A 58,952-nucleotide genomic window follows, 5' to 3' on the forward strand; every position below is an offset into this window, starting at 1 on the left:
ATTGCCAAATTCAGACTTAAATTGAAGAAAGTAGGGAAAACCACTAGACCATTCAGGTATGACCTAAATAAAATCTCTTATGATTATACAGTGGAAGTGAGAAATAGATTTAAAGGACTAGATCTGATAGACAGAGTGCCTGATGAACTATGGATTGAGGTTTGTGACATTGTACAGGAGTCAGGGATCAAGACCATCCCCAAGAAAAAGAAGTGCAAAAAAGCAAAATGCCTCTCTGAGGAGGCCTTACAAATAGCTGTGAAAAGAAGAGAAGTGAAAGGCAAAGGAGAAAAGGAAAGATATACCCATTTGAATGCAGAGTTCCAAAGAATAGCAAGGAGAGATAAGAAAGCCTTCCTCAGCTATAAATGCAAAGAAATAGAGGAAAACAACAGAATGGGAAAGACTAGAGATCTCTTCAAGAAAATTAGAGATACCAAGGGAACATATCATGCAAAGTCAATAAAGGAAAGAAATGTTATGGACCTAACAGAAGCAGAAGATATTAAGAAGAGGTGGCAAGGATACATAGAAGAACTATTTTAATGATTATAAATTATTAAACAAAAGATTCATTTGTTCAGGCTTTTTTAAGTTACGTGTTTACTGGTTTGCATTTTCCCATGCTGAGAAAATGAGTGATTATTTTATTCAAAATGCTTTCCCACCAATTTTTGCTTGATATGAAAAAAAAATTGTGTTGATGTCAACAGCTGTATTAAGGGAAGTATGCTGTCTTGTCCCATAAGAACATGAATATAATGTGATCTATTTATAGATGCATGACAATCAAATATAATAATAAAAATAATGCTTAAGATACATTGACAGAGAACTATGAAACTTGTTAAAAATTGTAGGCAATATTGTTTCAATGGTAATAGCCATTAAAGACATCAATAAAAATATTTATGGTAAAAAGGCTTATGATACTATAAAAATAGTGGTCTGTCATATGGTTGATGTCAAATAAATGGAAATGACACAAATTTTGTAATGTCACAGAGAAAGACTTTTTGGGTATATTTATCCATTCATTTAATCTCTATAACAATCTTGTACTTTGATCCTGTAACTATCCTATATATTTAGATACTATTATCCACATTACAGAAAAGAAAACTAAGGTTTGGCAGGTTTCTGTAACGAGTCCAAAATGATCTAGCTGGAATGTCACCACCTTGAAATGAATCAAAGACATGATGATTCTCAGGTCTGTGGACTTTTCACTATGACCAACTGAAAACACTGATACTGAAAACATTTTAAAAACTTATTTTGCGAGTGATTTTCCAACTTTTTGAAGCTGACTTTCTCTTCTGATATTTTTAAAGTTTGAAATCTTAAAGATTATCAAATTGTTTTTCTTTCATCACCCATTTTTCATTTACCCTTGTCCATTATCTTTGTTTTACTGACAATTCCTCTTTGTCTAGCGCTATGACTAAGACATTCTCAGCTTATTTTCATTTTGTGATTCCCTCAAAGTGGAGATTTTCATGACAGTAATGCAAGGAGGGGCAGAGAGAGGTCCGACTCTTGCGGTCAGTGGAGTGTAGCCTGCCAGGCTCCTCTGTCCATGGGATTCTCCAGGCAAGAATACTGGAGTGAGTTGCCATTTCCTTCTCCAGGGGATCTTCCCGACCCAGGAATCAAACCCAAGTCTCCTGCATTGCAGGCAGATGATTTACCAACTGAGCTATGAGGGAAGCCCAGGGGTGTCTATACATCTGTGTTTCACTGAGGGTGGAGATAAGAGGATTAATGCTCACTGTCCCAATCAGATTACAACAGCAGTAACTTTTCGTTTATTTTTCTTTTTTTTCCCCTATTAAAAAATGTGGGGGTTGGGAGAAGCAGAATTTAAGCATGAGAACCATATAGATGACAGCTATGAATCAGACTGGTTTTCTCTTTGATCTGAAAAACTAGGCCATTACAGTCATAATGCATTTTGGCTACCATGAAAAACTTTGCAGAAGTCAGGCTTTTAAACATTAAACCTGTATTGAGTTAAACCTCATGAACTTGATGCCAAGTATAAGAGGATAATACATGAAGAGCAGTTAATTTAAAAATTTTTCCAATGTGTATATCATTTAAACATATTTGCTTAGAATTCAATTGCATGTATATACCATAATCTATTAAATCTCCTACTAGTGTATTTAAAATTCATCATTATCCATTATCCATCAGTACAATGATAAATATCTTACTTTTTGGAGCTTTGCTCAAATACATATTATTACTATAGGATATAGAACTTTCATAGAGTTTATGTATTATTATCTACATTTTACCAAGACATTTTGAAGACTATATAGTTTTTTTGTTTGTGATAGAAACTCAGTGAAGCTAGCTTAAGAAAATATGTGGAATTAATTATAAGGATATAATATGGTTCAGGAAAACGAAGGCTAGGAATTCCAGAAGGAAAAAACAAGAACAAGAGTTAAAAACCCAATGGGAATCAAGCAGTTGCCTTCTCAGTCTCTCAAACGCCTTCTTCCTCAAACTATGTCATTGCTTTCTCTGTGGATTCCTTTTCTCTGTCCTTCTGGCTCTGCCAGAACATATTCAAGGTCCACTGATAGACATTTCTAAGTTTTAAGCCATAGAATCAGGAGAATCTGACTGGCTTAACTAGACTCTCATGTCTAATCAGCTGGGATTGAGTGGATCATATTGTACAAACAGGGCTGCTGGGGAATCCAAGTTTGTGGTTAAGTTAGCCCTAATCTCAAAGAAAAGGAGTGTGGTCTGGGAAAACATTCTAAGCGGTATGTATACTCTAGTAAATTTCCTCCTATGACAGAGGACAAGCATCTGTCTATAGGTGGCAAAGTAATTTCTTTCCTCCATACCATCAGATCTTGGTAAGGAGGCTTCCAGCTCTCTGAGCTTTGTTATTCCTCCTCAACTTGAGTGATATGGGTGTTTCTATTTTGCTGATGGCATTATATTTTAAATATACATGTTATATAATTTGTACATGTATACTTGTATTATACAATTTATATATGTAATGTGTGTATAGCTCTATATTTATGAATAAAATTTTAGAGATCTGTATTCATTAGACTTAAATGTATTAAGTTGCCATTCTTAGCGCTGTATAAAAGGCATACAGAAAATGCTTAATACATGCTTGTTACTATCTTTTCAAGATAGTCTTCCTACCTGAAAAGGCTGGACACAGAACAATTATCTGCCCACTTTTAAAAATCGTTGCATGTTTTATGTAAGTCTGTGTGCATCCTGCTGAACCGATGTGTTTTGTAAGCTTTTCTTTGATAAGATCTGCTGAATAAAGCATGTACAGACCAAATGTGGTGAGCCTGACCTGAAAGTGAGAGATGGGGAGCTAGGGTCCTATGTGGGCTAAACACAGCATCTGCTAGACATGATGAGCGAACAGCCAGCAAGGAAGTGGTTGACGGACCATTTGACCGAGGTGAGAAACTCATCTGCATTTATACTTGTTGCCAGAAGACATACTTCAGCAGGGTGTCTGGTGTAAACATATGAAACTCTAAAATTGCTTTCATTTGGGAAATTGGATTTCAGCAGAAATACATTGCCCACTGGTTGTCCTAATTCAGTTCATCAAACATCCCCATCCATCCATCCATTCACTCATCTTGTAAACATGTATTGAACCATTGCTATATAAAAAAGCAGCAAGAACTATAATTTTAGAAGGAGTATTGGTTGAGTCACACTTAAAAGTTTACAAATGAATAGGAAAGCTTTGAGTTAGACACATCTGGATTCAGTCTGCTGCCTCCTCGCTTTAAGACTTTAGTCAAGTTACTTAATACTCTCTAAACCTCAAGTTCCTCACCTTTAAAGTGATAATAATAAAAATAAAAAAATAATACTTGTACTTTCATCATAAAGTTATTGTAAGGTTTGGAGAAGATACTGTAGGTAATGCTTTTTGCACAGAGCCATAAATATTATGTGCTATTATTTCTAATCATCAAAATGATATTCATCACCAACCACAAATGAGTTCTCCCGAGAGGTCAAATATGCATTATGGAATCTATGGAAAGAAGGTAAATTCTGCCTGTCACAGGCTGTCACTGTAAGGAAACTCCTGCATGGGGGATGTGTCCATAAAATAACACATCTGAAGAAAGAAAAAGCCAGTTTATCAGAATGCTTTGCCTACTTGTTGCCAAATATAAATTTTCTTGTTTATGCACTATTATATCCAGGTGGGCTAATTTTTTCACTTTTCATCTGTAGGTTTGGACAGCCTGCACGAATGGCTTTAGACTCATAGACCTACGGAATGAAAAGTGAAAAAAATTCAGAGAGTTTATTCAATCAATAGGTGTTCTTAAAAACTTGCTGAAACATCTATGCTTTATCTAAACACATTCAGAGAAAGATATTATAACTGCTTTGGAAATGTATCCTAATTTCTGGTTGAACGCCCTCTGTTTATAAATTCAATCAATGTGTTTTGTTTTATTCTTAAGTGATGTCTTCTAAATTAATGAGGTCCAAAACTTTTTCACTGTCTTTGACTTTATATATATATTTTAAAATTTTATTTATTTGTTTTTGGCTTTGTCGGGTCTTCATTGCTGTCTGAGGGCTACTCTCTTGTTGCAGCAAGTGGGCTCTAGGCTCATGGGACACGGGCTTAGTTGCTCTCCTGCACTTGGGACCTTCCCTGACCAAGAATCAAACCCATGTTCCCTGCATTGACAGGCGGATTTTCAACTACTGGACCACCAAGGAAGTTCTCATTGTCTTTTAAAAACTGAAGTTTAGTTGATGTACGATATTATCTAAGTTACAGGTATACAATATAGTGATTCACAAGTTTTACAGGTTATACTCCATTTATAGTTTATTCTAAAATATTGACTATCTTCCCCCTGTTGTATAATATACTTGTAGCTTCTTTTTTTTTCTTCCCCTGCTGCCTTCCTTCTGAGCCCTGTCTCCAGTTGTCACTGAGTCCTATTGATTTTCTGTGTTCTTCTGCCATGTGATAAGAGAAGTTCTTCCCACCCTTGTTCAGGTCCCCCTTCCCTTGGACTTTTCCAATTGCCATTGCTTCCTACTGGAACTTCCCTGTTTCCAGACCCTCCTCCTTGCAGCCCATCCCACTCACTAAAACTGCATCCATCTTCCTTAGCCATCACTCTCTTCAAAGGTTTTCCTGTGGGAAGTTATTACAGGATAGACAATGCTTGGGCTTCTCCCTTGTCCATCAGGGTCCTCCATGTGTGGGACTGCCCTTCTTGTCCAGCCTTGACCTTTATCATTCTCAGCTCTGCTTTGGTCTAGACAATTTTCTGTCTTGCAAGCACAGTGCTCCAACCTTTCAGCAGGTCTTTGCTCCTGTAAATTATTTCTTTCCTCACTTTTTGACTGTTGTATGGCTAAATGGTTCAAAAATGGTAAAATTATTAATATAAAGGTTTAAACTTTTGCTAGCAATTTGTTATAGGAGAGAAGAGTTGAGACGATCAGTGCATGACATAGAACTTGTGGATAATCTTCTTTGCTTTTACATGAGCTGGGAACTGTGTGGTTTCCTCAGACTAGAACCTGGGAAATATGGGAGGTTCTGAGACAGGGAGTCTTAATTTAGGGCCCATGGGTTTCTAAGAAGTCTATGGATAAGATTCAAGGAGCATGAAAACTTACTAAAATTATAAGTAAAGATGCATGCATATAAACATTGTTTTTGGTGGAGAGCATCCATCATTTTCATTAAGAGAAATAGGACAATTGACAAGAAGAAGCTTTAGTTAGGGAGTTGAGTGGGTGAAAGAAGATAGCATGATAAGATAGTCCCTGTCTCTTCTGGTTGGAAGAGACAGGGGCCATATGGGACATACTTAAAAGATTAAGAACAGGATTCTGGGAACTTCCCTAATGATCCAGTGGTTAAGACTCTGTGCTTCTACTGTGGAGAGCATGGGTTCCATCCCTGGTCAAGGAACTAAGATCCTGGCTCCTCGTACCCAAAAACCCAAAACCCAAACACAACAACCCCCTTAAAAAAAAAAAAAAAAGCAAAGACCAAACTGGATTCTGAAAAGAACTGAGATTTTTTTTTTTTTTGACAGGGCCACCTTGAATGATTTTAGGTAAAGTTGTCCTTGTGGATAAAAAGAACAGAGATCTGTATGTGTTTAGAGTGTATTGTTGACTCAAGAAACTTGTGATTAGGGTTTAGGTATCTGAGTTTCATGTCTATTATTTTGTGTGTTCACCTTTTTTTTTTCACTTTCAGATTTTATCATAATTTTTTCCTTTTAATTTTTCATACAGATGTTTTAAAGATGTGAAGCGGATCTGTTTTGAAGAGGAGGAAACATAGGAAAGTGATGGGGTTTTGTGGGGAGGGCAAAGGGTACTATATTAGCTGATGGTGTAGTTACTCAGGGGAATGTCCTTTCCACAGCTCTGACAGATGTCTGGCTGAAGTCCTTCACTTAAAGCCCTCCCACTTCCAGAGATCCATGGCCTAACTATGCCTTGGTCGTGTTCAAATCCAGGAGAATATAACTGCCTACTGACCTTCTGACAAACCTCTTACTCTCTCTTCCTAGATCCCTGGTTCTTAACCAGGAATGAGATGGTGGAGCTTTTACAAAATAACCCCCCCACCATTCTGAATGGTATAGTCCACACGTAGGGACTATTTGGTAAAAAGAAAAAAAGATTTTTCACTTGTCAGGTGTGGTTTATCTTCCTAGTAATACTCTTGGCTCTTTCAGGGGTGCTGGAATCAGGTCCATGGGTTCAAATCCTGGCTCTTCTACAGCCGATGTTATTTTATGTGAAGTACACAAGGCTTCCCTGGTAGCTCAGCTGGTAAAGAATTCCCCTGCAATACAGGAGACCTGGGTTCGATCCCTGGGTTGGGAAGATACCCTGGAGAAGGGAACAGCTACCCACTCATAATATTCTTGCCTGGAGAATACCACGGACTGTATAGTTCATGGGGTTGCAAAGAGTTGGACACTACTGAGCGAATTTTACTTCACACAAGCTTGCTAAACCATGGTTCTTCATTTAAAATAAATTAATTGGTATTGGATGGTAATGTAACAAACTCATTACAAGCATTGGAAAATGATAGAGATGATAGAATTGAGATTGATAATATTTAAGGGTAAAACGAATATATGTAGTTAGGGCTAAAGTATCTGAAACAATGCATCCTACATTTTCCACATACTAAATATCACCAAAAAGTAAGGCCTTTTTTTTTTTTTTTTAATGAAGGAGATGCTTCAGAAATAAATGAATCCACATTTAACAGAGTGGAATTTGTTGGTAAATTAGATCCCATGATAGAACTATAAGGTATAAGAGGAGAATGTCTAACAGGTTTCAGGCAATCAAATCTAAATAAGGGCAGGGAAAGGTTTTTAAATTAAGAGCTATTATTAAAATTATTAAGTGAAGAAGGATGCATAGTTTATATTCCCTCACAAGAAGATCAATGTTTGCTGGGTTAGCAAAATAGGTTGAAGCTATAATTCAAAATGCCGGATTGCAACATGTTAATCTTTGAATGTTAGCGAAATAGATGGATTCAGTGAAGATTATTTTATGACCTATTTTCTAAGGAGATAAAGTTTCCAGTTTGCTAACAGAAACTACGCAAATGAAAGTGATCGTAACTCAATAATGACATAATAAGAGAGGTAAAAGAGTTGTAATTTTCCAACAAAAAGATTTTCCGATTGAAGTTAAAAGTCTGACAATTCAATCTCTTTAAGAAATTAAAAAAGATACATATCTTTGAAAAGTTGGCAGACAGTTTAGCTTTCAAGACTTGTGAATATAAGAGAAACAGCAAGTAATGGGAAAGATATCTTGAGGAACCTTATGAGTCTGAATTTGTCTCCAGGTGGCATTTAAAAAAACAGCCCGGAAAATGCATCAGAGATAAATATTTGGATATATAAGAAGAAATGAAATTGTAACTGGAATTAAATATTCACTGTTAGAACAATAAAGGTTTTATTATTATTTATGTTTAATAAAAATTATAATATTTATTTAATACTAATGAAGGACAGGGAAGCCTGGCATACTGCAGCCCATGGGGTTGCCAAGAGTTGGAAAAGACTTAATGACTGAATAGCAACAACAAAAATGAATACAAATGGAAAAGAAAAAAGGTTGGAAAATACACTTTCTTTTTTCAAAATGTTAAGATTGTTTTACGAAAATGGATATCATTATCAGCTTTGCTCTTCAGATATCCTTGGCGTAGAATTATACAGAGGTCTAGCATCTTAGCAAAACTAGGAGGAAATATCCTCTTTCTTATATCAGAGGCCTGGGACTTTCTTGGGTGCCCTTCAGGCATCTGAGCCAAGGACTGCCAGGCCCCAGAGGCACGGTTTACCTGTAGCATTCCTGGTTATCAGAATACGGGCCTCCCTGGTTATCAGATATTGTCAGATCCCCAACATCTCAAATCTTCTGAGATGTTGGGGATCTTCTTGGAAAGCCTCACCTATCTTTGTTACTCTCATCTAGACAGCAGATGAGAGAGAACTTGGCTGTGGACAAGTTTAATTTGGTTCACAGACCTCAGGTCTAATGCTTTAAGAAGGAGCCTGAAATGGGGTGGGGATGGAGGAAAACACACACAGCTCTATTTCCGTTAAGGAGATGTACTCCACGTTTGAATGAGTCTGAAGGATCAGGTTTGAGATAAATTGATTATGCTGGGGAGTGAAACTTTCTTGTTGGCCACAGGAAAAGGGGACAGAATATTTAGACCTACAGATACCAAAGCTTAGGTTGTATTTGTATTTAAGGAGGCTGAATGCACAACTCCTTCAAAACAGGGTCCAATGATCACATTTCTCTCACCAGCCACTCACTGTAGATCTTAAAATGCCATTATTAGGGGTAAATTTCTCTGCCTATTCTCTGGAACTCTCTTTTTAGTAAAATAAATGACTTAAGTCAAGTGCGTACTAGAGTGGGTTACTTACTCTCTCCTGTATTGACTAGGAAAAAAATGCACAGTGTGAGAGATGTGAGTTAAGCTTTATTTGGGCCAAAATGATGGCTATAGCCTGGAAGGGAGCCTCTCAGAGAGTTCTGAGGAACTGTTCTGACGTGGTAAGTGGGGAGGAGGTCAGTAACAACGAGATTCTGATGAATACATGCAACAAGGCACACATTTTGGCAGAAGGTTTCGGCTAGTCATAAGGAGAAGATATCTCTATGAATGATTTTAGAACTTTCCTAGATATGAGAAGATGCAAGAAGTTGGGCTCATAAAATCTCCTGAAAATACTTTACTATTAGAGGGTCTGTTCTGCCAGTTTTTCCCAGAGCACAAAGTGCTTCTTTTCTGATCTCAGCCCTGAACTCTTTTCAGGGTGTGTTAAAGGTTAGCAACTGCAGTGACTAGTGACTTCATGCTTATGGAACCAGATAGCAACCAGAAGAGTTGGTGCCTGATACTCCAAGGGCACCTAGGAAGGGAAGAGAGGAAGCCAGGGATAAAGAGGGATGGGGAAATGGTGCAGAGAGGTGTTGACAGGGCAAGGAGATCAATCTTCCTGCTTCATCCTATGCTCAGAGACCTGCCCTATATCCCCAGTCCCTGGGCTTGCAGTCTTGTCTAGGGCCTCCAACACCCATAACTCCTCTTTCAAATTCAGTTCCAATGGCAATGCTGGGAATCCGCAGTCACACGCCCAGGACTATTGTTTTTGGCTTGGGGGAACTTTAAAGCAAATAACGCTTCTTTAACCTTTTGAAAAGGTGGAACGTGTACAGAAGTATTCACATGATAAAAAAAATTCACCTCTCACCCCTCACCTCATAAAAGCATCAAAATAAACACTATTAGTGTTTTGATGCCTTTGTCTATTGTCACATGTGACCGAAATTAACCTGGATATACAATTTTATATCTGACATTTAAAGAAATTTAAATGGTATGATACATATTTCTTTATATGATTAAAAACCTTTGTAAATATGTAAATAATGGGTATCTAAATTTTCTTCCTGTGGATTTTTCATCACTTGTTTAAAATTTCCATGTTCTTGAGTACTTAGACTATTTCTCATATTCTGCTATAATACTGTGATGAACAACTCTGTGGAGCATAAATCTGTCTCCACTTTGGATTATTTCTTTAGGACCCTAAAAATGATATATATAGAGTATGAGCATTTTTGAGACCCATGTTATATACTGTCGAATTACTTTCTGAAAACCAGGGTTCCAATTTATACTCCTAGCAGATGAGAGTGCAGTTTCTACTATACCTATTAAAAAATTAATAAACTGAAACCCAGTGAAAAAGAGTAGGGAGACCAGCAGGGGGCACTCTCACACTCTGTGAGGCTAGTAGAGCCCAACATGAAGAAGAAAGACTTCTTTTCTGGCAAGGAAAGCCATGGACTCTTGGTTTTCTACAGCCCTCCCAATGTTTTCCTCTCTACCTATAAAAGCCACCTTGTTCCCCAGCCTTGAGGGGACTTACCTGTGGCTCATCATGTTGCAGACCTTCAACTGCAATTTTATACTGATCCTGTATAAACTCATCTTTGTTGGAGAAATATATGGCAGTCTGTTTCAGGTCAACAGTGTTATTTAATTTATTGAATGAAATGAATAATAATTATTTATTGAATCCTTACTGGTGTTGTTATCATAAACCATCCAAACTAGAAAAAAACACTGATAACAATACATATCATGCTAATTCATACACAAAGAAATGCATTTAACTGTTATAATTTACATCTTCTTGAAGACTGACATACACAGAAAATTTTTGTGGAAGGAATTATTTCTATTCTGACACCTGGGACTGTCCAGAGGTGGGCTAGAATTTTTAATTTGTACATGGGAGACTGACTCAAGACCTGAAGAGAATCTTCTTCTAATAATTCTGAATGAAGGAAGACTTTAAAATGAGCTCAACCTCAAATGGGTACCTCAGAGAGAGCTCCCAAGGCAACTGGCATCTTCAGTGATGAGAGCAAAGCTTTGGGAAATTGTGCTTACTATTTGCAAAGAATGTTCCAGCTGACCCACTAAAGTTGTGTATTGACCCACCAACTCCTTCCAGTCACTCTCAGAAGTAGATATCATCCTTATTTTGGGGGTGAGAAATATAAAGACTAGAGGGTTAAAGAATGTGCCTAGAATCATGCCATTAGTAGGCTGAACAGTTGGGCACTGAACACAGAAGTCTGCACATAGAGTCTGATTTCTTCACCACCACGCTACCTTGTATGTCAGAAATATTACTGAGACAAGGTGGCTGGTCCCATTCTAAGCCTTCTTGACATTCAGAGTTTATTCTTCTTACTTTGTACTGTGTGAGATAATTATCTGTGACTTGCTTTCTTAAAAACTCTTCTGCTAGAATTTAAGCTCCCTGGGGCATTTTTCAGCCTCATTGACACCCTCTCTCTAGGAAATATCATGTACATTTGTCTGTAGACAGTATACACACACTAAGTATTTGTTAGCTGAGTGAATGAATAGCCTTAAAATTATTGTCTTTTTTTTCCCAGTAGGCATTTGGCAAGGGGGCCGGGTCAATATCCGTGTGGTCAGATAATGAGAGGCGAGGTGAGAGGAGGTGAGCATCAAATGGATGGGCTACAGGCAGTGAGTGGGAGTTTAGACATTGTCTTCCCAGTGGGTGAAGGTCCTGGCTGGTGCTTCCACACTTGTCCTCACTCTCCTCCTTATTGCCAAGGGCATATTCTTGATGCTATCTTGCTGAATCTGTGAGCATGGACTGGCTTTCCCTGGCCTGGAGGAGAATGGGTCCAGATAACTTGGTTTAGTCATGAATCTTGACGTCAACAGACCTTGGGAAGCATCTAAACCTAAGGAAGCAGGTGTGAGGAGATGAAGGACTTCGGTCAAGGATGAGGCTCGTTTATGAGCTTCCTGCTGTCTCCCTCACCAGTCAGCGCTCTTTTCAGTGTGATGCATGGTAATTTTAAGATATGCTAAGAAATTTAAGCCAATTTTTCTAAATTGGCAGAGCGCAGAGGAGGATGTGTGAGGGACCAGTTTCTCATCTCAGACTCTTCCCTGGTATGATAAGAGGAGGACTCCGAATGAGACCTCCAGGGTCCCTTCAGACCCGGATGGTGCAGTCATTTGAACCACATGTGGAATTGTAAAAATTTTTAAAAAAGAAACAGTGAAATGAATTTTAGTAACATATCTTCTTTAACCCAATATATCTAAAACATCATTTCAACATGTCATAATGTAAACAAATCATTAATAAGATATTAGAAAAGACTATATGGGCCAACACACTATAATACAACGCCGTATGTGATACAGTGGTTAAAGGGAAATATAGTTCAACCAAAACAACAAGTTTGTATTTGACAGAAATATTTTACACTGCTTCAGTTGTTTCTTTTTTTGCTTTTTAATTTGTTTATTTTTTAATTGAAGGATAATTGCTTTATAGAATCTTGTTGGTTTCTGCCAAACATCAACATGAATCAGCCATAGGTATACATATGTCCCATCCCTCTTGAACCTCCCTCCCATCTACACTGCCTCAATTTTAAGTTTAAATTAATTAAAATTAAATACAATTTCAAATCTACCTTCTTAGTTCTGCTAGGCACATTTCAAGTGCTTAATAGCCACAAGTAGCTGGAGGCTACCATATTGGATGGTGTAATTTAGAAAATCTCCTTGAGTGGCCCCTTGTGATAATAGACGACTCTTGCCATTTCCTTCTGGGTGGTTGTAATCTATACGTGTCCAGGGCAATCCTTGGTTCATTATCAGACCGGAGGACTTCAGGGAGAAAAATTTTCATTCTTGGGTGCTGCTTGATGTGCTTGGCAATCTGTTTTTTAGTTTGTGTTGGTCTTTTGGGATCTCTCCAAACTTACGTTAGAGAATACTCCATGAGAGTTCGTTCTTTCAAGACAATAAAGTCTAGTTGTTTTTTAAAAGTCAAGTTTCAGGAGACAAATCCTGGTGAGGCCGCTTATGGGATATGTGACCTTGTGCAGATGACCTACTCTCTTCTTGCCTTAGTCTTCTCATCTGTACAATGGGGATTGCAATAGTATTTCATAGGGGTTATTATAAAGTGACAATGCCTTTATATATGTAAAGTACTTACAAGTGTGCTTGGCACACACTAAACTCTTGGAAAATGTTAGCTATTGCTATTACTTTTAAGCACAAGTTCATGCAATTTCTGAAGGCCAGGGCTCACCGGGTGTCATTTTCTCTGCTGCAGACACGCCACACGCTCCACCTGGATAATGCATATCACCCTTTAGTTTAGATTTCACTTCTCCAAGGGAAACCTTCCCTTACTTCTCAGACCGGTTTAGGTGCCCTCCTATGGGCTCACATAGCACCTTTCTCTCTGCCTTTTATAATCCTTATACTCTGTATGTGTTTATTTGCTTGTTTAAATCTGATCTGTGAAGGTATATTTCTATTTTGTTCTCCATTGTATCTTCTAAGCCTGGCATATAATATTCAGTATAATGATAAAAATAATATTAGTAGTAGTTAGCATTTATTGGGAGAAGGCAATGGCACCCCACTCCAGTCCTCTTGCCTGGAAAATCCCATGGATGGAAGAGCCTGGTAGGCTGCGGTCCATGGGGTCGCTAAGAGTCAGACACGACTGAGCATCTTCACTTTGACTTTTCACTTTTATGCACTGGAGAAGGAACTGGCAACCCACTCCAGTGTTCTTGCCTGGAGAATCCCAGGGACGGGGGAGCCTGGTGGGCTGCCATCTATGGGGTCGCACAGAGTTGGACACGACTGAAGCGACTTAGCAGCAGCAGCAGCATTTATTGAACATGCACTAATTAAAGTTCACCAATTAAAGCAAACTCCAGGAGATAGTGAAAGACAGGGAAACCTGGCATGCTGCAGTTCATGGGGTCACAAAGAGTTGTACACAACTTAGCAACCAAACAACCAAGTTCACATAAGCCTCAACCATACGTTTTTGAGGAAGGTATTATTATTTCCATCTCATAAATCAGACTAACCCTTAGGGAAGTGAAATAAATTTTACAAAGACAGCCAGATAGCAAATGTCAGAGCCAGGTTTGAACCCAACTTGATTCTGAGCTCAGATTCTCAGTGGGTCATCTGGCGTGGGTACCCCACAAATAGTACTTTCTAGTAGAACCTTGGCAGGTTCGACTAGAATCCCTCATTTCTGGTTCAAAGATTCAAGAGGCTACTCTTTATGTAGTTATACCAACTCTCTGAAGTAATCCTCTTTTAGTCTCCTGATGTTTGCAAATAGCCATTGGCAGCATATTTTATGCTGGAAGGACTGAACAGTGTCTTGATTCATTAAACACTACCACTGACTCTTCAATGCTTTAGCTAAAAATCGAATGGGACTGAAATCTGTGCTTTTTCCCCCCAAATTCTTTGAATCTTATTTGTGAACAACTGCTTCTGTTGGCTTGGACATAGTTTATTCATTGTGAAAACCTGGTTCAATGTACATCCTACAATTTCTAAATATTTATTAGCATTATTCCCTGGAAATGCTGAGTAAGTGCGTGTGTATTATTAGAGTAAGTTCTTCTGTGTTTAAACCCTTGCTGTCAACACTTTAGAGAAGTTCTAGAGAAAAAAGGAAATTGTCCTACTATTTACCAGGGTTTGACAAAAGTCTGGGCTTAACAAAAGTTGTTGAGAGATGCTCTTCTTGTTTCAGATGCAGGAAGCATTAGACTAGTGGTAAACTGTCCTTCCTACCATCAGCTGCTGTCATCTGGTGGCAAACGTGAGAAGTAGCAGAAAACTTCACTGTCCACAGGAATTTTCTTTTTTGATGTTCAGTAAAGTGGATTGGGGCTTCCCTGATAGATCAGTTGGCAAAGAATCCGCCTGCAATGCAGGAGACCCCGGTTTGATTCCTGGGTCGGGAAGATCCCCTGGAGAAGGGAGAGGCTACCCACTCCAGTATCCCTTGTGATTCAGCTGGTAAAGAATCTTCCTGCAATGCGGGAGACCTGAATTCGATCCTGGGGTTGGGAAGATCCCCTGGAGAAGGGAAAGGCCACCCACTTCCAGTATTCTGGCTTGGAGAATTCCACGGACTGTATAGTCCATGGGGTTGCAACGAGTCAGACATGACTGAGCGACCTTCGCTTTCACTTTCAAAGTGGACCGAATGTTTTCACTGTGTTTGCCGTTAGCAAATAATCAACTTAAGTGCTTATGACAAAGCCAGGATTTATTATAAACTAAACCTCAGCTCATCTTTCTTTAGCCTATATTAATAATAACCAATATTGGCTGAAAGTGTATCAAAGACCAGGACCTGGTTTTGGTGCTTTATGTGAATCACCTTGTTTAATATTTATGAGACTTCTGTGAGGTGGCTATCATTATTATCTTCATTTTAACCCACTGAGGTAACTACTGGCTGAGTAATTCACCCAAATTACACCACAGAGAAGTGGTAGAGCCAGAATCATAATCCAAGAGATTCTGATTCCTGCATCCATGATCTTTTTTTTTAATTAAAACTGTTTTTAGTGGAGTATAGTTGATTTACAATTTTGTGTTACTTTCTGCTGTATAGTGCAGTGAATCAGCTATACATACACATACATCCACTTTTTTTTTTAGATTCTTTTCCCATATAGGTCATTACAGAGTATTAAATAGAGTTCCCTGTGCAAAAAGCCCAATTTTAAACACTTCCTCCAGTGGGGGTTTATAAGTTAAAAGTTGTACCCATGATCTTAACCATTGCTTTACTGTGGAATCTGAAGCTAAGATAACCAGAGGAAGAACAAACTGGATGTGGGACACTTGAGTGTGAATTTTAGTTCCACTGCCACCTCCTGTAACAATTCCTTGTTCCAAAAAAAGAAATATCTGTAACTTATATAATATTGTACACCAACTACGCTACAAACACACAAACCAACCAAAAAAGACTCACATCAGCAGGATCTGAACTTGGTCCTGTTCATCTCCTCTGGGTCCCTCTTTGTTTTCCATGAAATCATGGGATTGGATAGCAGTTTTCAAGCTGTTTTTTGCAATATGCTAGTGTTTCCACATGTGATGGGGTCACAGAGAGAGAGATGAAAGGAAAGGGGGTTCTTGGCCAGTGGGGTTGAGACTCTCATGCCTACTCCTTCACATCTTTTACATGACAATCTCCTAATTAACTTTTGGGTTCTACAAATTGCATAAAGGCTAAAAAAATTTTAGAAACAAGAGGGTCAAACTCTCCTGGCAACTCCAGAAATATTTGATGGAAGGACCATCTCTAGACAGTTGCAGGTGGGAAGCGTCACCAAAACACCAATGATCTTCAAGAGAGGAGCAAAAGAAATCCATTCCTCTGTGGACAATCCCATAGCACTGTGAAAGACAGTTATTTCTGTAGAGTATTCAGAATATATACTTATAATATGCTTACAGCAATAACAGAGCTCTTTGTCCATCGGCGAGAACCTAAGAGGAAGCCTCTTTTATATTCAGAATAGGGTGCAGATTTAAAGGAAAATCCTTTGAAAACTTTTAAAGCTCTTTCTTTGGGGGAGCATGGTTTAATTCAACAGAAACAGAAAAGAAACAAAGCAACCTATCAGTTTTAATGTTTCTAGCAATTTTTTGCCTGCCAAAAATGCATCAATAATTATAAGCATACTTATATCTCATTTTACTTGAGCTTGTATTGTCTCGATTAATCGATACTTTGGTTGCTTATGGGATATACAATCTTTGAAAGTTTTGGTTCTGGGTAATATATTTTACTTCAAATATTGAAATCTGTGCCCAATCTGACCTCAGAGCCTAGTGCATAGCAGGTATCCAGTAATTGAGGAATATTACTGTTGAGGAATATTATTGTCCTTTCACAAAGGAGCATGCTACATTGGAAACTACCCAAATTAATTCTCTGGCTCTGAGGTCTACTGAATATTCACTTACTTGTAAAGTTGATTTTTTAAGTTTGCTTGTTTCCCCCATTTTATAGATACAAAAACTGAGGCCAGGAAAATGACATTGTTCCACTGTGTTATGAAAAGTCGGTCAAGGGGAACCAGAACCTAGGTTTTCCTGATGGTTGGATGTTGGCTATCTAAAAATTCAGTTTCCTGAAAGCCAGTTCACCATCAGCCAATGCACTGTGCTTACTTGTTTCAAGTATTTAAAATATTCAGGTTTGCGTGACCTACTTTCACAGCTGTGTTTTAAGGGGTGTTAAATTGATTCTCTCCCCATCACCTGCCACCACACTTGGATACTGAGGGTAGGGGGAGGTGGAAGCTGAGGAAGGGAGGGGGGCTGATGGGGGGCTGGTTTACAGACTAAACACTGTAAGACATTTTCATTTTCAAGAGTGTACTAATGAGTCGTCATGAATATATTCTCTCTTTCCTTCTTTGGATCATGGGATTCTTGATTTATTAAATGTCACTGGTTGGCTTAAGATCTTTCCCCCTCCCTGTTTTGTTTTATTCCCACTTTCCCTTCTCGTCTCCTCCTACGCTGCCCCCATCTCTGGCAACATTAAAATGAGTTTACTGTGTACCTTTTTGCTTGTCTGTGATCTTCTAGACTGGATATTGTTTTGTGCACATGTATTAACTTACTCAAAAGGTATTGTGTTACAGATCACATTTTGTTTTCATTCAGCTCTCTCCAGACGCTGTTAGAGGGCATCCAAACTGTTTGGAGCACATGTTGTCCATTGCTTCTTACCTCGAGGTGCCCACTTCACCCAGCCCCTCCCTCTGTGATGGAGGCAGCCGCTGCCTCTGTCTCTACCCCAAGCGAGGGGACAGTGAATATCCTCATGCCTACTCTTTTACAGACTGAATGGGCAGAGCTTTAGGCTGTACACCTAGGAGCAGGAATTCGGAATCATCAGAGTTCACATGTTTCTATTCCAAGAACAAGAATTCCTGACGTTTCAGTGGAAAATTCTATAAATAGATGAGACCCACTTAACCTTCTGTGAAGAAAGAACTGAAAACTGTCGGGGTGGGGGGCGGGTGGTGGTGGGGGGTGTGGCTGAAAATGCAGCTATTGTTGTTTTTTTCCCAGAGAAAAAACTCAAGAGGAAATGGGTTTTCATAGCATTAGAGGAATTCATGGGGAGAATGAGGGAGAGTTTTCGGTAGCAAGATTCTGTCAAGGATATGTATGAAGCTTCTTTCCTTGGACAGAGGATGGTCAGGGCAGGGTCCACACTGGGTCTTGGGCAGGGAATCAGAGGGTCACTCTATGGGGGTAGAGTCAGTGTTCAAATTCAGCCCCCCACCGCTTCTGTCAAAGAGCTATCAGCCTTTTACCCAAGTCAAGGTCATATTTAGATGATTTTACTTACAGAAGACCCCAAACTGCATTTCCAATCATGACCTATGCTCTCTCTTCAATATTTCTACTGTTTTGAATGTGGATACCACTGGGGAGTAGAAATAGGGGTTGGGGCAGAGGAATACTATTTTCATTAAAAGCTTTAAAAATGTGAACTTTGTGTATATGCAGCTTTGAGAAAAATAAAAATTAAAAAAAATATTTTAAAAAACTCTGCTGCTTATTTTTTGTTGTATAAGTAATACCTACCCACTGGGCAAAATTTAGTAAATTCAGAGAACTGCTCCCAAGCTTCACCATCTAGAAATATTTATGACAGACCATTGTTATAAGCTTCCCAGGTAGTGTTAGAGGTAAAGAACCTGCCTGCCAATGCAGGAGACATAAGAGATGCAGGTTTGATCCCTGGGTCGGAAAAATCCCCTGGAGAAGGGCATGGCAACCCACTCCAGTATTCATACCTGGAGAATCCCATGACAAAAGAGCCTGGTGGGTACTGTCCACTGGGTCGCAAAGAGTTGGACATTACTGAAGCAAGGAGATCCAACCAGTCAATCCTAAAGGAAATCAGTCCTGAATATTCATTGGAAGGACTGATGATGCTGCAGGTGAAACTCCAATACTTTGACCACCTGATGGGAAGAACTGACTCATTGGAAAAGACCCTGAAGTTGGGAAAGATTGAAGGTTGGAGGAAAAGGAGACGACAGAGGATGAGATGGTTGGATGGCATCACCGACTCAATAGACATAAGTTTGAGTGAGCTCTGGGTGTTGGTGATGGACAGGGAGGCCTGGCATGCTGCAGTCTATGGGGTCACAAAGAGTCGGACATGACTGAGCGACTGAACTGAACTGAAGCAACATAACACACATTGTTATAGATTCTTTCATATTTTCTCAACATGTACATAGACATATTTTTTCAAACAAAAATGAATCATGTCATTTTGCTTTTGTCACTTAAGAATATAGCTTTAGAATAAACTCCTAAGTCAAGGGGTATTCATTTGATGCTGTGTGAATTGGGATCCCTTTGTTTCCAAGTGACAGAATTTCAGTGTTGTGTGTCTTCAGGAAAAAGGGATACAATTTATAGGAATGGGGCCTTGGGATTAAGTAGATGCAGGACTTAAATGCTTCCAGGACTCTCTATCTCTTCTCTCTTTGGTTGCTTTTTATGTAATCAGTTCACTGTTCTCTCTTACTGAACACTGGCAGAAAATATTGGGACCTGTTGTGGAATTTCACATCTTTCCATCTGAACTCTCCAAAGAAGCATATCTCTGATTTTTATGGACCTCAAATCCAAAGTCCCACAAAAGGGCACACTAGGACTGCTCAGATCTGATAGCACTGTGTGGTCAGGAAAGGCTCTCATAGAAACCTGGTGAGTGAAGAGGAGGAGGAATTTTAAGAAGAACAGACAAAGAAGAGAGACCGCTATTAACAGAAAGGGAGGATTCAGAGCAGAGAAAGTAATAGCATCTTACGTAGACATGTGAGGATAAACTATACTTTAGTGAGTATTGGGATTCCCTGGAGGCTCAGACGGTGAAGAATCTGCCTGCAATGCAGGAGACCAGGGTTCAATCCCTGGGTTGGGAGGATGCCCTGGAGAAGGGAACAGCTACTGACTCCAGTATTCTTGCCTGGAGAATTCCATGGACAGAGGAGCCTGGCAGGCCCTAGCCCATGGGGTCACAAAGAGTCAGCCATGACTGAGTGACTTTCACTTTCAGTGAGTACACACCATTATTCACTCTACACAGCAATGTAGTGTCTGCCCGTTGGCCAAAGTCTTACAGCTCTGGGACTATCATCAACAAGAGTTTCATCACACGGGATTTTTATGTTCCGAACTCCTGTGCGATAGATGGCCCTGGCACCATTTCCCATCATCTCCTCCTGGGGAAGAGCACATTCAGCACTTTCTGCTCGCTGTCTCCCTCTTAGAGATACTGCTTGCGGGATGTGGGGGTGGGGGCCACTTTGAAGGTGACCCAGAGCTGTCAATTTTGACCACTGTGACGTTGTCATATGCTGTCTCTTCCTGGCACAGGTATGATGACTATACAGGAACACACACGAAAGGACACAGAAGCCAGAGCAAAACCACACGCCCCGGTGGGTGGCTTAACCTAGATTTTGCCCTGAAAAGCGACCATGGCAGGATGAGCAAGCCCAGCCTTCAGGCACGATGCCCGGCTCTGACTGAGCTTGACTCCTGACTAACGCACAGTCTGGGCTTGTGGGACTTTTGGACAAAGATGTCAAGACCATTCATAGTTACCAGAAAAAATGCTTTCTGAAGGGTTCTGCCTTTCGTTTTTGGTGGCTGGTGGAAGCACGGATACTTTTATTCTTCTTCTGGTTTTATGAAAATCAGACAGAAATGTAAATTTCACTCATATTTTCAGGGGTTGAGACAGGGTGGTATGTTGAATTTGGATGCTCTAGCCTGTGGCTAAAGATGCTTCCAGAAAGATGCAGTGGCCAGTGAAATGGAGCAGAACCCTGTGGGGCTCCAGGGCACAAACGCCTTTCTGTGTCTTCCCCCTTGACCATTTCTTGATTACGGGTAACAGCCTTCCTTCATGCTCCCTCCATGATCTTCCCTGAGTTCCAGCAGAACAGGTTCTAACAGTCGCCAATTAGGGAAGGGAGGGGATACAGAGGAGGAGCAGTCAAGAAACGACAGTGCAACCTTGGAGTAAAGCTCTGGTTCCTCAAGGGATATGTGTGTGTGTGAGGGCTCAGTTGTGTCTGATTCTTTGTGACCCCAGGGACTGTAGCCCAACAGGCCTCTACGTCCATGGGATTTTCCAGGCAAGAATACTGAATGGGTTACCATTTCCTCCTCCAGGGCATCTTCCTGACCCAGAGGCTGAACGCATGTCTCCTGTGGCTCCTGCATTGGCATGCAGGTTTTTACCTGGCGCCACCTGTGTATATATGGTTATGTATAGCCCTAGCTCTCGAGGGACATACGTAACAGTATCTTTGAGCTGTTTTGCAGATACTGAAACCCTACTAGGTGGGAGAAGTTAAATGCATGCTCCTATAGGCACATAGACCCCAGACCTGTTGAAACCGGAAGGTTGATGATGCTGACCCCCATTTACCTCACCTCCTACCAGTCAGAAAAATGCTCATGAGCTGATCAAGCCCTCTTTGAAACATTACTATAGAACTCCACGCTACCCACTCCAGGTGGGGACACACAGTTCTGAGGACATTAGGCTGCTATGGCCCCCTTTGCCTGGCAAAGCAATAAAGCTATTCTTTTCTACTTTATGCAAGACCCTGAGATTTAATTCAGTATTGGGGTGCAGAGGCCAGATTCAGCTTCACCAAAGGCAAGGGTGAGTGGATTTAGACGGTAATGTTTGCCTCCTGTCCTCTGAGTAGTGTTGGACGCCCTATGACCTGCCAAGGGCAGGGAGATGCTTTTATAATCACCCAGCAGGTGGGAGGAAGTAAGTGTCTTTCAAGCCAATCCATGTGTGGGTTGCCTTCTTCCCAACATAGACCAAGATATTCTTTACATACTGTCCTGTTTCATCAGGTATTTTAGCCATAAAATCCCAAATCTGCTAGTGTTCTTGTCCACACCTGACATTGTCCATCTAACTTTTACCCAAATGATCTCTGCCTGTCTGGGTGGAAAGTTCCCTCCTTGTAAGGTGAACCCGATCATGTTTGTTCTCACATGGTTTAAACCTCTGTGAGTTTGAGTGCTCTGTCACTGTGCCTCGGGATCCTGCTGTCTCTCCTGAAGGAGATGAACATCTAGCTCTTGTGGAAGGCAAGAGCCTGGAGGCAGAGCCAGCTGGCCAGCATCCTACCCCTATTCTGGGATTGTACCAGTGTACTGCATTTAAAGAGATAAGCAGAAATAGTCAAACCAGAGATCACATGATCTCATACTTTGCGTTTAGAATGAAAAATCAAGGTGATCACTTATTAAATAAATTTTTATTGAACATCAGCTTAGTTTCAGGAACATTTCAGATACATTGTCAAAGACTTAAAAGTTTGTTCTGCGCCCAGCACTAGTTTTATACCTTTACATTTCCATTTTGTTTTCATGAAAACCTTGTGAGGTAGACACATCATTAATATTTCCATTCTACACATGAGGGAATCTAGGCCTAGAGAGGTCAAACAATTTGCCCAAAGTGGCACAGTTGGTGAGGGGCAAGGATGCTGGGATCTGCCAGGCAGTCTCATTCTGGGGCCTGTGTCTAAACTCCATACGCTATGGCCTTCCTATACTCAGAAGGACAAACTGATTACAGATGTGGTTGCAGACTGGCATTTTGGCAGTGTTCTCAAATGAGTTTTCCAGGCAGGATATTTCTTTAAGGTAAGATGGTCAATCTCATGTATGAACCATTGATTTTTTTTGTAAAACTTATTACATACTAGTAACACATACCAGAATGAAGGCATGCTACATGATAGTAGAATAGTTAGAATATAAAATTACTCTGTAATGAGGTTTCACTGATTTTTTTTTTTTGATCTGGTCTTTGCCTTCCAGTTATGAGTGCCCGTGAACACAACATTGTCTTTGAGCTGTTGTATGTATAACAGCCATACACCACCAGCTGCCATTGGTTGGGGGCTTGTATGTCGCTCTTGCTAAGCATTACCTTTTAAAATCCTCAAATTGACTTTAAGTATTATTGTCCCCATTTTACAGAAGAGAAAACTAAGGTTTATACAAGGTTAACTGAGGCTCAGGGAGGCAACACCAGGACTAGTGAACAGGAGGGGCAGGATTCAAACCTGGTCGCCCTGAGCCCCCAGGCACATACACATAATTCACCAAATAAGCTTCCCCGTGTGGAGACTTGGTGGCCCCGGGCATCGTGAGAACACACTGGTGTCAGAGGACAGCATGTGAACACAGGCTTCTGTAATTCCATCAGCAGATATAAGCCTAGCTAAAGTACTGGGCATACCCCAAGGAACACTGTTAAAGATAGACTTTTTTTGGCTACGCCATGCAGCATGTGGGATCTTAGTTCCCTGACCAGGGATCAAATCCACGTCCCCTGCATTGGAAGTACGAAGTCTTAACCACTGGACTGCCAAAGAAGACCCAAAGATAGAAATTTTGAAAAAGAAATTGGAAGGCAGGTCAGGATCCCTTCTTTAATAGCAGGTAAAAATTATTGCAGGCTTTCCAACTCCCTTACATGTATTCTCATTCCCTTCCTCATAAAACCATATGTGCTAGGTACAATGGTTGTTGTTATTCCCATTTTATAGATGGGAAACTGAGTCACACATATATTTCTTAGTGAGTAGCTCTCTTTGGGTGGACTTGTTAGTAGACAGCGTGCCAGGCTTCTATGATAGGCTGTGTAAAAGAATTATGTTTTGGTTTGACAGAAAAAAGTCAAAATTCTGTAAAGCAATTATCCTTCAATAAAAAATAAATAAATAAAAGAAAAAGAATTACGTTTTGGAACCAGTCATGCTGTGACTTGCAATTCCATTGCATTGTGCTATTTTCGTAGGTCCGATTTCTTTACTTAGACTCTTAGCCCCTTTGAGCCGGAGCCCCATCTTCTAAGGGTCATGCTCTCCCCTGGGTGGTCCAGGGCTGAAGCAGAGCGCATCCTAAAATTCTTACTGTGTGTCAAGAGCACGTGAGTGGGTCTAGCTGTGGGTGCAGGCACAGAAATCTGTGTGTGGAAAGTAGAACTCTGGTTCACTTTTGAAGCCAGGGCTCCCCTTTTCTCCCTTCCTGGGAGCATGAGAGTGTGATAACAAAATCAGTCATTTTCTTAAGAGAAACGGTAGTAGGTACTTTCAGCTACAGAAGGCGAATTTCTTCTGTTTCTCCAAGGACTGGGCTTTGCCAGCCCTGCTGTAGCTGGTTGAAGGGGACCAAACCTCTCAGGAAGACGGACTTGGTTCCGTTTGACCAGCCAGAGCAGGGGGCAGCTCCTGGGGGAGGTGACTGCAGCCTCTAGGGCGAGGATTCTTGGTGTGTCCCGAGCATCCCTGGTTCAAGCCTGCAACACAGAAGGAGCTGGCATTAGCATGAATCAGATCCTGGGAGCTTGCCTTGCCCAGAATGTTCTCTCATTGGGTTTATGAAAACCATAAGTAATTTGTATTTTGCATTGCACAAGATTATTTCTTTTATCCTTATTCTTTTTTCAAATATGAAATTGTGAGGAACTAATATGATGTAGAATTGTAGAATTTGGAAAATAAAAATATCCCACATTTTTCCCTCCTCTGATTTTCCAAAACAAACATTCTGCAGTAAGTTTTTGAATATCTTATATCATAGTTTTTAAAATAAAGTTTATAATTTTAATTCAAAAGCAGTATATTTATGAAAGAATAAATGTAACATGTGTGTAAATTATGACACATAATGATTAAATCAATACCCCAAACAAACAACTGTTTATCTTAGAAAAAGAACTGGTGAAATCAATACTGTGGAAGATTTCTGAATGCTTTTCCCAATTTATCTCTTTAGTTTCCCCTCACAGGGAAGAATTATCCTGAGCTCTGCTTTTCTTATAATTTAAATGTTCTTCTTTACAGTTTTTACCATTTTTGCACGTATTCCTAAATAATATATTGCTTGTCTTTTTTAACATAATAGTATCATACAGGAGGTATTCTACTGTGATGGTATTTTCACCTAAAATGGTATTTGTAAAATTTATCCATATTTTGTGGCATCTGTCATTTATTAATTTTTATTATTTTTATAGTTTTCTACTATATGAGTATATGTCAGTTTTGTTAGTCATTCTCCAGGTGATAGAGAGTGAGGTTGTTTGGTTTCGACAAATGGTCAGAATTGATTAAATGGTTGCCACAGGGAGGTTGGGAAATCTTTGATTCTTATATTTTTTAAAGGAGAAGTCTGGGCTCCAGTGTGTAGGAACCTGTAGGTTGACCTTACAAAGGAAAAGCAACATTGACCAGTTCCAAACACCTGACGGTGGGCCCAGAGATCTGCTAAAAACTGCTCTTCAGGTGAATCTGATGCAGCTAAAGTCTGAGAACTACTAGGTGAGCAGAGGTACCCTTTGGTTTCTCTGTATGTCTGGGAAAGTGTGGCCAAGGGGTCAAGGAGCTGATTAAAGAGGGTATCTTCCACAGGAAGGTGGCCTGGCTATCTTCATCATGCATTTGAGCAGATGAGGGAAGAGATAAGAAGCAAGGATATTTTGAATGGTGCTGGGAAATTGCTCTTGAGGGTGGGCTTTGCCAGCCCTTTATTTACTCTCCTTGATGAAGGGAGTGCAATGAAGCAGAAAGCCTGTGGCCTTGGAGTCACACTTACCTGGGATCAGATCCCATGGATGCCTCCTGGCTCTCTTGCTTTTTAGAAGTTAAACCTCAATTTATGCCTCTGTGCAGTTGGGGGAGCATACCTACCACACTGACCTATTGTAAGGCTTAGTGGAAACAGAGGAAAGGGGTCCAGGGGACCCTTTCAGGGGTCATGGGAAAGTCCTAGGGACAATCCCCACTGCTTTTGAGGTCAAGAGTTTCACTCTCAATGCCAGTTTGTCCTTCACACGTTTCCCTTCCCTTGACTGCAAGTATTTTCATTTTGTCTCTGAAGTTGTGGAAACCACTGATGGGCTAAGGCAGAGCTGGTTTACCTAGCCAAGCAGACCTCTGCCAGGGGCGTCCCAGCTAGAGAGCACTGCCTTGGATCAATAAGACACCCCAGAAACCAAAGTGTTCAACCAGGCACCAGAGAAGTGGCAGATGTGATGGTTGTGGTGGAGGACCAAGGGTCCTGTCAACTGTGACTGGGTGCAGAGTGATGCTGGCGCAGCCTTTCTTGTTCTGAAGCCCCGCCTCTTTGGCTGACATCCTGCAACTCTGCAGTTGAGCACCTCATCTTTACCCTCTGCTCCACCTTGACACAGGTGTCTTGCAGCCACAGCTTATGGTTCACTAGCTCTTCCCCCGGCTACTGCTATCCAAGCCCAGCAATCCTCTGGTTCCTTCCAGGTAGCAAGGGTTAGACAGGCAGCCATGGGGGTGGAGGTCAGCCAGGTGGAAAAAGTGCATTGTCCAGCTCTTCAGTCAAGCCCCTGGTACTGCCATTTCCTCAACTCAGAACACTGGTCTTCATCATCTCTCTCCTCTTCTTCACTCGTGTCCTGCCTCACTCACACATTACAACTCCAGTTTCTGAGCAGATGACATGAAATCAATCTTAGGGTAGGAAAAGGAAAACTATCTTTGGAGCAAGTGTGATTTAAAAAAGGGAAGGGCTATTACTGAAAAGAAGCACAACTTGGAGTCATCTACCCATTTTACAGGTTTGAAGACAAAGCAATGCTTGTAAAAGAAGGGCAATAATTTTCTTTGAGAGATAATGTACCATCATATACCCATGTCAGCAACTTCAGTCCAAGCACCATGATATAAAGGAAGGGTTCTTCAACCTCGGCATATTGACTTTTAGCTAAGTCTCTGTTGTGGGCGCTGTCCTGGGCATCGTAGGGTGTTTGGCAGCTTCTCTGATCTGTGCCCACTTGATACCAGTAGAACTGCCTCGTTACAACCAGGAATGTCCCCAGACATTGCCAAATGTGCCCCGGGTGGGGGCTAAGTCACCTCCAGTTGAGAACTGCTGATCTAAAACTGTAAGTTTCTCTGTTCCATCCTGTAGCTGCCCCATCTGTAGTAATTCCCCCACATTCTTCTAAGTTTCCCCCAGTTTTCAAGGAGTCTGGTTTGGCTGCCCTTGAAGGACATCTGGTGTCTGGAAGAGGCAGGCAGGTGATGTCACCTGGGTTGCTGCAGTCCGGGGAGGGGTCCGGCCCCTTGTGGTCTGGGCGCTGCCGCCCAACGGGGATGGCAGCCTTCAGTGCTGACCGCTCAGCCTTCACCTGCCATCGGCTGTGTAAACATGGCGGCCCCTCCCTTCGTCCTCTCCCTCCCTCCTTATCCCAAGTCCTCATTCTGGGGCTTCTCAGGTCCAGTTAACAGCCCCTTCCTGTGTATCTCAGCACACATCCACCCAGTCTTGTGGTGTCTCCTTTGGTTGTTTTGCTTGAGAACTTGTAGAAGTTTAGTGTGGTCCCAGCCCTCCTGTCACACACTCACCTAACAAGAAGGAAGCAGAGCCGTGGGTTGCAGGAAGCCCCCCCTGGGGCTGGGCGTCAGTGAGGGAGGGAGACCCTTCTCAGAGCTGGGGTTAGCTGATGGCTGAGCCTTGGGGGACCACAGTTTTTCCTCATAATTGAGGCTTTCCTCTCTACTTCCAGCTCCTTCCTGGTGTGGATTCAGGCCCTTTCGGGTCAGAGCTGGGAACAAAGGGGTTCAGGGAAGAGGAAAGAAAAGAACTAAGCCAACTGGATGGGTGAATCGCTATTCTAGCACCTGAAACCTTTTCCACGGACAACCTCCTTCAGTACTGCTTGGTGACGGGTTGTGATACAAAGAGGAAAAGATAGCAGGGGTCAGGGGACTGGCTGTGTGATAAGGCTGGATTCCCTGAGCCTCACAGCTCCTACCCATCTGCAATGAGAACCCTTGGAGATGCAAGAACTGCCCTAGACACCAGTGATGATGAAGGAAAGTGATTCAGCCAAGCATGAAGGCTTTCCGGATCAGTTTGGTTGCTAGAAACATCTTTCAGGAGCAAAAGGACAGGAGGAAGGAGCTTGGATGGTGAGGGCTGACCTTGTGACAAAACTGCAGGTCATGTGTGCTGTCCTTGAAGGAGGAGCCAAGTGTTGGGGGACGGCCACGGAGGGCACTTGGGGACCACAATCAGTGTGCCTGATCCTAGGGTGGAGGATGAAATCTCAGGAGGAAGAGAAGGGATGTGGGGAGAACTCCAGGCAAGATTTGGAGGCTCTCCCTTTCTTGGTGAGGATACCTGTGGGCGCAAGGCCAGGATGGGGAAGAGGGGACCAGGTGCTCTGGGTGGGACCGTGGGGCCGAGGAGAGGCGCTCGCCGAAACCACACACTTCCTTACATTCCATAGCAAAGTAATCCGTATGGGGATATAAAGAAGCATGTGGCCTTGGGAAGCAGTCTTGGCCCCTGCCTGCTTCCTTCATCGTCCGGATGCAGCCCCACATCTCAGATGGGGGCCCCTCCCACTCTCCTCCCCCTCTAGGTGGGGAAGCTTGGAGGGCAGGGCTCCCCAGATCTCACACCATCACCCCAGCATTCCCCTCAAACCATCCTGCAACACATCTGTTGTGAGGCATAGGGGTGCTTTGGGGTGGGGTGGGGGGTTTCCAGCCCTTGCTCTACTGTGTGCTCAGGAAAAAAATGGCACCCAAGTTTCTCTGGCTTATTTTCATTGAGTTTTAATGTATCGAAACTTTTATTATTACTATTCACTAATTTGCCTTGGTTTTATACAGGTCAATATGATTCTGTTTTGACGTTTGGAATCCCATGAAGGAAAATTAGAGAGAAAGAGAAAGAGAGGGAGAGGGAGAGAGAGAGAGTCGGCGACAGAGAGCATCCTACAGAGATGCTATTCCGCACATGCGCAGTGAAGGACCCCTGCTTGGACCATAGCAGGCCTTCCTGCGCTTCCTACTGCATGTCTGTCGTGGGTGCAGTTGATGGGCCGCAGCTGCCACGCAGCATTCCGAGCACCATTGTTCATTGTTGGAGGAATCTTTCTGTTCAGCTTCTGCTCCCCCTCGCTCATCACCTGCCCTACGATCTGTGAGGCCCAATCTGCAGAAAAGTGAGAGCTGCTGGCAGCTGGGGAGTCACCCACAGTCTGGACAGGCCACCCCGGCTGAAAGGTGATGGGGTTTTTCAGCTTCAGAGGATCTAACACTCTGCCAGGAAACAGAGAGGATGCGGAGGGAAGAATTGTGCCCCAAAGACGGTTTGGGCCTCACAGTGTTGACAAGGGCAATCAATGAAGTCTAGTAAAAGTAACACAAATAAGAACAAAAATGTTTTCAAGCGTATTCTCTATGACAGAGATGGTTTTTGGTGCTCTGACAAGTTCCTTGAATCCTCCCTACTCTATGAAACAGCTGTTACCTTCATCTGGTTTTACAGATCGGGTTTGTAGAAATGAATCTGTTCACACATATGTAAATATAAGTCCTTAAAAAAGTGAATCAGGTTGGAAGGACAGTCTTGGATCCACATGGAGATAGACTTGGAAGTTGGGAATTCCACGGGAAGCAAGGGAAGAAAATGTCTAGAGGTTTTATACTCTGTGAGCTGTACCCTTGAGGTGGTGGCTTATGTACCATACTTTTTCTCAGGAAAATGACTCCCCAGTCAACATCGTTATGGCTGATCTCAGGAATTATCCAATAACTCATTTAATCCAATCCAAGAGCTTATGCATCAGCTTCTGCTGTGAAAGCAAAGTTGTCCCCCATAATCAAGTACAAACTTAGTGTGAGTGAGAATGTGGGACTGTTCTTTCTCCCCCAGGTTTGGGGGCTGTGGTCAATTAAAACAAGGGCTGGTGGGGAGGAGAGACAGAGGGACCAATTAGAAGATGTACCTGTGCCTTTGAGAAGATCAAAATGTCTCATCTCTTCCACTGAACCGGAGAACTCAGAGTTGAATACAGGTTCATTTTAACTGGTTAAATCCTTCACATCTAGATCTGAAATGCACATGCATGGCACCTGCTTTTCAGGAATAAGGATTTGCATAAGTGAGAGAGACTGAGTTTTTTGGTCCTGAGAACTAGAAAGAGCCAGTTTTAAGGGACCTGTCCTTCATAAACCAGCTGAGGGCCAGAAGGTGATTAATTCATGTAAGGATACAAAAAAAAAAAAAAATCAATTTCCCAAGAAATGATGCCAGAAAACCAAGACCATGCTAACCATCCCTGGGATGAGACTGTCTCTAGCATTTGGATGTGAATTATTTTGTCTTTTGGTCAAGCCCAATCTCATATAGTCAAAAGATTATTGAAAAGTTCCTTTCAAAATTTCAGAAAAAATCAACAATAAACTTTGAACAACCAAATACTTGATTGAGTCTCATCTTACTTTTCCACGTCATCTAACTTAAAATGTCAGGAAGGAAATTCATGGAAGTTCATGGAACAGATGTGGAAATGAAGGGAAAGGTAGGCTGGAAAAACCAAACAAAGCAAAGAACTGCAATAAAATCAGAATCTTTCAGACCAGACATAAATGGGAGGAAAAAAAAAATCTAGGCTAGGACTATAAAAACATGTTTCTGAGTGCACAGGGCAAGGGACATTGATACAGCAATTGGCTTTAGGTCTTTTTCCCAGATTATTTTTTTAGCTTCTTACCTGCCCAAATCTTCTGGCTTTGGCTAGTGGTGTTAGTAGGAAAGATGGGGAGGGATGTTGTGTCACATGGCCACAAGTGTGCTTTATGATGTTGGTGAAATCACTACCGTTTCTCTTTCATTCCTGTAATAGTTGTATAACCCCATCTGCCCACCACAGAGTGGGTTAAAGATTAATGAGATAACACATGTGGAGGGTCTTGAGTTTCTTAGAGCAGGCCGATGGCCGTATAAAATGTCACTCAACATGTTATTGAAAACAAGATTTATTTTCCCCTCCTTCTGCCCTGTAGTCAGTTGATCACAAGACTTAAATTTCCCTCCTTCTTGAGAAACTCCATTTAAAAGCATTCAGAAATTAAGTAACAGTCAAGGTAGCAGGAAAAGCATAAGCAAAAATTAGAATTCTTTCCTATTTCTTCCACCAATCAGGGCAGTATTTGAATATGAGTGTTTCAGAAACAACATGAGAAGGAGAGATGGTGATTTCCTATGAATGGCCTCAGAAAGGCTCTTGCATTTGGGCAAAATCAAGGGTGAGCTAAGACAAGCAGAGGTCTGAAAGGTAGACAATGGAATCTTCAAGATTACTGATGGCAGAGGGTTATAGGCAGGAAGAACCTGGCTTGGGCATCTGTGCATTATGGCTCTGTGATTCTGAGCAAGCTACTTAACCTCTCTGAACCTGTTTCCTCATCTGTAAAGTGATTGTAATGCTCCTGATTCAACAGGAGGCTTCAGTGAAATATCCAACCAGTCCATCCTAAAGGAGATCGATCAGTCTTGGGTGTTCATTGGAAGGACTGATGCTGAAGCCGAAACTCCAATACTTTGGCCACCTCATGTGAAGAGTTGACTCATTGGAAAAGACCCTGATGCTGGGAGGGATTGGGGGCAGGAGGAGAAGGGGACGACAGAGAATGAGATGGCTGGATGGCATCACTGACTCGATGGGCATGAGTTTGAGTAAACTCTGGGAGTTTACTCCCAGATGGACAGGGAGGCCTGGCATGCTGCGATTCATGGGGTCGCAAAGAGTCGGACATGACTGAGTGACTGATTTAAACTGAACTGAACAGTGCCATGAACCCAGTATTAGAAGTCTAATAAATGGTCTCTATCACTCTTGTTACTACTATTCAATATATTCTTTATTAATTAATATTCATATGGCAACAGAGACTACCCACTCCATGGAAGTCCTTATGTTTGACCCATTTTAAAGAGTTTCATTCACGTGACAGTTGTCCAAGGGGTGGTTCTAAGATATTTGGGAAAGCTTAAATATTTTCAAAAAATGGATCTTTCACAATTTTGGTTTCCCTTATTTTAAAAAATCCCATTTGTAATAATTTCATATGTCTGAAAAAGATTTGTTAAGGAAGGGGATTCATCAGTATCATATCTGACAAGAGTCAATAGAGGTTCTGAATATCCAGAGCTCCAGTCTCGTTTTCAGGACTTTAAGGAAAAGACATGAATGGTGAGATACTCAGACTGTCCCCTTATCCATCTTAAGGCCTTGCCCTCTGATGACAGAGCTGACCCTACCTAGTTAGCCCTTTGCTGGATGAAGAGAAAGCAAGACTGCTGGAAAATCACCCCCATCTCACTCTCTGAATTTCGAGTAGAAGCATCTTAGTTTTCCCTCTCCCTTCTCTGCCCCATAGAAAGGCCTGATAACAGTTTCTTACAATAGAACCCGAAAGCTGATGCTTTTATGGGGATTAGGATCCTTCTGGCGTCTGCAGGAGGAACAATCCACACAGACGCATCTACCCGGGAGTCTGAGCTCTTGTGACCTTCTGTACCAGAATCACTGCCGGTGTGCTGGTGGCTGCCATGAAACAGAAGCTATTCCAGAGTTCACCGAGGAGCAAGCCAAATTATTTGGGGCTTACCATCATCTGGCTGAGGGGGTAGGAAATAAAGCAGTGGCCCCTCCTTTTAAGGCAAGCCTAGGTTAATGTGTGGAGACAGAACCTTCTTTTTCCAAAGGCTCAGCCAGACATCTTGCTATTTTTAGAGGACTGGCCAGTCCTGAATGTTGATTCCATCGTGGGCATGAGCCCGATTTTAACTTCCCAGGGCCAGCCAAGAGCAAGGGCAGCTCCCAAACCCATCTTCTCTCCCTACAGGCACCCTGCCACTTCTCTTGGTGGCATTTCACCATCACTGCTGTGCTTACCCTGTTTCTCATCAGAGCTGGAGTGCTGAACTGGTACTTCAGGGGAGGCTGGGGCAAGGGGATGAGGAGAGAGAGCCAGCATGATACTAAGTCACTTACTTCTTTATGCTTCCAGCCATTCTGTGAAGTACCTTTCATTACACAGGATGAAACTCACTCCAGCAGGTTAGATAACCTGGAGGCAAGGGGTGGTTAGGAAACACCCACATCACACAGCTGATAAATAACTAACCTAGGATTTGAGGGACCTCTTTGACCCAAAGCACACATTCATTTCATGTGCTATATATCCCAACCTCATCTGAGCCTAGAGCCATAGAGGCACCTATTAAAACCCCTGTTCCCAACATCCCAGAGCCACAGAATCAGAATCTCCATGGGACTGGCCTGGCATCCACATTTTAAACAAGGTTCTTCTAGGGGATTTCTAGGCTCTGCAAATTTGGGAAAAACAGCTCTGGGAGAGCTGCTTTCAAACTTGAGAGAACATTAGAATCATAAGGGAGCTTGTTAAAAATGCAGATTCTTCTGTCTTGCCCTCCAAAGCTCCTGAGAGAAGCCAGGGAGCCCGGGCTCAGGAATCTGCATTTTTGTAACCGTTCTCAATTGATTCTGCTGCAAGTGGGCAGAAGATTTTGAAAAACAGGGACCTAATAATAAATAAGAAAGAGAGAAGTAGATACTAAAGTAATGAAATCATTTAATACTGGAAAGGACTCATTTGACAGCCGTCCAAGGAAAATTATTTAGTTTGGATTTAAGGAAGAATTTCTTGCCGACATGACGACAAATGGGTGACCTCTTTCTACCATGTGAAGAGTGAACATATTAGTAGTAGAAAGGGGAGCAGGCACTGTGGTCCACACCTGGCCACTGACATCTTATCTTTCCCATGTTTCTGCATCTCAGCTTCTACCTGGAATGTTCTTTTCCCTTTGCTTATCTTTACTAGTTAAAGTTTCTCTCAAATCTCAGTTCAAAAGATACTTGCTCCACTAAGTTTTCTCCCAGTTTCCCCTCTTCTTCTTCTTTGTTTCTATTGTTGCACCTGTCATTGGGTGTGCATCACATCTCACCCTGCTGTTGGATTCCCCGGGTAATGCACACATTTCCTCACAAAAAGGTCCAGGACCTGACAGCTTTGTTTTTGATTCCCCACACCGCTCAGTGAAGGCCTTTTGCTCAATAAGGGTGGAGGGGATAAAACCATCACCACTGCTACTCTTACTACATAAGTGTTCTCAGCACTGTAACAAGCTACTTTTACTAAATATTTCTATTTTGCCGATGAAGGACACAAGGCAGTGATTGAGAGATGGTTGTTTGTGGAGGGGTCTCTTTTAGAAGAGATAGCGCTGTAGGCGACCAGAGTCCAGTCTGTAGGGAGATCTCAGTTCTGTGTTAAGGAAAGAGCACTCTTAAAAACCTTAAGCTTCGAATTTGGCATAACGAAGTCCCCTGGAGGGGACTGTGCAAAGACACAGAATGCCGGCCCCCCCCCAGGAGTGCCTGACTCAGTAGGTCTGGAAGTGAAAGAAAGTGAAAGTTGCTCAGTCTTGTCTGACTCTTTGTGACCCCATGGACTATACAGTCCATGGAATTCTCCAGGCCAGAATCCTGGAGTGGGTAACCTTTCCCTTCTCCAGGCGATCTTCCCAACCCAGGTCTCTCACATTGCAGGCAGAATTTTACTCTCTGAGCTACCAGGGAAGCCCAATAACACTGGAGTGGGTGGCCTATCCCTTCTCCAGGGGATCTTCCTGACCCAAGGATAGAACCCAGGTCTTCCACATTACAGGCAGCTAAGCTATGCCTGGGAAGCAGTAGGTCTGGAGTGGGATCCAAGACTTGGCATCTTTAACAGGCTCCTGGGTGATTCTGATGCTGCTGGTCTGGGAACCACACTTGGGGGAGCCACTGCTGTCGTTCAATAGTGTTTGAACAATTCAAGGGCAAAGAATCAGCCCTTACATTCCAAACTTTCTAAAAACGAGGAGGTGAGGGAGAGGAGTAAAACCATACAGAAGTCAGGAAGACGGGAGCTCCGTCCAGGGTGCGGTTGTAGGAGCTTTCACCAGTGAGGGTGCAGAGAGACACGCAACATTCCAAAGACAGAAGCCCAGTTTATGAAGTTACTAAGTGACTAAAAGAGTTTTTAGCTTGAGGGGTTGTACACAACTGGGGGCCATTTCTTTGGCTCCCAATTCTTACGAATAAACTTCAAATGGGGTTTGCTGAAGAATGGATATAGAATGAGGTGGACATTTTTCTTGAGAAGCTATCTCAGCAGAGGGTCCACTGATATATGACCTCACATTGTACTTGCAGAGGGATCATAATGATAATACAGCATGATAATACAGAATATTGATAAAACTCTGTAGCTCCAAAATCTCTCTTTTTTTAAAAAAAAGTGCACCTGTTAAATTGAGTGAGGATCAAGAATTGCTTAAGATCCAGGGAACACATTAGAGAATCTGGTTCTTGTCCTAGTTTTCCAAAGAAGTACATTGCTTAGGGACTTCTCAGTTTTTTAATAAGATGTAACACTTCATGTCGTCTTAGTGGGGACATCTGTGGGGTCATCGGAAGAAAATGCTCCCATTCAGCGATTATTTGAGATACAAGACAGATTAGAACTAAATGCCTTTGCATTGCTTTGAAGAACATTTCTACATACATTCAAAATAACCAAGGCACTGAAAGGCAAGAGGCCAGTTCAAGGTCACGTGCTCTCCGAGTCTCGTCCATCCCTTCCGCAACCCTATCTCTTCTTTAGGCCATGGAGTAGCCCCTAGGCAACTGTGAAATCTCTACTGTCTTCATAAACTCTCTGTCTTTTCCACCCACCCTCCTTCCCCTCTGCTTTTGCTTCAAGCCCCAGCACACAGAATCAGGTTCGCTGTTGGGACCCAGCCGACAAGGCACTCCCACACACCAATCATGCGGGCTGGGGCGATTTCTCGCCTCCAATTCCCCTGGCCTGGCTCTGCCTGATGGAGCTGGATTCCAGCGATGTCCTCCCCCGCCCCTGTGGGATGCAGACGTGAAGCTTCACCTGCTTCTGGAGACACCGTGGAACTGGCTTCAGATGACAGAAGCAGGCTGCCCGCAGGGCTTCCCCAAAATGCACAAAGAGAGAAAGGCAGATGGGCCAGGCAGGAACGGCCAGAGGACAGTTAGAGGAGAAAGCCCTCCCCCTACCCCACCACCCGTGGGAGCAGCTCTGTACCTACCTGGGGAAAAGTTGCCGGCGGGTCCCTCCTCTGTATGCCTTCTTCCCTGGCAGGCTCCAGCCCCGTGGAGGTGTTTGGAGCATGGATTTTTTTTTTTTTTTCCCAGAGCTAGCAGTGTTGGCTTGCATTTCTATGCCTTCCTGTCAGAATTCTCTCAAGGAAACAGCAGCTGGTGAGCTCAGAAATGTCAGTCAGAATCTTGGCCTAGTTTGGGGCCTTGAAGATTCTTACAGAAAGTTAAAAAGGTTTCTGGGCCAGTGTCTCCTCTGGGTTTTCCCTCTCCTGCTTCTCACCTTTTCCATCTTCTATTTTATTTATTTATTTATTTTTCATTTTTACCTCAGGAGCTGGCTACTTAAATCGTCTGCCTCTGTCTTTCTGATGGTTCCCTTTTGAGTCTGGCTATGGCGCTTCTCCCGGTCAGCCAAACTGCCTGGTGATTTTCTAAGCATTTAGCTTGTGCGCTTACTCCTTATTTTGTCTTCTTACTTGTTCCCTTTTCCTGTTTCCTCCTTTTCTCTTCACGCATGTCTTTTTAATCATCATTTCTCCTTATTTGTGACGGGTCTGCTCACTGGTCCTTTATCCCTTTAGTTCTGTTTTTTTTTTCCTATCTTTACCTCTCCTTGTGTCCTGCCTAGCTCTGCTGCCCCCTCTCCACCTGTTCCCCGGGCAGGCTTGCTCTCTGCTTTCTCCGTCTCTGCCCTCAGAAGGCCAGCCTCTGCCTTTTGTACCCTCCAGCCCTCCGCCCACCCCCGGCACGCTCTCCCACCTGTTTGTGTCTTTTAAGGGCCTTGGTCATGTCTATGCCTTCTGTCCACCTCAATCACTGCAGTGACGGGCCTCTGAAAGCTGTTAAATGACACCTCTTCAGCTGTCCCCTCGCAAGGAGAAATGCCCTTCGCTAAACCCTTTCTCACACAGACCAGTCTATAGTCATGCTTCCGTTTATGGAATACACTGAAATGATGCATCTATTATTTTCAAGAGTACAGAACAGAAATTTATTTTGAGTGAATGAATCTCCATCTCTCAGCACTAGGTTTCTTTGAAGTGATGTTAATATATAGCTTTTCTGGTAGTTCAGATGGTAAAGAGTCCACCTACAATGCAGGAAAACTGGGTTCGATCCCTGGATTGGGAAGATCCCCCACAGAAGGGAATGGCAAACCACTCCAGTATTCTGACTTGGAGAATTCTATGAACAGAGGAGTCTAGCAGGCTACACTCCATAGGGTTGCAAAGAGTCAGACATGACTGAGCGACTTTCACTTCACTAATATGTAACACCTCCGATACAGTCCTTTTAGCTTGTCTCAATTTTGGCCATTTTTCAAACCACTGTGTTCCTAGTGGACTTATGGAAAGCGTGGCTAGCTGGGGACGTGAAAAGATGCTGAGTTACGTATATTTAGTATGTCTGTATGTGTGTGTGTGTGTTTGTGTACGTGCTCAGTTGCTCGGTCGTGTCAGACTCTGCGACCCCAGGGACTGTAGCCCACCAGACTCCTCTGTCCATGGGATTCTCCAGGCAAGAATACTGGAGTGGGTTGCCATTTCCTACTCCAGGGGATCTTACGGGCCCAGAGATTGAACCCACGTCACTTGTCTCTTGTGTCTCCTGCGCGGGCAGCCAGATTCTTTACCACTAGCGCCACCTGGGAAGCCCCATGTTTAGGGGTAGTGCCTGCCCAAATTACAGTGTAACATAGAAGGCACTGGAATCATAAATGTCTACATTCCCTGACTTGAGAGACTTAAACAGTTTCTTTTGCGGATAGGACGTGTATCTGGAAAAATAAGTATATGAAAAATATGATAATTGCAAACTGATAGCACAGTGAATAGTGCTATAGGCATTCAGAAACAAGGAATGATGAGTGGGGGCCAGGTTGGGAAAGCTTCCTGGAGGATGTTGGGTTTCACCTGGGTCTGAAGGTAGGGGGGCTGACATACCTTGAGAGATGAGGGAGGGACTTTCCCAGGTGACTGAACACTTGAGCAGATGCCTGGAAGCAGAAATGAACAGAGAATGCTCAGGAAATCCTGATTAACCTGTGGCCAGATCCAGGATTTTGTAAAGGGTCAGCCTGCGGTGCAGTCTTGGACACAGAGCCCATATACTCGTAGTGGGAGATTTTTATTTCTAAAAAAGAGTTCCTTTAGCCAACCCACACCTTAATAGGTGCTTAATTTTATTTATTTTTCTTTTTTTTTGTTTATTTTTTAATTTTTTTCTTCTGTTTTCTAGTGCCTTCATTTTAAAAAGAAAAAAATACTATAGTGTTATGATTTCTACAATTTAAGCATGTGTGGATTCTTTGAGAATAAACATCTGAAAAACCACAGTCTGAAATCTGTTGCTATTGAATATAGAGAGAAATGATTTCTTTCCAAAGCCCAAATATTAAGATTCTGTTTCTTTTTTAATTCTGGCATTTGATACTGAAGGTCTGCTGTTATAAATGTAGACAACTGCTCATCCCACTCACTTTCAGTCTGTTCCCAGTTCTGTCTCCTTCACAAGCCTGCCCCAAACTCTGATGCTGCTGCTGAGTCGCTTCAGTTGTGTCCAACTCTGTGCGATCCCATAGATGGCAGCCCACCAGGCTCCCCCGTCCCTGGGATTCTCCAGGCAAGAACACTGGAGTGGGTTGCCATTTCCTTCTCCAATGCATGAAAGTGAAAAGTGAAATCGAAGCCACTCAGTCGTGTCCAACTCGCAGCGACCCCAGGGACTGCAGCCTACCAGGCTCCTCTGTCCATGGGATTTTCCAGGCAAGAGTGCTGGAGTGGGTTGCCATTTAACACCAATCTTTCCCCTCGCTAAAGGCTCAGATCCCAACTTGGTTGGATTATGCATTTGTTATAGGGCTATATATACTTAATTTTTAAAAATTAATTAATTGATTTTATTTTTGGCTATGCTAGGTCTCTGCGGCTGTGTGTGGGCTTTCTCTAGCTACTGTGAGTGGGGGCCACTCTTGGTTGCAATGTGTGGGATAGCACTGGTTTCTCTTGCAGAGCACGGGCTCTAGGGTGCTCGGATTTCAGCTCAATAGTTGTGGCTCAAGGGCCCTAGAGAGAGGGCTCAGTAGCTTCAGCAGGCGGGCTCTAGAGCACAGGTTCAGTAGTTGTGGTTCACAGGCTTAATTGTGGCATGTGGGATCTTCCCGTACCAGGGATCGAACCTGTGTCTCTGGCATTGTCAGGCACATTCTCAGAGGAAGCTCAGGCCTATATACAATTTAATGTGTCATTATACTGTTTTAAAATTTGTTTCACATTTTTTTGTATGTGTACAAGTGTTGAATTTACAAGGCTGTAAATGCCTCGAGGCCAAGTTTACATTTATTTTGACTTCTTCTCTTGACTCCAGCACAATGTAAGGCATACAGTGGGCTCCTAAAAATACAGTGGCACTTTACAACAAAATTTAAACCCATCAGCCACCTGCCAATGGAAGGTAAGCATTTTTTTTAATGTTGTATAAATCTTTCAGCTCTTCTGAGATTTATCGAGCACCGAAAGAGGGAAATGAACTTAACTGAATGATTTATCAGGATAGATGGTTATACTTCACATTTTCAAGTCACATTTTCTTGTGAGCCTCAAAGACTGCTTGGAACAGGTAAGTCAGGTATAAATATTTGAATTTGGAAGATGAGCCATCAGAGGTACCAAGAAGGGTCTTACTGAGGGCTAGACAGCTAGTTACTGAAAAAAGCTATTCTGAAATCCAAATCTTAGAACTCCCAATACATTTCTTTTTTTTAAACCTTAGGTTAGGAATTTAGTAAAAAGCTACTTTGCTTTCCCTAAACAGTCATTTAAACCAGATTGGTTTTAAAATTTTATTTATTTATTTTTATTTTTTATTGAAGCATAATGGCTTCCTAGGTGGCTCAGTGGTAAAGAATCTGCTTGCCAATGCAGTTTTGATCCCAAGGTCAGGAAGATCCCCTTGAGTAGGAAATGGCAACCCACTCCAGGATTCTTGCCTGGAAAATCCCATGGACAGAGGAGCCTGGTGGGCTATAGTCCATGGGATTGCAAAAGAGTTCGACATGACTCAGCAACTGAGCACACACACACGGTTGATTTACAATGCTGTGGTAGTTTCTGGTGTACAGGCCAGTGATTCAGTTGTATAAACCAGGTTGGTTTTTAACAAGGCAAATTGATGGGTGAGGTAGAAACAGTAATGAGGAGTGGGAGGCTCTTCTCCTGAGCTCTTTCCTGGTGAGGTGCTCTTCCCTGTGGAAATCTCCAGAATCCAGGGAAAGGGTAAATCTAGAGCTGATCTGAGCAAAATTATCCTCAAGATTAATTATCTCATTTTGTCATTTCATTTAATATGTGAGGAATCCTATAGCACAGGGAAGTATAATCAGCATCTTGTGATAATTTATATTGGAAAAGAACCTGAAAAAGAATATATATATATGTATGTATGTATGTATACATAATATATATGTAAATGTGGGTTTCCCTAGGTGGCTCAGTGGTGAAGAATCTGCCTGCCAATGCAAGAGATACGGGTTTCGATCCCTGGGTCAAGAAGATCTCCAGGAGAAGGAAATGGCAACCCACGCCAGGATTCTTGCCTGGGGAATCTTATGGACATAGGAGCCTAGTGGTCTACAGTCCATGGGGTCACAAAAGAGTCGGATACAATTGAGCAACCAAGCAACAACAACGTGTAAATGTATTATATATATATATATATACACACACACACATATATATATCTGAATCACTTTGCTGTATAATGGAAAATAAGATAATATTGTAAATTTACTATACTTCAGTTAAAAAAAGGAAAAAAAAGATTCAATGAATCCAAGGCCCAAGTTGGCAAAGAGACTTGCCCTCATTCACCAAATGGCATCCTCTGACCAGCTCTGTGCTCTTTGTATCATATGGTCAATTGGCTCCTATTGTTAAACAACCCCTCAAAGGGCCTTTTCCCCACCAAGGTGACCCCGGGACAAAGCAGTGATGGTGGAGGGACTCCTCAGGATGACTTCTTCATGGCTGCAGACAACCGCCTAGAGCCCCTCCAACTGTGAGCAGAAATTGGGTGTGGGGGAGAGAGGAGGAATCCCTCATGGTGATGGGAATGCAGAAAACAGATTGTCCCATGTAGAACACGGGCTTCATGCTTTGTAGTGGGCTCAGCTACTGCATTTCATAAGGGCGATAATAATAATAATGAAATCATGGGATGGTAATAATAAATCCTTTGAGATGCTGCCAGAGTTGTGAATAGGAGGCTTTAGACACCAGTGGGCAGCTGCTTGGCTAAATGTGGCCCCCAGTTGTCAAGCAGAGACCCACCCCGATACGAGAGAAACAAATCAACAAGGGTGTGCAGGGCACACACAGGCGGAGCTGCTTGGAGGTGAAGGTTTCAGTAGAGACCCCATTTCTGCCCTTGAGAAGTCGCCCAAACTGTCAACTTTGACTTGGAGGCATTAATGGCCCCAGGCACTGGTTTGTATGAATCAAAGATCGAAAATCATATGCCCTGGTTGGTTATCCTGGTTTCAACCAAATTATTGACAGTTGCAAGCATCGTGAAGCTGGACACACCTGAAGGTAGTGTGAGCAGGAAGTTCCGCTAACTTTCTCCTTTCCAAGATGGTTTGGTTTCTTCAGAACTGGAAGGCAGGACTTTTCTACCTCCTGTGGGGGTGACAGGAATCACTGACTCTTGTTTCAGTCTCCTCATTTGCAGACTAAGGATATTAATAATAAGTAAACTGCCTCCCTTATTTGGAGGATTAAATGAAGTAGCTTATTTGCCATGATATACTCAGGTGATGCTAGTGGTAAAGAATCCTTCTGCCAGTGCAGGATATGTAAGAATTGCAGTTTCAGTCCATGAGTTGGGAAGATCCTCTGAAGTAGGAAATGGCAACCCATTCCAGTATTCTTGCCTGAGCCTGGTGGGCTACAGTCCATGGGTCTCCAAAGACTCGAACACGACCGAGCATACACACAAACACACATCCTGAGGGGGATCTTGGTTTATTTTAGTTGTATTTGAGTGAGTGAATGCTAAGCAGTGTGATGAAAGGGGAGAACAGTTTGAATTTCATTCAGCAGTGGATGGGGTTGCCTGGGAGAGGTTTGCTTTGAGGCATTTGCTTATAAATGTTCATTTTAATAGGAGATGGTCTAGTTCAGTAAAGAAATGGAGTTCTGAAAAAACCTTTGACAAAATTCAGCACCCATTTATGATTAAAACTCTTCAAAAAATGGGCATAGAAGGAAGCTACCTTAACATAGTAAAGACCATATATGATAAGCCTACAGCAAACACTATTCTAAATGGTGAAAAACTGAAAGCATTCTGCCTAAGATCAGAAACAAGACAAGGGTGTCCACTTTCACCACTATTATTCAACATAGTTTTGGAAGTCTTAGCTACAGCAATCAGAAAAGAAAAAGAAATACAAAGAATCCAGATAGGAAAAGAAGAAGTAAAGCTCTCACTGTTTGCAGATGACATGATGCTGTACATAGAAAACCCCAAAGGTAGTATCAGAAAATTACTAGAGCTAATCAGTGAATTTAGCAAAGTTGCAGGATACAATCAATACACAGAAATCACTTGCATTTCTACATACTAACAATGAAAAATCAGAAAGAGATATTAAGGAATCAATCTCATTCACCATTGCAACAAAAAGAATAAAATATCTAGGAATAAACTTACCTAAGGAGACAAAAGAACTATGGACAGCAAATTATAAGACCCTGATGAAAGAAATAAAAGATGACATAAACAGATGGAGAGATGTTCCATATTCCTGGGTAGGAATAATCAATGTCATGAAAATGGCTATACCACCAAATGCAATCTACAGATTCAATGCAATCCCTATCAAACTACCAATGGTAATTACCAATGGTAATTTTCCAGAGAACTAGAACAAAAAATCTCACAATTCATATGGAAACACAAAAGACCCTGAATAGCCAAGAAGTCTTCAGAAAGAAGAACGGAGCTGGAGGAATCAACCTTCCTGACTTCAGATTATACTACAAAGCTACAGTCATCAAGACAGTATGTTACTGGCACAAAAACAGAAATACAGACCAAGAGCAAGATAGAAAGTCCAGAAATAAACCCATGCACCTATGGGTACCTTATTTTTGACAAAGGAGGCAAGAATATACAATGGGGCAAAGATAGCCTCTTCAATAAATGGTGCTGGGAAAACTGTATAGCTACATGTAAAAGAATGAAATTAGAACACTTCCTAACACCATACACAAAGATAAACTCAAAATGGATTAAAGACCTAAATGTAAGACCAGAAATTATAAAACTCTTAGAGGAAAACATAGGCAGAACACTCAATGACATAAATCAAAACAAGATCGTCTATGACCCACCTTATAGAGTAATGGAAAAAAAAAAAACAAGTGGGACCTGATTAAACTTAAAAGCTTTTGCACACTAAAGGAAACTATAAGCAAGGTGAAAAGATAACCCTCAGAATGGGAGAAAATAATAGCAAATGAAACAACTGACAAAGGATTAATTTCCAAAATATACAAGCAGTTGATACAACTCAGTACCAGAAAGAAAAACAACCTTATCAAAAAGTGGGAAAAAGACATAAAGAGACATTTCTCCAAAGAAGACATACAGATGGCTAACAAACATATGAAAAGATGCTCAATACTGCTCATTATTAAAGAAAAGAAAATCAAAACTACAGTGAGATATCACCTCACACCAGTCAGAATGGCCACTATCAAAAAGTCCATAAACAATAAATTCTGGAGAGGGTGTGGAGAAAAAGGAACACTCTTGCATTGTTGGTGGGAATGTAAATTGATACAGCCACTATGGAAGGCATTATGGAGATTCTTTAAAAAACTAGGAATAAAACCACCATATGACCCAGCAATCCTACTCCTAGGCATATGCCTTGAGGAAACCAAAACTGAAAAAGACACATGTATCCCATTATTCATTGCAGAACTATTTACAATAGCTAGAACATGGAAGCAACCTAGATGTCCATTGACAGATGAATGGATAAAGAAGGTATGGTACATATACTCAATGGAATATTACTCAGCCATAAAAAGGAACACATTTGAGTCAAGTCTAATGAGGTGGATGAATCTAGAGCCTATTATATAGAATGAAGTAAGTCAGAAAGAGAAAGATGAATATCATATACTAATGCATATATACAGAATCTAGAAAAATGGTACTGAAGAATTTATTTGCAGGGCAGCAATGGAGAAACAGACATAGATCATAAACTTATGGACATGGGGAGAGGGGAGGAGAGGGTGAGATATATGGAAAGAGTAACATGGAAACTTATATTACCATATGTACAATAGATAGCCAACGGGAATTTGCTGTATGTCTCAGGAAACCGAAGCAGAGACTCTGTGTCAACCTAAAGGTGTGGGATGGGGAGGGAGATGGGAGGGAGGCTCAAAAGGGAGGGAATATATGTATACCTATGGCTGATCACGTTGAGGTTTGATAGAAAACAACATTCTGTAAAGCAATTATCCTTCTATTAAAAAATAAATAAATTTTAAAAATCTAATCAAAGGCCATACACTGGTTAAAAAAAAAAAAAGGAGTCCTGGATGGTTAAAGTGACTTTCCCGCACTAATATCATTCATGGAATAATCCTCAAAGGGGGGTGAGAACCCAGGCCCACATTCCTAATCTTACAGAGTCAGCCAGGCTTGTGCTGAAGGCCTGAGCTTCTATGCTGTGGGCTCAGCCACAATCCGACTCTTTGTGACCCTCTGAACTGCAGGCCTCCATGTTCCCCTATCCATTGAATTTTCCAGGCAAAAATACAGGAGTGGGTTGCCATGCTGAAGGCCATGCGAGAACAAAGGAGATCACAATGGTGGGAGTTACCTGTCAACGGAATGCTCCGACATAAATGTGCAGTGTTCTTTGAATGAGGTGTGTTCCCCAAGCACTGTTACTGTAGAACAGGGCGCTTTCCCCAGGGTGATGGCAGCGGTGTGAGGCCTTGGCTGCCAGCTGCTTCCCCGAAGCTTTCCCAGCTGCTGCTCAGAACAGCGCTGTGGTGGGGGAGCCCCGTGGTGGGTATTCCAAGAGCGCGAATTCCTTACAGGATGGGGCAAAGCAGGTCAAAGGCAGAACAGTTGAAGCTGTTTGGGAAACAGGTGGGAACAATGAAAAATTCATTTGGTTAAAAGTGGGCTTAAGTCAACATAGAAGTTGTCCCAGTTGCTTGGTTTGGGAAGACAGTCCACGCAGTGCTTAAAAGCTTTCCTTCCTTTCTTCCTCCCAAACTGCCTCCCTTCTTTCTTTTCTTTTTTGTTCTCTTCCCTTCTTTTTTCTCTTCCTCTTCTTTCCTTTCTTCTTCCTTTTTCTCCTCCTTCTTTCCCCATCCCCCTTTCTTTCCTCTCTTTCTCTGTCTCTCTCCCTTCCTCCTTTCTTGTTCTTTGTTCTTTTTAAATTTACATGTGAGGCTTGGTCAGAATTTAAAAGAAACTGGAAAAGTGATTGAATTCTGTGAAGAGATAACTAAATGAAAGTTGATTACCAGTTAATTGATTTTTGTTCCCTGTCCTATAAAAAGAGGACTTGATTTCCATGCCGGGGTGGGTTGTGGGGTGGGGTAGGGAAGAGATTAGTTAAATGTAAGGGAAACTAAATTTTATCAGGTCCTCTGGCCTGGGTCAGCTCCATGCTTTCACACATTTTTTTCATTGAATCCTCACAAAACTTTCTTGCCCTGCCCCCCCCCCCGCCACCATTAGATGATAAACTCTTCAATGGCAGGGAGTGTCTTCTTTGTCTTTGATATTCTGTCACAGATTTCTGCATTCAGATTATTATTTTTAAAAATGTAGCCTATGTCTTTTTTGTCTCTGCTCTACTTCATTTTGAAGGGAACATATTCTCTAAAAGATTTCATTTTAAAATTATAATTATTTGAAAAACTTTATATTTCTGGTATATTATAAATATTGATATAAGTTCAAATATGTATCTTTCTTTTGAATACATCCAATGAAACCTAATCCATAGCAATTTGACATTTGTCACTTTCTTTAAAAGAATATGAAAGCGAGCTTTTCTAAACAGTTGGAATTTTGTAATGTTTTTTTTTTTTGAAACTTGTATTATTCTGCTTCATTTCTCACAACAAATTTTATCCTAAAGAGTACATTATGTTTGAAGATATTTTATTACCCTATCAGATTTTGCTACAACAAAATATAAATATACCAAGATGGAAGTTAAATTTAAGAACTTTCTAATTAAAAATTAAAATAAAAATTATTTTAATTTCCTGAGACTTACAGAGCTAAGATTAAAACTTTTCCTTTGGACTATAGCCCTCCAGGCTCCTTTGACAATTCTATTATTACAATTTTTACTAGTACTGAGTTACTCAAGATAGCATAAATATATTTCAAATAATATTACTAAATGTAAAGTTAATATTTATTGAAAATGCATCTCTCATGAGATTTATAGGGCTTTAAATCTTTTTTCTTGGGTTCATACATCCATGGTTTGATATTGCTAATTGTTAGGGTGGAGGTTTAGCATCAACTTCCCCCCCACCCCCCCATTTATAGACATGAACACTGAGAACATTTGTTCACGTAAATAAGAATATGGGAATGGAAGGAATTTTATGGTGGTGATCTCTCACAATTGTCTGATTCACATCTGATTTTATGCTAGAAGTTAAATAGTATCTTGTTATCAAAATTATTATTAATGATCCATCACTCACAGCTTGTTGAGGTTCTCCTTTCAATTTTGTTGAAAACTATGAAATGGGAACTTTACTTGCAGAAGAGCTTGTTATTTGGTTATTTTGCTGGGAGAGGCCCTGAGTGTCTGGGCACATTCTTGCTGAACGTGCCAAGAATGTGAAGCTCTGGCTGCTTTTTATCCAGACCATTTCTCAGAGCAGTGAGCAACCTTGAGACGGGGTAAGATCTCTATCCAGATGAACAGCAAGATTTCTTCTGCTTGCTATGAAAATCCAAATCCTCTAAGCTCAGGGTGCTACAAACCCACAGTGTACACAGAGTCCATCTAAGTCCATCCATCTACTTGCGTTGCCCCACGCGACTTGGAGCACACAGGAAATCAGTGCAAACCAACATAATGCTCATTCTTCTTGCTATTGCCAAGAGCAATGAAGGTCAGCCTCTGACCCATGAGTTTCATGGCTTTTGCCAGCATTTGTGGAAACTTTAACAGACTAGTTCATCAGGTTTCAGTAGAGTAAAACCCCAGATCCTTCACAGATCTTTGCTTATTTTGTTTTAACTTCTGAGAAGAATACCAGGAAGGCTTTATCATGGCTCACTGAATGACTGTTAATTGTAGCATTCACTCTTTCACATGGAGGCACTCTGTTTACTATAATCCAATCAGAGTGTTAGGAAAAATTCAAAACATTTAACTTCAATGCACCCTTGTCAATATATTTTTGAAAAACACTTTAAGACTCTTACCATGTACTTTAAATATACATATTCATCAAAAATTTGGAGCCATAGATTTAGCTCATTCAGTTTGGAGGATGCCTGCCATTAACACTTGATTGGCAAAGCCAGTCTTTATAATGAAACCCATCAGCCAAAGTAAACTTGAGTGAGTGATTGTTGTATGCTCAGTCCTGTCTGACTCTTTCTGACCCCATGGACTGTAGCCCCCCAGGCTCTTTTGTCCATGGGATTATCTAGGCAAGAATACTGGAGAGGGTTGCCCTTTCCTTCTCCGGGGCGGGGGGGTCTTCCCAACCCAGGGATTGAACCCTTATCTCCTGGATTTCCTACACTGGCAGGTGGATTCTTTACCACTGAATCACCTGGGAAGCCCCAAATAAACTTATTCAATATCATGTATCTGTCTTTATTTTTGTGTCTCAGGGTACAAAAGCATGCAAACAGACATCTAGACTGGAGGGAGAGTCCAGATGACTGCCTTTTATATTTTTTCAATCACAATGGAAACTCAACTTAAAAAATCACTCACTGTTGTGCTTTTTAAAAAATATATTTATTTAATTCATTTGTTCGGTTGCACTGGGCCTTAGTTGCAACACAAAGGATTTTTCTGTCTTTGTTCAGGCATGCAGGTCCTTTAGTTATGGCATGAGAACTCTTACTTTCCGCACATGGGATCTATCTAGTTCCTTGACCAGGGAGTGAACCCTAGGGCCCCTGCACTGGAAGCTTGGAGTTAACCACTGGACCACCAGGAAGGTCACTGGATTTCACTGTTTTGAATTAGACTTTTTCTTTAAGTAATGGAGTGACAGTTTCACATCTCCCTAATTCCATCGGGGAGACATCCCACGGGTATAAATAAACCACATTTCTATCCATGTGTGTTAGTATTTTATTAATAATTAATGTGTTTAAAATGAAGAAAAATTAAATTTGGAGAATGGTGCAGGCAGAGGGCACATATAATTATAGTGTACACAAAGTAGAATGGCATCCATGGTTTGGTCTCCTACCCAGGGGAATGTCAGTAGTACTAGCAGAGGCCTGTGGTAGGTGGTACACTTATTTGTGATAAATGAAACCCTCCCAGAGGAGTCTCAGGAATTTGGTGTAATGGGGAGAGTTGTAGGAAATTAAAGTTCTGCTGAGCACGTGGGGAAGGGCAAGTGCCATGACATTTAGGTTAATGACACCCCATTTGTCACCACATTCCAATGTATGAGAGTGTCCAGTGGAAACTTAGGTTACACATAAAACCTTAGTTCTTTGGAGCAGCAACTGCTGAAACCTCTTCCTTCTTCTCTATCAGCTGCCTCTTGAATTACCTCCCCCAGGGCCCTCCTTCATTCCATAAAAGGCTAGGGCTGGGATGTATCATGTTTGCAATACTTCAGAGTGAACAAGCCTTTTTCTTTTTTCCAAAGCAAACACTGGAATGTTCCCTCTAAGCCCTTTGATGGACTAATTGAGATAGATCTCCAGGCCTCTTGGGATTTGAAGGAGGAATAAGAAGTGGTCCTCACAATGGCCATGGGAGAATGATGAGAAGAGAAAATGACGGTTTCTTACGTATCATTAAAGAACATTTGGCTTATTCTATATATTCAAATATAATATTTGAATATTCAGGGGCCCCCAACCTCCAGGATTTAATGCCTCATGATCTGAGGTGGAGCTGATGTGATCATAATAGAAATAAAGTGCACAGTAAATGTAATGCACTTGAATCATCCTGAAACCATCCACCCCCTCCCCTCACCCCTACCCCACTGTAGTCTGTGGGAAAATTGTTTTCCACGAAACCTGTCCTTGGTGCCAAAAAGGTTGGGGACCACTAAATATATATAATCTGACTTATTTCCAGGTTAAAATATACAGTTGAATAATTGACTTATTTTACTTTTTCATCTTTATTAAGGTATGGTTGATAAATAAAAATTGTATATCTATAGGTTATACAACATGATTTGTTAGAGCACTTGAATGATTGATTTAGTCAACTTTAGTTGGCATCTTACTATTAAGAGAAATCAAATTTCACTATATTAGCAAGTTTATTCATTTTTCCCCCCCAGATTTATAAGAATTGAGAGCCTTGGAAAGATTTTGCTTGTAAATTAGATCATTATAGTGTTCATGAGACAAATCAAATGTATTAAATTCATAAATAAAAGTTGAAATGTTTAAGGGACCTGAATTAAGTAGATTAGTTCCAAAATACTAATCCAAGGCCCCTTGAAAAGTGATAGCTAAAAACTGCTAAACTTATAGACAGAATAAGATTTGTAAAGTGAACCCGAGAGCTAAAGGATGAACTTTTGTTTTATTTGTGGTTGTTTTTGAGTTTTCTTTTTTCATTTGTAATGTCAATAAATTGAACAATAATTTTAAATAGCAAATAAAATAAAATAAAATGATGGTTTCTCTCCATGGGTGGGAACCAGCCATCCCACCTCTTCCCAGCTCAGCCCCGCCCTCAGAGCCCAAGGCTGACAGGTTGCTAGTTAATGTTTAAAACAAAAACCTGTTGAACAGAAAGAAAGTCTTTGAAAGTACAACAGGCCTTCACGCTGAAGGCCACCTTCTAAAACTCCCCTGGGTAGAGAACACTGGATGTATTATCTCCAGTAACTCTTGGTGAGAAGGCATCGACTTCTCAGGGAAGGTATTACTGGTATTTAGGTCTGGAAAAATAAAGTTCTCAGGAAGAGTCTAGAAGTTGAGGGCAAGGGAGGGGGCACTGAGAAGATTAGTGGGCCCCAAACACCGGTGGGTCCAGAGAGGGTCTTGGGTCCTTTGAACATAAACCAGCCAGAAGGTTTGCCATGAGCTGGGTCCATACAACAGCTGGGGTCAGCCAGACTGATTTCGGAGAAAGGCCATCCTATCAGCGACACTGGAAGAATGTTTTGGAATTTTGGTTAGAAGTGGTTAATGTGTGCAGCACAAGGGAAGAACTAAGTAAATATTTGGTGTTCAGCTTGTGATCTGGAGGAGAGGAGGCCATGGAGGACTCTCCTGAAACAAAGGGTATTTTATTTGGAATTGTTTGATAATAGTGAAAGAACATGGAATGTCCATGCCCCTTCATTTTCAGCATGGGGTGTTCTGAGGAGCGCCCTCCTTTCCCTACTCTGCTAAGAGGTAGAGGTGGTCCCCTTAGGGAGTATAAATGTCTGGGGTGTAACAAGGATTGACCTCACAGGGGGACAAGTAAATAGCTCTTGGAGGACCTTCACCTGGAGGGTCATGTTTCCACAAACACAGTGTCTGGAGAGTGGATGGGCGAGGTTTTGGTGCCCAGAAAGGACAATGGCTAAAATATAGACTCAGCATTTGTTCATGGAAGTATCCTAAGTGCTCAGACCAGTGTTTGCCACATGAATGGCTTTGCTCACATGACGGGAGGGACCGCCTGCTAAGGCCAGTACAGCCTCTGGATGCAAGGGTGCTTCTGACCTAGGTGGCTTTCCTGTTGCCCTGCACCTGCCTCTTCCAGGCCATGTCTCTCTCGCCTTTCCTCTCAGCCTTCTCACACTAAAAGTCAACTAAAAAATGTTGCTTCTATCCCTTTTTCCAACTGATAGCATTTCTGCTTCCTGTTTTAGAGTAGCTGCCCCAATCCCTACGTATATCCCCTCCAAAGGGGAGCAAACTTTATAGTTTTCAGACGAATCAAAGGAGACAAAAAGCACAATTTCATAGTCTATCCAGATATTTGCTACAGGGCAAATAAACGATCTGCATGTGAAGTGTGACTATCTCTTCTGTGTGCTCCCAACCTGTATTTCTAAAAATTGTTAGGGAGCAGAAATGCTCTTTATAGGATATTTTGTGGCACGGAAGAAGTGATGAATTTTTATTCCATAGGAGATAAATATTTGGCCCAGCAGCAGCCAGGTTGATGTGTCATGCTATATCCCATGATGGAACAGAATCGAGGAGCAGGAAAGCAGATAGGATATGCGATCCCTTCTTTGTCATTCATTCATTAATTCGACAAATATTTATGGCACCCTGACTCTGCCCTAAGCATTGTTGCTGGAAGCCAGGATGCAGTGGTAAAACTAAAGTAAGAACCCTATTTTTCTGGAGCTTCAAGTTTTTCTGGGAAATTAGGTGTTTCCTACGTAGGACAGAGGACAGAGAGAGGAGTTAAAAGATGGCTAGATTTGTCACAATCTATGAATTCTTCCAAAGAAGTCTAAAAATAGAAGGCTGGTAGCATTTTTGATGCTAAATTAGTCTGATGCAACCCAGTGGCTCAGTGGTAAAGGATCTGACTGCTAACGCAGAAGATGTGGGTTTGATCCCTGCGTGGGGAAGATTCCCTGGAGAAGAAAATGGCAACACACACCAATATTTTTGCCTGGGAAATCCCATGAACAGAGGAGCTTGGGAGGCTACAGTTCATGGGGTCGCAAAAGAGTCAGATGTGACTTAGCAACTCCAAAATGACAAACAAATAAACAAAAAAGGAAGGTTATATTAACCCTAGGAGAGATCTAACTGGATGACAGGAAAAGAATTAAGAATGATATATAAAAAAATTTTCTAAGAAAATTTGGGAGTATGTTTTTAAGGTCAGTTTTAATGTTGCAACCTACTAATACACAACTTTTTCCTAGCTTATTTCTTTAAAGAATTTTTTTTTTGATGTGGACCATTTTTAAAGTCTTTATTGAATTTGTTAAAATATTGTTTCTGTTTTATATTTTGGTTTCTTGACTATGAGGCAGGTGGGACCTTATGTCCCAGACCAGGGATCAAACCCGCACCCCTGGCACCGAAAAGTGAAGTCTTAACAACTGGACCACCAGGGAAGTTCCTTTTCCTAGCTTATTTGTGATTGTACCTGCAGAAAGCCAGAGTGGATACTCTATGCTGTTTGGATGGCAAGATCGGAGAGGGAGGAACCCATTCATCTCACCCCTCCCCACACACAGAACATCTGCTTCCCTTATAACAGTGGTGGCTGGGAGCACACCTCCTGAGCCCCCACAAATAAAAAGAGGGCTGCATGGGGCTGAGCTGATGGCTGAAACCAAAGAAGCCCCAGACCTGTGGTTGAAGCAGCTGCATGAGCCATAAATTGTTTGTAGAAGCAGCCCTAGTGGCTGTCTAAGGGGAGGGAGCAACAGGAGCAGCTACAGTCAGGACTGATTTCCCTTTGGTTCCTCCATCCAGCTCAGAGCTGCAGGATTCTAGGTTCTTTTCTGGAGACAGAAATACAAAAGCTGGGCTTCTTTTGGATTCCTTTAGTCAGGGCAGGGCAGACAAGCTCTGCTCCTCTTTGTGTGCAGTTCTACCCTTAGGCTGATTCCCATTTCCAGGAGAGCACTGAAGGTCCTCCCCCTTGTGAGGCTGATAAAGCATCCCTTCTCTAGGTCTTCTAGGGCTCTTCTCATGATGGTCTTTATGGCATCGTATATGTCCAATGAGCTGACTCTTTGGAAAAGACCCTGATGCTGGGAAAGAGTGAAGGCTAGAGGAGAAGGGGGTGGCAGAGGATGAGATGATTAAATGCCATTACTGATTCAATGGACATCAATTTGAGCAAACTCTGGGAGGTAGTGGAGGACAAAAGAACCTGAGGTCCTGCAGTTCGTGGGGTTACTGAGTCAGACATGACTTAGCAAGAGAACAACTACAGCAACATATCTTTTCACAGGTGAGAGAAAGCATCGCTGTGCATTTATCTCTGCTTCATTTTCTTCCCTTGCAGATTACAAATAAAAACCTTGGTATCAAGTGGGGTCCCATGCCTGTCCCCAAGGGAGGGCCTTACACCACATGTGGCTGTCTCCTTCTGGACATTTTGGTCTCAGCTGATACATCATTGCCTGAGAAGGCCCTTCGCTTAATATCTTGATATGTTACCTTGTCCCTCCCATCACATCATCTTTTACTTTTAGTTATTGATGACTCTCACTATCGGAAATCGGCTTGTTCATTTATTCTTTACTTGCATATTGACCGTCTTCTCCAACAGAATGGAATCCTTATGGGAATGGAGACTTTAACTGTCTGATTTAATCTCCTGTCTTTGCCTACAAAGGTGCCTGTCACACAGTGGGTGCTCATCGTCACCCAGTCACTTCCTGGGTGCCTCAGCAGTAAAGAACCCGCCTGCCAGTGCAAGAGATGAAGGAGACATGGATTTGATCCCTGGGTCAGGAAGATCCCATGGAGGAGGGCATGACAACCCATTCCAGTATCCCTGCCTGGGAAATCTCATGGACAGAGGAGCCTGGTGGCCTACGGTGCATGGGGTCCCAAAGAGTTGGACATGACTGAGCACGCATGCCCACACACCAGTTACCCATCTGCTCGTGACCCTCCACTTTTTCCCATCTTGGAGTTAAAGTCTTGTATTTCAATAACCTACAAGGCCCTCCAAGCTCCATCTCTCAAGCACCACTTGCCTCTCAAGTACCACCTCTCTGAGCTCGCTTTCTTTCTTACTACACTCTGGTCAGGCTGGTCGGCTCATTAAACACTGGGTGTGCCAAGAAGATGCCTTTCTCACGCTCTTACACCTGCTGTTCACTTGCCTGGAGCCCTCTGATTTGACACATCCATGGGGTTGTTTCTTCATTGCTTCATGTCTTTATCTGATGTCTTCCCTCCCTTCCTATCACAAATTTTAGTCCCCTGGCATTTCCTCTCTTCCGTCCTTTATTTTCCTCCTTGGCACTTAACATAATCTAACCTATTGTACTTGCTTTTCTTGTTTATTTTCCCCCTCTCCCATTAGACTGTGGGCTTCCCTGATAGCTCAGTTGGTAAAGAATCTGCTTGCAATGCAGGAGACCCTGGTTTGATTCCTGGGTTGGGAAGATCTGCTGGAGAAAGGATAGGCTACCCACCCCAGTATTCTTGGGCTTCCCTTGTGGCTCAGCTGGTAAAGAATCTGCCTGCAATGCCGGAGACCTGCGTTCAATCCCTGGGTTGGGAAGATGCCCTGGAGAAGGGAAAGGCTATCTATTCCAGTATTCTTGGCTGGAGAATTCCATGGACTATTTAGTCCATTGGGTTGCAAAGAGTTGGACACGACTGAGCAACTTTCACTTTCCCACTAGACTGTAGTTCTCTGAGGGTAGCGGTATTTGTCTATTTGGTTCACTATTATATTTTGGTGCTTGAGCAGCGTCTGACGCTGAGTAGTTCATAGTAAGCATTTATTGAGTGAATGAAAAAGGAGAGAGAACTTGGTGTTCTGTGTCATAAATTCTGGACTTATTGGAAGCCACTGAACACTGTGAAGGAGGAAAATGTCAGTTTTCCGTTGGGAAAAAGATTAATTTGGACACTAGGGATAAATGGATTGGAAGAGCAAGTGTGGATATGGAGTGATAAATTAGGAAGATTTGCAAGAGTTTAGGGGAAAGAGAGTGGCAGCCTGGACTGGGGCTGGGGGAGTGAGAATGGAGATCACGGATGTGTTGGAAAATGTTAAGATTCTGAATATGTTAAGTCTTGGGGACTGATTAGAAATGGGAAGCTACGGTTGGAGACAAGATGTGGAGTAGGAGAATGTATGTATACGTATGACTGATTCACTTTGCTGTACAAGAGAAACTAACACAGAATTGTAAAGCAACTCTACTCCAGTGAACATTTAAAAAAGGAACGGGAAGCTAAGCTGCATCAAGAACGAATCTAAGGTTTCCCTGTGTGAGTAAGAACCCGTATGAATGGTTTGTCGTTCTATTCCTGCATACAGAAAACACTGGAGGAGGAAAACATTTGAGGCAGAAGATCAAGGGCTTAAAGACTCTGGCCTTGCTGGGTTTAGAGCATCTGAGAGATAGCAGAGTGGAAATACTGTGTTGGCCATTGGATATTCAGGTCAGGAGCTCAGAAGATTCGAGTCATTAGCGCATAGATAGTACATGAAGCCATGGAAATGGATGATAAACAAAAACCAGCATCAGGTTGCATCTGTGAGATCAAAATTCATCAGACATTATTATGGTTCCAGCGTGGCTATATTGACAAAAAAAAAGCACAACCAATTGATAAAAGTTGAGAATTGTGACTTACTTGGCAGACTTTCTGAGGACTCCAGCCTGGGGGGCAGCCTCTTAGACAGCTCTGAGGGACTGCTCCGAAAAGGAATGGAGCCCGAATATATAGGGGTTTTGGCAACAAAAATTAAGTAGTCAGAACATCAAAAGATGACTGTCAAAGAAAACTGGATATCTCAAGTTAGTGAATTTACTGCTTTTGTGTGTATGGGAAGATCCAAGAATCTGGGCTCATTGAAATCAATCCTTTGCTATGCACCTTAATTATCAAGGGACCGTATCCTGTTTTTCTCTATCCTGAATCTCCTCAGGGTGTACCATTTTGTGGCTTGATGACAGCAGCATCCTTTGTTTACTGAGATGACAAGTGACATTTTTCATCCACAGCTGTTTCTCTCTGGGAAGGCTGGTTTGCTAGGTCACTTCTAAGTGGGGAGGAGGCAGCCAGGCAGGGGTGGGGGAAGGTGTGGGGGTCAGAGTACTCAGCTTCCACCTCGAACCTAAATTCTCTGTTGGTCCTACCTGCAACCCTCCATCAGGGTTACTCTGGATAAGACTGCATCTCTGTCTTTAGACTTAGTTCTGTTTTTGAAAGTTTCCTTTCTGCCATCAGTCCTGAGTCTTCCCCAGAAACCAAGTTAGTGAGGGGATGGTGACAGTTACCATCTAACCCAGCTGTTGATGGGGGCAGTTTTTTCCTAAAGCATTTGGACCTGTGTTCAAAGGGGTCAGGAAGACAGGTGGCTCCAGGAAAGAGAGGTTCGGGACTAACAGAAGGGCTTCATTATTTTTTATTTTTTAATTGGAGGATTGTTGCTTTACAATGTTATGTTAGTTTCTGCTGCACAATAGCATGAATCAGCTGTATGTATATGTACATCTATATCTATATATCCTTCCTCTTGAGCCTCCCACTCCACCTCCATCCCACTCCTCTAGGTCATCACAGAGCCCTGAGCTGAGCTCTCTGTGTTATATAGCAGTTTTGCACTAGCTATCTATTTTACAAACGGTAGAGTTTATATGTTAACACTACTCTCTCAAATCACCCCACCCTCCTCTTCCCACCCTGTGTCCCAGAAGAACTTTAAGTTGAATGAAGATCTTGGTGCAATTTCGTGAGCATTTTGACAACTTTGCATCCGAAATGGTAGTTGTAGGAGACCATGCATTTATTTTAGTCTTGTTTTATTCTCTTATTTAAAATGTTGGTTTTTTTTTTTTTTAATTTAAAATTTAAAAAAAGAATTGGGGCCACACTCAGTGGCTTACAGTATCTTCCCTGACCAGGGATTGAACCTGGGCCACCACAGTGAAAGCCTGGCATCCTAACCACTAGACCATGATGACTAAAAAAATGTACAACTTGAGCATTGCAAGTTAAGTTTTATTTGGGGCAAAATGAGGACTGCAGCCCAGGAGGCAGCATCTCAGATAGCGCTAAGAGACTGCTCCAAATAAAACTTAACTCACAACTCTCAAGTTGTACGTCTTTTTTAGTTGACGGTTATGGCGACTGATGAAGTGACCCAGAGAGGACTTCCTTCCTTTGCCTGGACTTTATGAGGAACCAGAGCTTTGGTACCAGCAGTGGCCTCTTGCACCCATCCACCTCCTCAGGGAGTGTAGATGAATTTGGGTTAAGTCTCTTCTGGTTCTCGAATCTCCCATATTGGTTGAGATTCTGAGTTTTGTTTGGTGGTGGAGCAGATTACCTGCCCCCTTCCAGTAGGAAAGATACTGCAGGTGTGTGTGTGTGTGTGAGAAACGTCCGGGGCATACTCACTCATGATCTAGACACTGAGTGGAGCTTGGTTGAAAGATACCGAGATATTCCCACCCAGTCATGAGATCCTGGGTGTCAAGAGTTGGAGGGGGGAGGTGGCTGACTGAAAGATGCCAGGGCAGTTGCCACCCGGTAGAAAGGTACTGGGCGGGAAGGGGCTCAATTGGGAAAAAAATTGAGGAATACCTGGAGCCCGACTGAAAGATTCCAAGGTTGCTCCATTGCAGGGGACTGAATGGTCTTGGTTGAGTGGTTAATTAAGAGGCTGATCTGACACTTTTCCTCAATTTGACCGCCATAACAGAATTTGTCAGGATAAAAGTGAGGAGAATCCAAAGAAAAGGGACAAGAATCCTCCCTGCCCGTTTCGTTTTCTCAGGTAACTGAGAAATTTATGGGAGTGGTGGAGGCCTAGCCCTCCTACTGTGCAGTGGTCCCATAGGGAAACCCACTCACTAATTAAAATACTTGCTCTTTCAGGGGTCGCACAGAAGAACTGGCCATTCAGGAACGCGAGCAGCCATGGTGGTCTTAGCTTGCCGGAGGCAGAATCCGAGATGCGTAAGACGAGATGAAATGACTCTGGGGTGACTCCTGGAGGAGTTAAGCTCACAAACAGCACATAGGCCCACTGTACAAGTTCACTAGTGATTTTTACCCCTGACAAATTCAGCTTAAAATGGGAAACAAAATCTCTCAAAAACAGAAACAAAGGGTGTAAGAAAGCCAGCCTCTGACTAACACTCCAGCCAGATTCGTGTACAATGCATACCGAGATCATACTTGCAAGTACCTAGTTAACTGGAGAAATTACACCAAGTAAAAGATTTCAATCTAAAATGGCCAAATTGGGGTTCTTTTGGTATTCCAAAATTGATGCTTTTGTGTGCAGTTAGAAAAGGCTGGTCGTGCTTACTTTGGTATCTAGAAGCTTCTAAAAGTGGAATTGATAGAGAAACTTCTTTGCAGGAAACCAACAAGGAATTGCTTGAAACTGTATCAGAACTAAAAAAAAGACTGCTAGCCCTGACTCTGCCAGGTCACAGGTCTAGTGACCTGGGAAGTCATATTTGGTTTTTATGCCATTTGTCTTTTGATTTCTGGGCATCACTTTACCATCTTTTGGGGGCACTCTTGCCACTTGGATTTTGATTTCTGGGCATCTCTTTGCCTTTTTTTCATTTGGAGTGTGACTTCTGGCTGGTGAAGTTCTGGTTTTGTTTTGTTTTGTTGGTCTGTTTTGAGCACACAGACATCTGGTACAAACTGCTGGAGTTAATACGGGAATTGCTCACTCTAAGGTTCCACACTCCATCTGGGAACCCCTCGGAGAAAAAGTTTTTTTTGACTGGTCAATCAATAGCTATGATCCAATGACAAGAAAAATGGCCTAAAAATATTAGATCTTTATTGACATTGGATTGGAAAGTGGACTGAAGTTTCCCCTATGTCCAGGACATCCTCCTGCATCTCTTTAAGAATTCTTGCCCTGAGGAAATAACTCCTCCTATACCTTTATACCAGAAGCATCACTTAAATGATGCTTAGGAAGCATCA

General features: G+C 42.0%; 1 long non-coding RNA gene across 2 annotated transcripts; it reads right to left on the bottom strand.

Moving 5' to 3' along the window:
• Nucleotides 1–22,321: 22,321 nt before the first annotated feature.
• Nucleotides 22,322–36,800, bottom strand: LOC122429877. 2 transcript variants are annotated; one of them, XR_006266167.1, is made up of 2 exons: nucleotides 36,068–36,800; nucleotides 22,322–24,395 (listed from the first exon to the last, which is right to left on the bottom strand). It is a non-coding gene; the product is annotated as an uncharacterized LOC122429877 (long non-coding RNA). The 2 variants fall into 2 exon arrangements; XR_006266168.1 differs by having other exon boundaries at nucleotides 22,322–30,003.
• Nucleotides 36,801–58,952: the final 22,152 nt, after the last annotated feature.

Source organism: Cervus canadensis, chromosome 28 (genome assembly GCF_019320065.1).
Source record: "Cervus canadensis isolate Bull #8, Minnesota chromosome 28, ASM1932006v1, whole genome shotgun sequence".
Lineage (NCBI taxonomy): Eukaryota > Metazoa > Chordata > Mammalia > Artiodactyla > Cervidae > Cervus > Cervus canadensis.